The sequence below is a fragment of the Dendropsophus ebraccatus genome, chromosome 2 (assembly GCF_027789765.1).
Source record: "Dendropsophus ebraccatus isolate aDenEbr1 chromosome 2, aDenEbr1.pat, whole genome shotgun sequence".
In the NCBI taxonomy this organism is placed as follows: Eukaryota; Metazoa; Chordata; class Amphibia; order Anura; family Hylidae; genus Dendropsophus; species Dendropsophus ebraccatus.
In genome coordinates, this window is record NC_091455.1 from 99,733,309 (window position 1) to 99,805,397 (window position 72,089).

Here is a 72,089-nt window from a genome sequence, read left to right on the forward strand (position 1 = left end):
CAGCACATTCATACGTTCCATATATATGGTCCGTGCATAGAAGATGTGCAATGGACCAGACTCATGAACCTCCTGGCATCATAATAGTACATGATGAGAGGTTCTGAGAGGTTCATGAATCTGTTCAGGTCTACTATGTGTACTGATACAGCTGCGCGACTAGTCGAAGAAACAGATTTCCTGGGAAAACGTCTAGTTCAGCGTCCAGAAATAATAGCTGTCCAAATAATGTAAAGTGCGGCGAAGCGAATGGTTAATTGATTTGCGAGCATGACGGGGCCCGTAAGTCAATTGTAAAAAAGAAACGTTCCTGCAGCCAATACAGAGGTATCAGCTGCAGGAACATGTTGAACGCAGCCCGGCGGCCGACAGTTTAATCCATGGGCAACTGTAGCTGCTTAAGGAAAGTAGCTATTGTTTTCTAATCCTAGATAACTCCTTTATATCGCTGCCCCCTCCTTCTGATGGCCGTCCAGAAAAAACATAGCCATAGGGAGTACGGTTTCTCAGAGTTTGTAAGCTTATATTAATCATAGTATTAATCATATGTAGAAGAGAATGTATTGAAATTCCCCAAAATAGAAGCGTAAGCTCACAAAAGGTAAAATATCCGTGCATTTATTGAAAACAAAATAATGGGCTCATATAATCTTACCTACTGAACGATAACAAAGCAAGAACAATATGTACTCATGATAGGATATAAAAGAGAGGGGAATGTCCTCTTACTTGGGAGTGATCTGCTACAGGCAAAATATGTGAAGCCAGAAGAGCTTTTTCCAGTATTCTGCAAGTGGCGAAATCAAAAGGCTGCTGTTGATGTAATATCACATAAAGGGTAAGTCTATATCTTAATTTTAACCATCTGTCAGCATTAATTAAGGAAGCCAGCAACACAACCTTCAGAGCTTATCAAAAATGTATTCTTCGGTTCAAGGAACAACACAGTTAATTGATATGAGTGTAATGGCTATTTAAGCTCACTGACTTATTCAGGGCTTAATTTTTATATACTGTTAGCTCAATTATAGCCTTTCTTTGAAATCTCAGTAGATGTCAGTAGAATTTTATCCTGCTAGTCTGCTATAAAAGTTGTGTACATAATAATTGCTAAATACATCAACATTAAATATACTCATAGCTTAATAGGATGACCATGCATGATCATATATTAAGAAAGGATACCTACTAAATATCCAAGTAAGACATAAAAGCAAAATACTCTAAAGGTTTAATTGAAATAATACAAACATCTTAATCAGTCTGAAATCTGAAAATATACAGCAAATCAAGGCATAGTTACCGGAGTAGAATATTGTCATGCTAATACATGCAGTTTGTGCTACTATTGGTGCAAATATTCAGTATACAGTAGATGTCATATTTTTATATTGTCAGTATTTTTGACAAAATCTGATTGTTATGAATCCTCATTAAGGGTTGGGTTAGACCCATTCCTTGCTATTTATGTATCTATACAACTAAAAGGCCATCCATAATAATAATAATAGTAATAATTTAGATAGTGCCAACATATTCTGCAATACAATTCTGAGACACACACACACACATATATATATGGACAAAAATCCGACATTACAAAATAACGCACAAAGTATCCAACAAGAGCTTACAATCTATGAAGAATAGGGATAAGATAAAAGGGTGTAAGTGCTTTATACAAAGCTTTTTTTTTTTATAAATAGGGTATTGTACATAAAGGTGAACTAGTCACCAGCCAATCTCTGAATGTCTAAAGTGCATAGAATATAGGTTGACACAGGTGAATAGTAGGGTAGACCAATTAGGGATCATTAAATGCCTGCCTGAAAAGATGTGTTTTAAAGGGGTTATCCTAGTTTTACAAACATGTCCACTTTCTTTTAGATACAGCACGACTCTTGTCCCCAGTTTGGGGATGGTTTTGCAACTCTGCAAAACTGTTGCAACTTGAAGGGGATGGAGTTTAAGTGCAAAAACTGGAGAAAAGAGATGTGCTGTTTCTGGAAGAAACTGACCATGTTTTTCTAATGCTTCATAACCCCTTTAAGGGCACCCATTCTTTGAAGGTTTAACGTGAAGGTCCGATCAGGCCCAGGCAGAAGCACTGGAGGCAGGCCAACCCACTCCCAGTGGGAGGAAACCCCTGCCCCTCTATGATGCCGTTTCATTGATTGGAGCCGCGTCATAAAGGGGCGGGGGGTTCCTCCCACTGGGGGTGGGTCGGCCTGCCTCCAGTGCTTCAGCTCGGGCCTGATGGTACATTCACTTTAACTAATAGTAGAAGGACAGAGGTGGTGAACCAATACTGCAGGTGCCCAAACTGGCTGACATAAGAAATGTCTTGTCACCATATCATTAGGTGGCTGAAACTTCTGGGGTATGCTGAGGTGAGAGTTTGTGTGCCCCAACAGTCACATTTTTCTACAAAGGGATCACAACCTCAAGGAATTTTTTTTCTAGTATTAGGCTATTTTCTCACACTATAGAATGAGCCTCAAAAAACAACCATCATCATAGACAAAAAAATAATTGTCTGACCAGCCGGCTTTTTGCCTTTGAGATGTATGTTGGCCCTTTTCTTTAAAACTTTTTTGGCTATATTTCAGGTGTTTTCTGAGCTAAAGCAAATGATATTTTTTTTACAGGTGTTTCTCAAGCAACCCATTAGCTCATTAGTCACAGATCAGTGCTTGCACTACAAAGTGAATAAGGCCAGAAGCAGTTGACTTTCTTTACTGTGCAGTGGAGGCTACCCGTAACTGCAGCTCAGCTCCCAGTTAAGTGAATGGTAGGGCAGCTGAGTTGCAATAACCAGGTCCGGTCATCAGTCTGAGAACACACACCTGTAAGACCAGGGTCAGATATAATACATCTGAAATGGAGTATGAGAGTGACCTTCCAACCAGGATCTTAAAGTGTACCTATCATTATAACTTTCAAAATATTTTTTTAGGCTATGTTCACACTACGTAAAAGTACGGCCGTTGTTGCTGATGGCATCAACGACCGTACTTTTACCGCAGTGAAACAATGCCTTACTTTCAATGGGATCCCGGCCGGAGCGTACACACATCGTATACGCTGCAGCCGGGATCCCATACGCTGCCGCAAATAACTGACATGTCAGTTTTCTGCGGCCGGAATTCAGTGAATTCAGTAAATTCCGGCCGCAGAAAGGCCTGTTAGTTCACACAGTGAAGCGAGCGGCTCCGGCCACTTGCTTCACTGTGTGCTATGGGAAGCTCTGATGCGGGCGCACGCTGATACGCCCGCATCAGATCTGTGTGGCCGGACAGATCATCTGGTCGGTACTTAAGTACCGGCCGCGATGATCCGGGCAGAGACCGGCTGTTCCGTGACCCGGCCGGGGTCACGGAATGGCTGGTCTCTTACGTTGTGTGAACATAGCCTTAAAGTTATCATGGAAAAAAACTGTACTTTCTGTGTTCTAAAAACAGAAAGTCCAGTGTTTCCCAGGTCATCTAAGCACTCACAGAGAAGGCAGTCATGTGATTGACAGAAACATGAGCTGTGTTACACTGTAATGGCCAGGATTCCTGTGTTTTGTCTCTTTTATTCAACCAGCAAGTCTAAAAAATCGCCTTCAGGAGACTGGACCTGGAATTCAGCTTTGTTTTACAGCAGGATAAAAACAGAAAAAAAAGAATGTATATTGCAAACTTGCTTTATTTCACATATACTTTCAGGGTGCGTTCACACCTACAGGATCTGCAGCAGATCCGCAGCAGATTTGATGGTGCAGATTTGTTGCTGTGTTCAGTTATTTAAATGAAATCTGCAGCGGATCTGCTGTGGATCCGGTAAGTGTGAACGTACCCTTAATTTAGAATTTGAAAGTTATAAATACAGTGACACTTTAAGTCACTCCTAAATTCCAGACCCAAACTCTAGTTACATCACTGAGAAAAAAAATCTTCAGTTATACTGTACATATCTCCCATTGACTATTGTACCAGCTGACTGTTTACAGGGTCCTGTCCACCCCTCACTCCATCTGTGATGATGTCCTGCTGTGAGGTGCGATGGTCACTTGCTAGGTGGTGAAGTGTGACACCACTACGATAGTGGTTGGGCGAGGCACAGCCAGGTATTATGTTGTTGTGACACCAGTGTCGGTTGGGCACATAGGTATGCTGGCACACCTGCTTTTATTTTGAGTGGGCTGGCTATACCTTTCCCCTGCGGACAGTGACCTGCCAGGCTGTTTGGGGGTCCCTTGGGCAACTATCACGGTGGTCTGGAGTGGAGTAGTGACCCATCCGGACTAATGGCACTGCCACCCACAGAAAGGGGAGATAACCCAAGGAAGCTGTGATTACTTTGTAGATGCTTGGTGAAGAACCACAGAGTCCTGTTAAAAAAATATACTCTTGTTTACTGTGAAGATACTTGATAAAGGAACATACAATATACTTTTGTCTTGATAAGTTACTTCAGACTTGATAAACCAGATCTGTACTGAGAGTTGAAAGAGTGATACAGCCGTGCTGTCTAGGTTAAGTGCTGAAAAGGATCAGAAGAGTAGAGAGGAGGATGTCAAAGAGTCCCAACCCAAGTAGTACTGTGCTCTGCCGGGACTTTGGAGGTAGAATAAGTAGAATACTTGAAAGTACAGAGAATACTTGTGCCCGTGTTTTGACTCCTTGGTCTTTGCACCACCTATTGCCCACCAGTGTCGGGTGACCCGACCTAGAGGGTGACAAAAGCCCCAGACCTTGTTACCTGGGATGAGCAGAGTGGTCAGAAATCTCTGATTACACCCGCGCTGCGAGACAAAGTGCATAGGCTTCTAGAAACTTTGCCCTATCCAGATCAGTTCCTTTACTTCTTGTGGATACTGTCCTGCACTGTGTTACGATGTCCACGGCGTGTGTTGAGATGATCCCTGACTTGTCCTCTATAGTAGTGACTTAACACTGGATAGTGTGTAATAAGGTTTCTTTAGGGAAAACTGTATCTAGGTCTCACGTATACATGTGCTCTGCTCAACGTCTAGACCACAACTCTTGCACTGGACTGGGGACCTGGCAGGAGCCAAGGCCCAACTTGACTGCTGTAGGGAGCGTCCTAGCTTGTGTCCTTCCTCTACAGAATACAAGGCAAGAAGACTCCTACACTTCCTCTACCCATGTGACTTCCTTCCTACAGCATATGTAAACTGTGCTGTGAGTGGTTGAGGAGAGCATGTGTAAGATGTAAAGAGAAAAGGTGATAGGTTAGAAGAAGAAAGAACTCTCATCGCTGTACAAATCCATGTGGTACAAGGAAACAATAACCCTTTAGTTCCTACAGCTGTGTAATATCTGGACATAAATACTTGTAACAACGACATCTAGTGGCAAAACTTTGGTACGGCTACATTACCACTTACACTTATAAGTACAGACTTTTACCAAGGGTGTAACCAATAGCAACACCCGTGGTGGGACACCACACGTCTGCCTCCTCCAGATGCAGATGCAGTCAAGTAGACTGACAGAGTGGGTCTTTGGCTCATAGGCTGGAGGCCTGAAGAGAGACATGTAAGCATCTTGGGAGCCTGGGCTAGGTAAGTATTTGCTTTAATATTTTTTGTGCTTGGTCACACAGTGGGACCATATTAATACAAAGGCACAAAGGGATAATATTACTATATATTAGGGCACAGGTGCATCTATTCCTCTATTGCTACATATCTGGCACTGTTACTGTAAGGGGGCAGTATATACACACATCTTTAACAAATATAAAGAAATGCAAGTACTCAAAGGCTTGAGGGTTTGTAATAAAACTAAATTATAACTTTATATAACTTTCTGACACCTGTTGATCTGAAAGAATTTTATTTTCGCTGGAGTACCCCTTCATGCTTTAAAAGCGTTCTCTATAAATAAAATAAAAAAATGTGAAGAGCATCAAATGTTATAAAACATATATTAGTAAAAAAACACCTCAACTATTACACACCAGAATATGCGCTGAAAAATGTATGCGATGTCTACAATACACGCCACTGTTCACACTGTGTATTTTTATATACATTATATAAATAAGCTGAAATTTCACATGTTCCAAGCATATTGCTGAGGAGTTGTGCTGAACAAATCTGTCAAAATGTTTGAGTTAAATAACTTTATCCGAACCCAAACACTCAACGTTTGACTCCCAGCAGCTACATGATTAGACTTGGCAGCTTTCGGCTGGGTTCATACTGTGCGTTTATGATGCGATTTGGTTGGTGAACTCCAATCAGTTCACCAATCAAAATGCACGTTAAAAAGGCAACAGATGTATGTATTGTGTGAACACAGCTTTCTCCCAGAAACAGCTCCACTCCTGTCTATAGGGTTGTATTTGCTACTGCAGTTGGCTCCATTAGAATGAATAGGACTCCACCTACAGCTTGTGGACAGATGTGACGCTGTTTTTGCAATGAGGCAGCCAGGTTGCTCTGCACTATGGAGCAGCTAGACAGGGAGGCCCACCTCCTGTTTAGGGGCCCACCAAAGCAGAGGTGTAGTAAGGCTCTCCTGCACCTGGGGCAAAGATTCAATTTTGCGCCCCCCCCCCCCCCCCCTTGTGTGTGCAGTAAGCACAGGGGGGCCCATGTTGTCTTTTCACTGCTGGTATATAACTTATATATATATTTTTTTTAAATGAAGTTTAGATTAGCAATTTGCTCATCTCTCTGCAGCACTAGTGCGGTGTACACAATATGGGATAAATAATGTCATATTTACTGTATACCTGGAATGTTTCTATGAAGAATGATTATCAGGCAGCTCTGGGCTCAATCAGCATTTTTTAAAGTAATTCCTGCTGTCTGTACCTGAGGGGGGGGGCCGTTGTCTCTGCTCCCTGCTGTCTGTACCTGAGGAGGGGCCGTTGTCTCTGCTCCCTGCTGTCTGTACCTGAGGGGGGGCCGTTGTCTCTGCTCCCTGCTGTCTGTACCTGAGGAGGGGCCATTGTCTCTGCTCCCTGCTGTCTGTACCTGAGGTAGCGCCGTTATCTCTGCTCCCTACTGTCTGTACCTGTGAATTAGGAGGTGAAGCTTCCTGATCTATCTCCAGTGTGACACCAAGTGTAATGTGATTCTATGGTGCCGTCTCCTAATGTACAGGCACACTCAGCAGTAGAGTCGATCGAACCTCGGGAAATCCTAGGTTGAACTCGAACATTCACGAACCTGCCGCATTAGATTGCTGATGCCTTCCAGGTCCGTGGGTAAGGAGAGTGCCCGGGTACCGCCTGGAATTCCTGGATTCAGCCCAGGTAATAGCCGGGCAGTCTCCGCCTTCCCCACGGACCAGGAAGGCATCAGCAATCTAATGCGGCAGGTTCATGAATGTTCGAGTTCTATAGAACCGAGGATTTCCCGAAGTTTGTTCAACTCCACTCAGCAGCGGAGACAACAGCAGCAGCAATACCTCCAGTAAGGTATTCCGTCACCTCCAGTAAGGTATTCCGTCACCAAATTCAAAATAGAAATAATTTAGAAAAATGACTCTTGTATCATGGTCATTGTATATACAGATACAGGTGCTTTATAGATTGGGGTAGGGAACATTGGCTCTCCAGCTGTTGCAAAACTACAACTCCCATCATACATGGACAGTCAAGGCTAAAACTTTGGCTGTCCAGACATGATGGGAGTTGTAGTTCTGCAACAGTTGGAGAGCCAAGGTTCCCTACCCCTGCAGATAGTAGGTGAGGTTTATATAAATGTTATATATATTTGGAGAGAGCAGTTATTAAGGGGTTAAGTGTAATAATGTACAACCAGATCAGACCCCTAAATAAACACTGGACCCCAACTCTCTTATATGTGTCTCCCCTCATCCCAGACAAGCGTCACCCTGTACCCCCCTGTCCCCCTCCCCAGACTGTGCACCCCTGATTGTCCTCCCCTTCCCACACACCTGTATCTCTTTGGTAGATGCTATTTCCAAGTTCTTTCTTCCTCCTCCATAGTGCAGTGTACATACAGGATCTGCGGTGACATCATAGTTACATGTCAAGGTCCTTCACCATCTCTTTCCTGTACTGTCTCCTGGCTGCTGTTTAGCCCTGATTTGCACAAAATCGCAGTAAAAACGCAGCGATTTTGTGCAAATTATAGCTAATCAGCAGCCCGGAGACAGTACAGTATGGGAAATACCTCTTTTGATGAAGTAAAAATCGTCCCCTGCCTCCTCACACTGACAGAGGGCAGGATGCTTCCAGGCTGCCTCATCCACTGCCATTCTTCTCTCTGCTCCCTGTGATGGCGCCCCCCCTGGTCTCGGTGCCCAGGGCAGCTGCCCCCTTTGCCCCCCCTAGCTACGTCCCTGCACCAAAGGGTAGGGCCCCCGGGGAATTCCCCTGCTCCCCTGTGAGCCAGTCCAAGCCTGATTGCATGCAAGTGAAATCATGCCCACATGCAATGTTCAGTAGCTATGGTGACAATGTGCAGCTATTAGACCACGCCCACACACGATAATCAGGACTAAAGGCCCTATTACACCTAATGATTGTTGGACGTACTTGGGTGATTACCAGACGTTCAGGCTGATAATCGTTTGGTGTAATAGGTCATGTTAACAGACCATGATCAGCCAACATGCACGATATCGGCTGATCGTAGGCTTTCAACATGAGGCGGCCTGCTGTGACTCACTCCGTGTAATAGAAGTGGCGGCACGATGTAAAGATCCTCTGGGCAGCCCCTCCCGTAGCTTCCCGTGGTGCACCCCCCCCCCATCCTCCCTGCTTGCTGTCTGTGCATGTAATAGCACAGGCAGCAAGTGAGTAACGAGGAGGAAGAAGTTAGCGCTCGCCTTCTCAATATCTTGCAGCACCAGAGAACAGAAGGCTTTAGCTGCCTACAACCCCTTTAAATACATCCATCAGTTCCACTTCAGTTTTTGGCTCAGGAGTTGAAATACTTTTTGTGAACCCAGCCTTAAGCCCCTATTACACGGGACAACTGTGAGGAGCAAACGAGCGCTATCAGCACTCGTTTGCTTCTCGTTCTCTGTTCACTGCGCCGGCAGTGAGCGGGTAAGTGCAGGGGGGGAGGGGGGGTGCCGGGGGTCTGGGGTCTGCTGTCACCGCTCCTATTCCGCGGAGCGATGGCAGCAGATCGCTGCTATCATTGTCGTTTGACTTTAAAAATGTTGAAAGACAAAGAACAGCAATGATCAGCCGACATCGTTCATGTCGGCTGATCGTTGCCTTCTACTACACGGGAAGCTTATCGGCCATAACGGCTGATATCATCCAAATACAGCTAATAATTGTTCCGTGTAATAGGGCCTTTAGTAGGAATAGATGTGGGACCAATATTATGTCCCTGCTACTTAAAAAACAACAACAAAAAACATGAATGTGGTGACATTACCAGTCTGAATCTGTTCATTTAACTTCATCTGGTGTGTTTTATACTATATAAAATCATGTGTACGATTAAAAGATGATTTTAATGGCATATGTCAAAAATAAAATGGATGCAGCGCTAGTTTAGTGTCACTGCTCCTTCACTGTTTTCCCCTCTACAAAGAATCTAAACCATTCACTCCAGAGGAATTGTGACGTTGCCCTATTAAAGTGAAGAATGATTAGAGCACAGTATCTTCTTGTGATTTTTCCCAAAGTGGCACTGCCAGGCACCAGGCTGTGCAGAACAATGTAGCCCACCCCCATTCACTTGAATGCAGGACAGCTATGCAACAGTGTCCTGCTTCAGCCACTGATTGGCTCAGCAGACATTGGCAGCAGGGGGGCAGGGAATGTTAGTTTATTTATTTATTTATGTATACCATTCCCTGAGGATATTAAAAAAGAAAAATCCCTGAAATATTCCTTTAACCCCTTAAGGTCAAAGCCAATTTTCGTTTTTGCACTTTTGCTTTTTCCACTTTATGTTTAAAAGGCCATAGCGCTTGCAATTTTTCACCTAGAGACCCATATGAGTGCATATTTTTTGCGAAACCAATTGTACTTTGCAATGACAGGCTTTATTTTTCCATAACATATGCTGCGAAACCAGAAAAAATCATTTGTGCTGTGAATTTGAAAAAAAAAAGGAATTTGTTTTGATTTCGGGGAGTTTTGCATTTACGCCGTTCGCCCTATGGTAAAAATGACTTGTTATGTATGTTCCTCAAGTTGTTACGATTACAACGATATGTAACATGTATAACTTTTATATTATCTGATGGCCTGTAAAAAATTCAAACCATTGTTAACAAATATATGTTCCTTAAAATCGCTCCATTCCCAGGCTTATAGCGCTTTTATCCTTTGGTCTATGGGGCTGTGTGAGGTGTCATTTTTTGCGCCATGACATGTACTTTCTATCGGTACCTTGATTGCACATATGTGACTTTTGATCACTTTTTATTACATTTTTTTCTGGATTTGATGTGACCAAAAATGCGCAATTTTGCACTTTGGATTTTTTTTGCGCTGACGCCATTTACCGTGTGAGATCAGGAATGTGATAATTTAATAGTTCGGGCGATTACTCGCGCGGCGATACTAAATATGTTTATTTATTTGTTTATTTATTTATTTATATTTATAAAATGGGAAAAGGGGGGTGATTTGGACTTTTATTAGGGGAGGGGATTTTTTATTAATAAAAAAACATTTTTACTTTTATTTTTACTTTAACTAGAAGTCCCCCTGAAGGACTTGTATATACACAGCACTGATCTCTCATAGAGATCAATGCTGTGTATATACACAGCAAAGAACGATTACATCAGTCATAGATTGCTTTGGCCTGCTGAAGGCCATAGCAATCTATTGCCCAGCCGGGATCAGCGTCATTCTGACGCTGAGGCCCGGCATGGGCAGAAAAACGGATCTCCCTCCCGCGATGCGATGACATGTGGATCAAAGCCTCTAAGTGCAGCTGTCAGGTTTGACATATCAGATACGTCATGGGTATCAGATACGTCATGGGTCGCTAAGGGGTTAATTTTATAAGCAAGAATAGATAAAGTACACAATGAAAACTTTAAAAAATATATATACTGGGCTGATTGCTGATTGGGGGGGCTATCTATTAGAAGCTCATGTTCTGTTCAGTGTCGATAGAATTTCTATTAAATCTTCTGTGTCATAGAAGAAACTGTTTGGCAGTTTTTTTTAATTTAACCATACATGTGCTCAACAAGACATTTCTATTATTTGCTTATATTTGCTTATATAAAAACATATGCTATCAGTTTTTGTTGTGCATGTATGGTTTAATGCCCACGGCAGTATATGGTCAGTACAGACTATATCAGGGAAAGAAATTTTCATGTCTACTTTGCAACTTAAGCACTTACAATTACATAAAGCAAAACCAAACTTAAGTACACATGCTAGCTCATTCACAATATTCTAAGGCTATGTTCCCGCACAGTATTTTTGCCCAGTATTTTGCTCCCAAAACCAGGAGTGGACAGAAAACACAAAAAGGCTATATTAACACACTGTTAAAATTGCTGCTGATGAGGGGGGTGTGGTGGGGGTCTTGGGGCGTGGTGGCTGGTGGCATCTCTCAGGAGGAAGCGCACTGTTTGGACCTGCAGGGGTCATGTGATCAGTGTGACTTCTGGGTTAGCTGTCAATGGTTAGCTAACCCTGCCCAAAGATCACGTGACCCTTTGGAGGGGGAGAAGAAGAGGAGTGTGTCGGAGTGGACCTGGATTGAAGATGATTTCTTCATCTGAGAGGGGGAATCTGCGTGGCAAGCTGAGGAACCATGCAAAAATGAAAATTGAAGCATATTACAGAATGTAGGTAAGTATGCGTTTACATTTTATTAAATAATAAAAGTTTTGAGAGGAATACCTCTTAAATGTCATAAAACCATGTAGTTCTCTACAACCACAACACCATTAACCCTTTAAGGACAGAGCAAATTTCGATTTTTGCGTTTTCGGTTTTTCCTCCTTGTGCATAAAAGGCCATAGCACTTGCATTTTTCCACCTAGAGACCCATATGAGCCCTTATTTTTTGCGTCACTAATTGTACTTTGCAATGACAGGCTGAATTTTTGCATAAAGTACACTGCGAAACCAGAAAAAAATTCAAAGTGTGGTGAAATTGAAAAAAAAAAAACGCATTTTGTTTATTTGGGGGAAATGTGTTTTTACGCCATTCGCCCTGGGCTAAAACTGACTTTTTATATATGTTCCTCAAGTCGTTACGATTAAAACGATATGTAACATGTATAACTTATATTGTATCTGATGGCCTGTAAAAAATTTAAACCATTGTCAACAAATATACGACACTTAAAACCGCTCCATTCCCAGGCTTATAGCGCTTTTATCCTTTGGTCTATGGGGCTGTGTCAGGTGTCATTTTTTGCGCCATGATGTGCTCTTTCTATCGGTACCTTGATTGCGCATATACGACTTTTTGATCGCTTTTTATTACAATTTTTCTGGATTTGATGCGACCAAAAATGCACAATTTTGCACTTTGGGATTTTTTTGCGCTGACGCCATTTACCGTGCGAGATCAGGAATGTGATTAATTAATAGTTCGGGCGATTATGCACGCGGCGATAGTAAACATGTTTATTTATTTATTTATTTACTTTTATTTATAACCTGGGAAAAGGGGGGTGATTCTGACTTTTATTAGGGGAGGGGGATTTTTACTAATAATGACATTTTTTTTTAAACTTTTACACTTATACTAGAAGCCCCCCTAGGGGACTTCTAGTATAAGTGCTTTGATCTCTCATTGAGATCTCTGCAGCATAGATATGCTGCAGAGATCCATGAGATAGGCACTCGTTTACTTCCGGCTGCTGCAGCCGGAAGTAAACGAGTGCCGAGCCGGGGACGGCACCATCTTGGAGCGGTCCCCGGCCGGCTTCAGTTACGGAGATCGCTCCTCCGGGATAACATCCCGGAGGAGCGATCTCCCCACTAGACACCAGGGATGACGCTGCGTCCGGTAATCGGATGCAGCTGTCATGTTTGACAGCTGCATCTGATTACTGTATTAGCGGGCACGGCGATCGGACCGTGCCCGCTAATACCTACGGTCCCGGGCTACACGCGGCACCCGGGACCAGCGCGGTTCAGAGCGGGGCCGCAGTGCGTAAATTTACGCCCGATGTCGTTAAGGGGTTAAAGGGGTTATCCAGCGTTAGAAAAACATGGCAACTTTCTTCCAGAGACAGCACCACTCTTGTCCCCAGCTTGGGCAGGGTTTTGCATTTCAGTCCGATCAAAGTCAATAAAGCTTAATTGCAAACCACACTTGAACTGGAGACAAGAATTGTGCTGTCTCTGAAAGAAAGCGGCAATGTTTTTCTAACACTGGATAATGCCTTTAAATGTTCTCTTTTGTTTCAGCAATCAGCAAAAACTTATAGCCTGTGGGTGGGTTCAGACTGAGGAATTTTAGCGGAAAATGAATACGCCGGCCTATAGAATGGTGTCTATGGGGCCGTCGGAAAGGATTACCATTAGAAAGTGCAACGTATCCCACAATAAATATGCTATGCTATGGTCCTGTTAACAAAAAAAAAAAGAAGTTATGGAGAGAAGAAAAAAACTAAAACATTGTGGCCACAAAACCTAATGCAATGGTATAAAGATAAGTTATAGTTAAAGGGTTTTATAGTAATTTCATGTCAGAGTGTCAAAGCTAAAATGTCACTGTCATTATAACTTTGAAAAGGTAAATCAACAGTAGATATGAAAAAAGCATGTTTGCAATTTACATTCATTATTTTTATTTTTCAGTTATGCTTTAAAACAAAGCTATACTTACCAGAAATCCAGGTCCAGTCTCCTGAAGGCACATCTTTAGTCTTGTTAAAAAACAGACTAAACACATGAAGTCCCAGCCAGTACAGAGTGTCACAGCTCAGTGTATCCATCAAATGACTGCCTTCTCTCTGAGCGCACAGATGACCTGGGAAACACTAGACTTCCCATTCTTAGACTCTAAAGTCTAAAAACACCAGTCTCAGAACAGAAAGTGCCATGTTTTCCATGATAACTAAAAAAACAATTGAATGTAAATTGAAAACTTGCTTTGTATCACATGTACTGTTGATTTTGAAACTTATAACGACATTGACACTTTAGGGTTACACTAGTGGCTGTTAGCTACTTCCTTATCCTTGCTTGCATCTAGTAGATATTGGGGGGGGGGGGGGGTTGGGGGGTGCAGGATGGAGTTGCTGTCTAAGGCTAGTCATATGCTAGCTATGCAAAACATAGCCAACCAAAGTCTCGGGGAATGGTTCATGCAAACAAGTACAAACGGGATAACAACATGCCAGACTAAACTGGTAGATCAGTGTCTTTTTTTTTTAATTAAATTTTTAATTAATTTTTTTAATTGCCATCGGGATCTACATGCTCCATAAGTACTTCATCCCATCAAAACCCCTCAAACCAACCATGTGTAAACAAAAATGGTCGCTCAAAGCTGCAATTTATTAGTGTTATCTCTAAAATCTTTATGGCTAGTTGATATTTGCGATCTCTATAGACCATGCACTGGGTTTACTCAGGCACTTCCTGTGATAATTTTGACTCTGTTCCCTCCTATTATTGACTTAGGTAATCGTGTTTTTCCACTGGTTAATAAACAAATGTGGAGATAACCACAGCTAACTCTGTGTTCAGGGTATGAAATAAATTTGCATGTGCAAGATTCTGTTTTGATCTTGCTTTCAATATCCCTGAAAACAGCTTTGTAATGTCTTATTGTTCTATGTTGTTATATTTAAGATCTTTCCTAGAATCATTTTATTAGATGTTAGAATAAAATTCATTATGTGTTTAAGGTATAAAATAAATTTGCATGTACAAGATATGGGAAGAAAGGATATGCAAAATCATAGACTTTCTGTTTTGACTGTTGCTTTTAATTCCCCAGAAAACAGCTTCATTCTTTTTAAATGTCCTAGTGTGCTGAGTTATTTGCTAGAATAGGTTTTAAATAATAAGCAGTATTTTATGAAATGTTATAATAAAATGTACCTACACATAATCATTAAATAATGCATCGGTCATGCTGCCACTACATTTGATGTAAGACTAGCACAGTATGCTACATGTATTTTGCCTTCAATACTATTATGGACCCCATTAGATGCCTAGATTCATTCAGGAAAGGTAAATCCTGTCACAACTACTACTATACTATAAGTTTATGTTCACAAAACATTATTCCAAAGGGGAAAAATATGGCATGCAATAGGTGGCAGATGTTCCAAAGGTAGCGTTGGACTTCTGCCATGTATTTTTTTACACTTTGGATTGCATTTTTAATTGCAGTCATGTTGATCAGCTCCATTCAAATAGGGCTAATAGGCATCCTGCATCTCTATCACTTATTCCAGAAGTGATGTCACTTATTCTGACATATTGAAAATGCCACTAAAAAAACATATGTGCAGCAATTCACAGTGTGAAATACAGCACCTATTCCTACTTAAAACAAAGGGCCTGAATTGCACATGTTTTTTGTAACATACACCAAAATATCTCCAATATCTCTGTCTGAACTTTGTCTAGGAGTGTGGCTATTTTCTCTGTGTATATGTAGTGAGAGACAATGTTCTCATCTTTTAATACATTACTCTTTAGGGGAGCCTTCACATGTACAGTATGGCATTGTATTTCACACTGCAAGTTCCGAAGCTAAATTTTCTGCGATACTTTGTAGTGTCATTTCCTATGGCTCTACAGTCTTGCAACCAGATTTTCATTCCGCTGTAAAAATGTAGCCCCTGCCTAGCTGCTGGACTGATACGTTACCTGTCCGCACTCCTGCTTTCTTTTCCAGCTCCCTGCTGTCCCGCCACAGCCACTGATTGGCTGAGGGGGAAGTCAGGGAGCCAGAGTAGCAAGCGGGAGCGTGGGCAGGAAATGTTTTAGTCCAGCAGCTGGTGGGTTAAGTAGGCAGGGGCTAAATTCTCGCAGCAGTATGAAAATCCTACATGAGAACGTAGAGCCATAGGGAATGACACTACAGAGTATCGCAGCAGATTTAGCTTCGGAACTCACAGCAAATTTCACTGTACGTGTGAAGACACCCCCTACTGGACCAGGTATCTATATCCTCCTCCAGTTGATTTGCATAATATGTAGGGAAATATTGGTAAACGATAGGCTCCTGACTTAGAGTGATGGAATTTTTCACACAATTTGTGTTTCGCTAGTTTGGTGGTCATTTGGATGCATTGGTGAATTCACCAGGTTTTTGATTTCCTTGTAGATAATTTATGAGAAAAAGTGAGTTAGAGTTATGAGTTAGAGAGAATCTATCAGCTGCATTTCATGTTCCAAACTGCTGATAGGTCAAGGAAACACATGGTACCTCATATATCCATTTTCATAACATAGAGAAATGGATTTATTTACAAAATTGCTAAAGAGACATTCCCAAGCTCCTAGTCTGCTGCAACACCTCCTCTCTTCCCCTCCTATCCGACCATGCTTAGAGTTTCACTTTCAGCTCACTGTCAGTCATCCAGATAAAGATACGGAAAGGTAGGTTGGGGGCATGGAGGAAAAATAAATTATTTTTCTATATTATTAAACCAAAGATGGTTATTTAAAAGGTACCTTGTGTCTCCGTTACCTATCAGCTAACAGTGCCTGCAGTTAGGAATGTGAATTGTACATTACAGGGGAACCTATTGCGCACAGGGCACTGAGGATGAAGGTATGACTCTTACCTTCATCCTTGCCACCATTCCCCTGCACTTTAATGTAGTCCTCTGTTTGGTATGGCTGTTTGGAGCACTGCCCCGCCCCCAGAGCGCCAATCTGACCCCCCCCCCCACACACACACTGATAATCATTAGAAGGGGTGGGCTGGCCGGGGACAGATCAGCATTCTGGGGGTGGGGCACTGCTCCAAACTGCCTTACCAGACTGAAGACTACAATAAAACTGCATGGGAATGGCGACAACGATCAAGGTAAGAGACTTACCTTCATCCTCAGCATCCCATGTTTAATACAGAGCTATCAGCAGGTTAGATTCATCTAACCTTCTGATAGTTCCCCTTTAACGTTAAATGATTGTTCTACTGTATTTTATGCACCAGCAAATTAACACAACAGGGAAACAGGTGATTGATTTTCTCAAACTAAATCTTTCCCAGATCTGAGTACCAAGCTCCATTTCCTGTTCATATGCTGTGAAGAATCACCTCTCCTCATTACAGTTAGTACCTTCTAGAGAAGAAGAAATCTCTTGCAGTCAAAACCTTTAAAAAATGTAAGTCAACAATTGCTGTTTTTCTATTTTCTATTTATTTTTTTGCATGTAAAACAATTCTTACAATTCAACCTTGCGCAGTTAATTAAATTGCGATAAAAACATTCACATGTTCGAATATGTTGGAAAATGATCGTTATAACCCTTCTGACCATCGAACAAATTGTTTGTGATTTGGGAACACAAACAATTAGCGTCATGTTCATACCAACATTTGCAAACATGTTCGCGCATCACTAGTAAGCAATGCTATATGCTTTTGCAGAATATTTATTTTTTACCTGATGTCGGAGTAACCCATTAGTAAAGTCTAGGAAATATTTAAAAAAAATGCAGATTCTGGTTAAATTGTGGATTGTTTTACTTCTGATCTCTCATGAAAGCTCATTTAAGACCAGGCACATGTGCATATTCAGCTTCTTGATATTGTACATGAGAATGATGGTGTGTCACTCTTCACAGCTTCCTGAGAAAAATAAAAAAGATTGAGCAATAAATTTACATTATGGGGGTATATATATTAAGACCAATCTTTCACGCACCGTTTTTCCTCACCAGTGCAACATCAGGGGTGCAAGCCTTTTGATACATCCAGGAGCATTGAAGCCTACCTGAGCAGAAGCCTCGGGCTGGAACAGATTTCAAATACAATTTACACCTGCAGCTTCAGAGATGGCCATATCCTTCCACAAAAAAATAAAACAAAAACACCCCATTCAAAACAGGCCACCCTTAATTGGGAAGTGTTATGTACATCAGTACATTGATTCCTCTATACGTTTAATAATAATAATAATAATAATAATAATAATAATAATATTTATTTGTATAGTGCCAACAGATTCTGCAGCGCTTTTTTATAAACACAGTACATAAATCATATTTATATTACATTATACAATAAATTTGTTAAAATAAATAAGGATACAAAAGGAGTAAGAGACCTGCTCGCACAAGTTTACAGACAAGGAGGACTGGGGGTGACAGGAGAGGCAACAAGTGCTTTATTTGCAGATGATTCAACGATTGTATATAGAATAGTAAAGTGCCTATAGGTAGTTGGGCGAGCCAGTCACATGCCATTGTCTGAGTTCAGGTAGTACTAGTACACGGCACCGAGGAGGTTATAGAGTAGATGGAGAAGGGATAGCAGAGAGGGAGACAAGTTTAGGGAATGTTATAAGCAAGGCTGAAGAGATGAGTCTTTAGGGCACACTTGAAACTGTGAGTGTTGGGTATGAATATGAGGTCTTTTGGTAAAGTGTTCCAGAAAACTGGTGCAGCACTAGAGAAGTCTTGAAGGCGGGAATGAGAGGTTCTGATTATGGAAGTATGAGGGTAAGGAGTTTAGACTGAATTCTGTACTTAATGGACAACCAGTGCAGTGACTTGCACAGGGGAAAGACGTCAGTGTAACGGCTGGAGGAGAAGATGATTCTGACTGCTGCATTCAAGATAGACTGGAGAAGAGAGGGTTTAGAGAAAGGATGACCGATTAGTAGGGCGTTAAAGTAGTCAAGACAAGAATGGATCAGGGTGACAGTAAGAATCGGAGAGGTGTCAGTGGTGAGAAATGGGCGGATTCTGGAGATGTTTTTGAGATGTAGGTTTCCACATATAGTATATACAGTATATCCAAATGCTATATAATAGTCTCTGAGTCTGACATACAAGTATATAAAATGAGGGGTAATAGTGATTCAAGTCTGTAAGCTTCTTATAACTTACAATATTAAGTGCTCTGGCATCGAAGTTACATTGGATTATAACATTGCACCTAAATAAATTAGGGATGGTGGTCACTTGAGCATTTCTTAGCTGTAGGATCTGCTATCCTTATATGAAGTCAAACAATGAATCATTTTTACAAAGCATTTGTCATTTTTTATTTCATTATCTTTGCAGACATGATGATTAATGAATCACTCGATGATTTCATCAACAATGCGTCATGGAATGGAACCGAAGACAATCAATCCTTAACCAAACAAGACACTTACGCATTGCCACTGACCATATTTTCTCTTGCTCTAAGTGTTTTGGGGCTCTTGGGCAATGGAATCGTAATTTGGTTCCTCTGTGTAAAGATTAAGAGGAATTCATTTACCATCTATATCCTCAATCTTGCTGTAGCTGATTTTTCCTTTTTACTTGGATTACTGGTATGGATGATGTACACATTTTGCTACCTTAATGGTTTGAGCATTCCAGCTATAGAGCAGAGCTATTTAGCTTTGATTATTGGTCTGCTTTATAATTTTGGCTTTAATGCTAGTATATACCTCCTTATGGTCATTGCACTGGAGAGATACCTTGCTGCACTATATCCATTCTGGTACCAATTCCAGAGACCCACAAACCTATCACCTTATTTGTGCACAGTGTTCTGGTTACTGTCACTGTTGGTCACAGGTCTTGAAAATTTTATTTGTATGGGTGCCGCACAATATCAAGACCCAGGCTCAGAGAACTGTACATATGTGTATTTCTTTACTTCAGCTTTGTATCTTACTGTTGTTCCCATAATGGTACTTTCCAGTGTCACTCTTGTTGCTGTTTTTTGGAAGAAACGCTGGCACCATGCTAAACCTTACATCGTCATTGTTATAAGTGTCATGGTCTTTATGCTGTCAGTGATACCTGCACGGATACTGGGACTTCTCTTATACTTTAAAGTACTACAGACAGATGACTTCCTAGTTGAATTTTTTTTCGTCACATCTCTTTGCTCAGCTTTTAACTGTAGTGCTAACCCATATATTTATATGGCTGTGGGCAGATGGGGTAAACAGAAAATTGAGGAAGGTTCAGTCAAGCATGTATTAGAGAAGGTATTTAAAGAGGCAACAGAAAACCAGAACATGACTTAAAAAATGACTGTTAAACACAAGTAGAACAGCAAGATGTCACATGTTCAATGAATAAAAATTGAACTTGGATGTTTACTCACATAAGATATCTGAGGAACAACTGAATCCCATTCCTTCTACAGATGTCTTCAATGCTTCCAGTCACTGAACAGTATTACAATATCTTTTTTAAATTGACAAAAAAGCATTCAGGAAAAGAATGCAAATTCATTTAAAATTGTGCCAAACTGTAAATAACGATACATTCGATAATAAACACTTGAAAAACTGCCTTCTATTAAAGAGATTTTCCAACAAAAGAAACCTATTTTTAATTTCAACGAATAAACTAACATACATTGGTAAATAACATCATTGTGTTTCCATTTTGTGGACATGCTTTCCATCAGCTTTTGATGTAAACTGTCTGCTCTTTTGCCCTCATAAGCCCGATCTCCTGTCTGGTTTACATCCTGTTATGGACGTCCAGTTCCAGTGTACACTCTAGCAAGGAACTCAGCCAGCTCTATCTCAGGAAGGGTTATAGTCTAGAAGGACCAAAAATGTGTGAAAAAATGAAAATTAAACAAAAAGTAAGTTAGTGCATAAATGTCCAAACTCTAAATATATGTTACTTTTTCTGCACAGTGAATGATGCAAAATTAACAAAAACACATGAATTGCTGATTGTCATATTATATATGAGAAAAAAATGAATACAACTGATCAGAAAATCCCATCTGCACCAATAAGGTACCATTGAAAACTACACATGGGAAAAAAAGTCAGGATAGCACAATTTCAAGCATTTTTATTTTGCAAAAAAGGAAAATCAAGATAACATGTCAGTTTTACTATGAAATGCTCTGTGCAAAAAACGAAAGTAGCTTGGAACAAACTTACATAATCTGTGTTTTTAAATATTGCATTATTATGTTTTTATTTTCAATTTCACACAATTTTTGGGCTCTATATTTTAATTGTGAAATGAAAGGTGCCGTTACAAAGTTCAACTGATTGCACAAAAAATATGCCCTCATACAGCTCTATACATGGGAAATTAAGAGAGTTATGGCTCTTAGAAGGCAAGGAGGGGGGGAAAAGTTAAAAAAAGAAAACTATTTGTCCACAAGGCCTGTGTTATTAAAGGGTTAAAGAGTCACTGATGTTAAAAGAGTTCTTCAGGTTCAACCTAGGGAAATCCTATTGTGTTCATATTCATATTCATTTACATTCATATTTTTTAATCCAGTCTCCTGAAGGTAGCTGTTTAGTCTTGTGCTTGTTGAAAAAAAGAGACTAAACACATGAGTGTCAAGGCCCAATGCACCAATCAATTAAATGACTACAATCTTTGCGCGTAGATGACTGGGACTTCCTGTATTTTGTCTCTTTTCTTTTTTTTTTCTTCAAAAAACAATAAGTCCTGTGTCTCCCTTGACAACTTAAAAAAAATGAATGTAAATTGCAAACTTTCTTTATTTCACATGTACTGTTGATTTGGATTTTGAAAGTTATAACGACAGTGACACTTTTAAGTTTGTTCATTATTATAGTTAGGGTTCCCCACAAAAGTAATACAGTAGTGTATATGATGGACAAAGCAGGAGGTGTGCATTGTGTATTGCTAGTAAAATCAGCAGTAGAGTAGTAGTAGTAGTAGCTTACTTTTCTATTAACCACTCCTTTATACAAAATTGTTTTCAGGATAGCAAGGTTTAAATGCATGCGTGATGCTGAAGATAAACAGGTTTAAAGGAAATATCAATAATATATCAATAATATAAGAAATTTCTACTAAATGATGCTATATGCTCCACACTGGGCCTTTGCATCACTAATACATTGGGCCACATGTTAGCCTTCCTAACATAATCGGCCCATGAATGCCCATGTGGCATTAACTCACTAGGCTTCTGTGATGCATACACTATAGGCCCATGTGGCAATAATTGATTGGGTCCATGTGGCGCTAACACACAGAAACAGGGATGTGATGATAACAGATTAGGCTTAAGTGGAGCAATTACATTGGACCAGTGACCCACAATTACACTGAAAACCAAACTAGACCCAAATAACTAGAAGGCTTGCCTGAACTTGGATATAATTCATTTGCTCACAACAATTAATTTACCAGTTGCTAATGTACATGCTAAAACGTAACTTTTATCAGTGGATGGGCCCAGGAAAACTGTGACATTTGCCCATAATAATCATAAGAGAAAGCATGAGGCTTAGCAATGTCTCAGTAGTGTATGCAGCTTCCATCTAGTCAGAGAGTAGCCAGAACTCCTGTGTCAGAAGTCATTCATCTGTACTTTGTAACACTGAAACAGCTCATTGCCAAAGGATTGTGAGGTACACTAGGATGCTATGATAGCATTGCCACCCTGCCACATGACATTTACAACACACTACTGCACCCAGCTAACCTGGCACTTTACCATCTGTCACACCCACCACAAGGACAGTGCGAATTCAAATAATAGGCCAGTGAGAATAATCTAAGGTAGAGATGAGCGAAGCAAGATTCGCTGCAAATCACTCTTCTAATTCACTTTGAGTTGAAAGTGAATTCAGAGGGATTCGCTCGCAAATTTGCTAAACATGGCAGCCACAATGGCGGACACACATTTTAGCTTATAGTACTGTCACTTGGCAGGAGCAAGGGATTATCCATAATCACTTGTGGGCATCCAATCACCTGCAAGCCCCACTGTGATGTCAGCAAACCCCCCCCCCCCCCCCCCATTAATATAGGGTGATTCACGTGGTGGAGGCGGCTAGTCGGCTGTGTGTGTAATGGAAAGTAGGTTGCAGCAGGCGGTTAGAGCAGAACAGAGTAGGTAGAGAAATAGAGATAGGGACAGAGAGGAGAAGAGAGGAGGTGGGTTGTGGGTAGATTTGGGTGAATTGTGGGTGTTATTTTGTGTGATCTGTTAAGCCAGTGTCCAGTATACCAGGTAACTGTGTGGCAGTTGTGCATTATACCAAGTCATTGGGTGCTGAGTGTGCATTATACCAAGTTACTGGGTGCTGGGTGTTCATTATACCAAGTAACTGGGAGCAGTGAAGACAGTGTCCATTCTAATAGTAACTGGAAGCAGTGAAGACAGTGTGCATTAAAGAAATTCACTGGGAGCAGTGAAGACAGTGTCCATTCTAACAAGTCCCTGGGACCCAGACAGCATGGTGCAGGACAAGAGGAGCAGTCACATTGTACCCAGTCAGCCCAATATTCCTCCTGTACAGGTTTCCCAGCAGGCCCCCACTTCCTCATGGAGGATAATAACAGGGGGATTTTTCAGTGTAAAAATTGCGGCACAAAGGGGGGTGGGGCTTAATTGAGAGGCAGGAATGTTAGGTGCAGGGTCCTGCCAGCTCCTGCTCAAGATCCATCAAAAGCAGATGATTATAGCTATGTGTGTGCACTCTGGTGACTGATATGTGTAGTGTGTGTGTGCCCTGCTGACTGATATGTGTAGTGTGTGTGCCCTGCTGACTGATATGAGTAGTGTGTGTGTATGCACCCTGGTGACTGATATGTGTAGTGTGTGTGCCCTGCTGACTGATATGAGTAGTGTGTGTGTATGCACCCTGGTGACTGATATGTGTAGTGTGTGTGCCCTGCTGACTGATATGAGTAGTGTGTGTGCACCCTGCTGACTGATATGTGTAGTGTGTGTGCACATTGGTGACTGATATGTGTAGTGTGTGCCCTGCTGACTATGTGTAGTGTGTGTAAGTAGTGTGAAAAGTATGTGCCCATTATGTGGACAGAGCACGCGCTAAATAGTGGATATGTAAGTGGCACATGTGCTATGTAGTGAGTATGCAAGTGGTACATGATTACATTTTTTAGGTCCATGGTGTTTATTCAAAACGCATTGATATGTAATAAGATGTGTATAGCGTACGAGAGATACCTTGTATTGCAGCTCTTCAATGTTTGCTCTCCGTAGTCGCAAGAATATATACTCACAAGAGTTCAGGCTTTACTTGTAAATTTTACAGTTTAATTCGGTTTCTCGTACAGGACATAATAAGGTGCTCATAGGCTGATACGTGCTCTCCTCTTAGTCCAAACCATCCAACCTCGCGGCGGAGGATAAGCTCCTCCGTCCTCATGCGCGAGGACGCATAGGTGAGGAACATCTTAAGTATCTGACGGAGTTCACGTGATCCTGACTGACATGGATCACTGTGGGTCACATATCATATATCTGTATACAAACATTATATTGTACGAAGAATAGACGCATGATGCATACTGGAAGAGAATACAGTTATAAATCCAGATGTATATCATTTACGCATGCATACTTATAGAAAGGCTTTGAAGCTGCAGACTTCATTAAGTCCGGTATGATGTGGATGGACTGTTATATGCAATCTGATTTAGTGCGGTGTTGGTTATTTATTGTGTTTATTCAAAACGCAGCATGCTGTTGGTATCATATGCTGTAGGGGGTTTTAGTAATATGCCTAGGGTGATGTATGCTGCATTTTGTGAAAAAAAAAATATTTAAATTGGGTAAAAAAAAACACCACCCCCAAAAAAATTGTAAAAAACCATCACAGGGGTACTTTTGATATACTTTTGTTAAAACTTTTGATATAGTGCTAACCTCACCAGGCTCCTCCTGTATCCTTCTGTGGTGTCTCCCAGCTGACCACTGCAACCACCACCATCAGCAGTAACAGCCGGCTCAATCACTGGCCATGCTGATGTCGCATCTTAGTCAGTGATTGGCTGAGCAGGCTTTCACTGCCAAGAAATGCTCACCTCGGAAGAAGCGGCAGCAGTGGTCAGTGGGGGAACTGGGGAGGCTGCAGGAGGACACTGAGGGAGCGTGGAGAAGTAAACATAGGATGTTTATCATTTTTTATATAAAGGCAGCTCAATATCAATAGTTTTTAGGTGCCGACAGCAAACAGGACTCTGTGCCCTCCAATGCCAGGGATGAATTTCAGTCCCAGACTGGCCCTGCTGGGAGCAATGAAGACACTGCCCATTATCAGGGCCGTATTTACCACTAGGCACCCGGTATGATGGTGTTATCCAGTCACAGTATAGTAGTTTTGGTTAGGTCTTCTATGGCGGTGTTAAATGTGATGCCTGGAGCTATTACCTAATAATCTACCAATCCTGTGGTGGGGTGTCTATAAGTTTAGTGCCTAGGGCAGCAGCAGCTGTAAATACTGCCCTGTCCATTATAACAAGTCACTGGGAACAGTGAAGGCAGTGTGTCCTGGAAGAAAGTGCCATTTTATGTTGCTCATTTACCAATACCCACTGCTGTACAGGGAGAAAATTGATATTACACCGCTGATCTACCAAGGTCCACTACTGTCCATGGCGGAAATTGAACGATTGACTGGCTGGTTGACATTTTTTTTTTATTGTCATTTTCCAATTTTTGACACTGTAACAACAACATCTGTTGGAAAAAAAAAGCGCTACTCTGTAATAGTCCCACTTTACTACCTCCTGTAGTTTGGCTGTTTTAATGAAAATCCTTTGCATCTGATTCATGAATATTTGTGATTCCAAGCAAATATTCGCGAACCTCACAAAACAAATTTTAGATCTGCTTCGCTCATTCCTACTCTAAAGGCATTAAGTTTAAAATGAAACAAATATTTCACAAGCCTATTATAAAGCTTGAATTGACTAACACATTCTTTGGATAGTCAATAAACATACTAATATAAACTCCCCACTTGCACCTTGATTAAAAACTACTCACTTGTTGATCAATATTGATAAAGTGCATTTATATTTGTCTATTCTGCCATCTGTTGCAATATTGAATATACATTTTTCAATATCTTTAACATTAAACCTACTGCCATCTTGTGGCAATACTGAGCAAGTTATTCAAAAGTTGGTCTCATATAACCTCCCTATATAAATGAATCCTGCTATATTGCATACAAAATCCAATAGTGCACACAGAGAGAAGCACATTTTAACATGTCCCTCCCTGTCATTATAAAAAAAAACTTTTGACATATTGTAGAGAGATATCCAGTATATGGAGCTCATCTCCTGAAGCTAGACAGAGATGACAGGGAGCCAAGAAGTGAAGTGGTGCTTCTCTTGGGTATATCTAGAGATCAATGGGGGTCTGAACTGATCGATTAATAGTTTAATACTTTGACATGTCTCTGTAACCTGTCAAGACTTTTTTTTCTGCGCTGTATGTGTGGCTGGGTCACTCCTGTGCGTACCCTTCCTTAGCTGCAAATTTATTTTTATTTCTTTACTTTTATTGTGGGGGTCTCTGTTAGGCAAAAATCTGTACAGGGCCCCATGAATCCTGTACGCCACCTATCGCCCCCCCTATACACATACTCACCTGGCCTGATGCTGGAGGACTGCATCGGGTCAGGTGAGTATGTGTATTGGGGGGGGGGCCTTCGGCCACAAGAGAGACTGGCAGGTGGCAGGGCAGGAAGCCAATGGCTTCTTGCTTTGGTAGTAAGGGCACCACAGCATTTACTGTGAGTGTTCAGTTTCTGGAAGCTACACCACTGGTCCCTGTGCATACCACCAGCATCTGTGCTGAGGTGTGTGTGCTGCATTATGTTCTGTGTCCTGCTGCCCTGGGTGCAGTATGGCATAAAAATGTACAGACTCTGCAAGAGTACCTTATGGTACATTTGTGGTGAACCACAGTGACAACAGTGCTGTTTCAGCACACAGGTCTGGTGGTATACCTGCTTTTGGATTAGGGCTGGCTGTATCCCCCTGAAATGGTCGGTGACCTGCTGGGCTGTGATAGGTCCCTTGGGCTCTTGTCACGGTGGTCCGGAGTGGGGAAATTACCCAACCGGACTGACAGTACCGCCACCCACAGAAAGTGAAAAATTACTCAAGGAGTATGTATCCGATAGGTGTAGGTGCTGGTGCAGTAATGAGTCCCAGTAAAATAAATAAAATGGCTTTACTAAACAGTCTCTTAGGATACAGGATATCTTGGCAATAGATAAATTCTTTTTTGGGTACAGACTTGTGTTCACTCGATCTATGCTGGGAGATACTGTAAGTGCTGAGGTAGAAGAGTAGTAGATATAGCAGTGTTGAACAGTGAAGAGGAGAGGAGTTTATCATGAGGGTCCCAACCCAGGGTAGTAGTGTGCTCTGTTGGAACTTAAGAGACACTTGAAAAAAGAATACTTGAGAGAGAGATACTTGTACCCGTGTTTTCAACTTTCCTGTCACTTAACCACCTTCTGCCCTGCAGTGTCGGGGTACCGGACGGGTACAGGTATCAGGGTGACACAAGCCCCGGTCTTGGTTACCTGGGCGAAGCTAAGTGTCCGAAGTTGTCCGGTGTCACCTGCGCTGTAAGAGAGTACGTAGACCCTCGTTACTGTTGCTTTGCTCAATCTGGTTCAGTTAGGAGACTGCCCTGCACTGTCTAGAGAGGTCCACGGCATGGGCTGGGATGATCTCTGACTTATCCTCCTTTTGGAGTCTAACACTGCATAGTGTGGATAGTTCGGCTAGGAGTACAGTGTGTCTCTGGTTGCTTCATACACAGCTCACCAACACTCTGGACCACACAATGAACTGTCTGGACTGTCCCATTCAGGGGTCCTGGCAGAGCCAGACCCTGGCTAACTTCAGCAGGGATGCCTGTTTCTGTGTATCCTCCTCCCGAGAGAACCAGAGGGAAACTGACGCTACACTTCCTCCCACCAAGTGACTACTACCTAACAGGGTGTGTAAGAGCCGCTGTGAGTGATGGAGAAGAGAATGCGCAAAGAAAGAAGTATAGGGATAGGTAGAAGGAAAATAAGTATCCCCATTGGACCACAAGATCACACAATACAAGAAAAAACAGTAACCCGGTGATTACTACAGCTGTGCAACATATATACAAGCTCACATACAAAAGACTGACATCTGGTGGTAAAATTAATAAATACCTTCATCACTACCTAACCTTTAAGTGAAAGGCTTTTGTAACAGGTGCCATATGAGGAACACCTGTGGTGGGACACCACACATTTACAGGTTTAGGCTTTATGAAAGAAGGGACACCCACAATCAACCCCCATCCTGAGAGTTTGTGGGGAAATTGTGTGGGAACTGATGTACCCACTGCTGAATCAGGGTTACCAACTCTATATGGATAACTTATATACCAGCTTCCTCCTCCTCTAGTCCCTCACAGCTCGAGCTACAGTAGCTTGTGGCACTGTGAAAAAAATCAAAAAGGCCTACGAGAAGTCCTGTAGTACAACTGTAGTGTCCCAGCACAGGTGTGCCACTAAGTTTCTTATGCACCTGGGTAGAGTAACTCACTCAGGTTCTCTCAAGGGGATGAAAGAAACATGTATTATGTGTTTTCCCTACTAGGCGTCGCTGTTGTATTTATTGTAAGCACTGTATTATGCACAGCTTAAGGTTTCATGGGTTAACTATTTTGTGTCACCTGTTCTGTCTCCTCCTATACAGGTGCAGGCTTTTTTCCCTAACTTCTCTACCTATCCTCTTCCTTCTCTTTCACACACACAGCCCCACCAATCACAGGCTAGCCAAGGTTAACCTATTAAAAAGGAGCTAGTTCCTGGTGGGAGGGTCTTTTGTCAGTAGAGGTGGGGTGGGACACCACCATGAGAGACTTCTCTTATGCAAGTAACTACCGCTAGCATGCAGTGCTAGGAAGCTTTAGGTGGGAGTGACATCCTTTGAGAAACACCTTGCCCACGCCAGGGATTCCTTCTATGAAGGTGCATGTCATAAGGGTCCCTTTACACACACAGATTATCTGACATATATATGGCAGATTTTTGCAGTGAAAACCAGGAATAGATTTGAAAAGAAGAGAAATCTTAGTCTTTCCTTCATGACCTGTTCTCGGTTTATAGTCTGTGCTGCACTACATGTCCCAGACACTGCTGTGATGCCTCAATGCATCTCAGCCATTGTTGTGACTACTTTTTGGGCTTTTTTTCTGTGTTTCTTTGCACCATTCTTTGTTTTTTCTTCCTCATTTTTATTTAAATACATATCGAATAAAAGTTACATTTTAGAGTAGCGTTACTAAGAGTTTTCCTCCTTAGATCGTTGAGCCCGAGGGTACAGTGTTGGTATCATTAGAGGGGTTAGTGATTTCTCCATTTTTGTTTGACACCCAGCCACAAGCTACCTTAATGATCTCCCCTGACGATTCCTGATGGATGAAACAAGTTGGGAGTATTTGGGTTACCATAGGGTTTTGGAGAGTGGTAGGATGGTGCAGGAGCTGCCCTTATTAGGATATTTCTACCCCGGTGGGTACCTTGGTGAGCCGAGGTAGTTTGGTTCCTCTGACATAGGGCCTAGTAGGGACAAAGGTGTTTCTAACGATGATAGCTGCTACTATCTACATCCTCCTACCCTGCACATTTCAGATGATCAGACTACCATTGTTGTAAAAGCAGTACACATTTAGTAAGATCGCTCTAAAAAATTTGTATATACATAACACAGTACTTACAACAGTCCAAAACTATCTGTGTTTTATGGTCTTTGATTTTAGATACTTGATTAAAAGTTATGTTTTACTTTAGGGATACCTCTTCTATGAATACTTGTGTAATATGTGGGTATCTTTTAAGGCTGACTATGGCTGGCTGTCTTTATCTGTTTTTATTTGAATAAAAAAATGTTGATTCTTATTTGTTGCGACATGTTATTGATAAGCCAAAAGGATGGAGATGGAGCTTTCTGTGTGCATGCTGTCCTAATAATCTGAAGAAGTCTGATGACTTTGAAACGCGTTATTGTGTGTGTGAATAACGGCCTGCGCATAAGGACCCTTTTTTCTCCATCTTTTTGGCTATTTATCCCGGACCATAGAGTAGTGTGCGGTGTCATACTTCTGCTGCGGCTTTTTACTACGGATTTATGCTATTAAAGGGGGACTCCGGGTAGAGGTTAAAAAAAAATGAAACTTCTGCAGAAGCATTATAGTATTACTAACCTACCTATCCCAGTTTTGAAACTACCAAAAATCAATTTGTTTGGGGGGGGGGGGGTGTTGTTCTGTATTGTGTTTCTGTCCTTCCTGGTCTAGCAGTTCCCAGAATGCAATGCTTTCTCTCAGCTGATCACCACAGTCCCCCACTCACCACAATCAGTAAAATTAGTGCTGCACCTGCTTCTGGCCATTCAGAGATGGTGAATCACTCAGGGGATTGGGGGATCCAGCCAAGCCTCCTGTAACATCACGCCCTGCCCCCTGTCTGCATCATCAGCCTGTCCTCAGCAGACACACACACACAATGTGAGGCACAGGCATGGAATATTTGTCTCCTAAAGTGGGAGAGCAGAGGTAGCAGGTGACAATGTGAATTGGCACAGAGGCCAGAACCGTACAGATACGGTAATACATTATATAGACACATCTATATAACTTTTAATGTACTTTTAATAGAAAACAAGTTTTTCTTATCCGGAGTTCCCCTTTAATGGTTGTTGTGGCTATACACAACCTACCCAGGTGAGCAGTCTCCTGGAATATTCCCTTTGTGGGATAGAGAAGCTCATCGCCCAATGAGGCGCTCTGGCTTTTTTTCCCTTTGTTTGTTGCACAATGTTATTGATAAGGATGTCACTGCATACACAATATGTCAGCTGCATTTCCATATTCAATTCCTCTGCTGGCCATCAGTGGAGAATTTGAAAGATGAATATGTAGGGGTTTTTGTTTTTATATTTTCTGGATAGTGAGGGAAAATGTAATTATTTAATCTTTTCAAAAACTGGCATCACTTTTCTTTTAATGTACAAAACATGTAATTACTTTTACCATAGCACAACACAAAATTTTACAACTCAATTCAACTCAGTGCTACACCTAAGCAACTGACAATCTAAAGTACCCTGATGCAACTGTTTTGAGTATTTACATTTTTTTTTTTTACATTTCATAGCGACATGTGAAAAGGCTGAGAGTTCAGGCCCTATCCATTGCTAAATTGAGCCAGAGGTTGCTGTGGAAAAAACCATATCCAGCCTGTGTGTGCTTGACATTACAAAAACACATACACTACAGTATATCTTAACCCCTTATTGACCAGCTGTACATGATTTTGAGACATTCACTAAGAGGCTTTGGACTAGGCAGTTGCCATTTTATGGTGGCATCCTAGCCGCCTGGCTGGAGTCTCTCATAACAGCTGGGCTTCCTGCCAGTTACACCCACTACATGGCATGGTCAAATCATGACTGTGATGAGGAATGGAATTGCAGGCCTCTGAGACCTCATTTAAAAAAAAAAAAAAAAACAAGCCCTAGATTGCGCCATCAAAAGAACAATAAAAAACAAGTTGTGGCTCTTGGAATGTGGCATCACTTTTCTCATTGCACCAAAGTTAAACATTTGGAATCACAATAATACTAATGACCCAGAGAATAAAGTCTTATGCTATTTTACAGTATAATGAACAGCATAAGTTTAAAGGGTAAAAAAAAAGAGAAAATGACTTTGTTTCTATTATTCTCCCACCAATAATGTAAATATTAATAAATATGTTATATAAACCCGAAAATGATCTCCTTAAAAATACTAAAGTAATCTTTCATAAGGAATGCAATGAAAAAAAAAAAAAAAAACACTGGGCAAAAAAGGCCAAATCGGCTTGGTCACAAAGGGGTTAATGCATATGGTACAGCATGCAAGTAAAACATACAACAGAGACACAAGAACATGGTATAAGACAACAAGGAGGGTGATAAATTGTGCCTAATTATAGATTGTTCGCGGTGTCCATGGCTTAAACATCAGTCCTTCTCAATACAGTACTGCATTAGTATGAGCTCTCTATAAACCTTATGAAGGCGGCACTTCTAACTCTCCGCCAGCAGATGGCAGTGCGGTACACCGTGCTATGGGCAGGAAATGTCGTGGAACTCCCGCCCCTTCCTTGTCTGTTAAGTTTATGAGGGAATTGGTTAGTAAATACTGTGCAGCGTGTCCTAATAATAATTATTATTATTAGTGTAGACTAGGTGGTCGCCATGCTCCCCGCGCTGCAGTCATGTCCTCGGCATCTGCTGGTGTGCGAGAAGTCCAGCTTCCTGCGGGAGAAGTCTCGGCACAGCGCGCACGTGGAGACGCATTACTACAACTACTGTGTGAGTATGTCTGCGCGCCTGGCGTCCACTGCGGTACTGGGACTGGACACTAGAGGGGCACTATCACAGTCCTCCTGAGCCGGTGTACGTCATGTGACCTGGTGCACTGCACGTGGGTCTGACAGTCACGGCTTATCCTGGCAATATAACTAAGTGCGGCCAATCACAGCCCATGTTTATGCCTTTAGCGCAGTTTAGAAAATGAGAAATGGATTATGATTGGTCTCCATGGGCAGGATGGGAGGAGCTTAATATTTATTGGGAATTGCAGCTAACGGTATCATTGCAGAATAAGTGTGGCTAAGGGTCCAGTCACACCTACAGGATCTGCCGCAGATATCAATTTGACTAAATATATGGTGGAACATAGTATAATAACAGAATGGACCCTCAATTCACATAAACACAGCTACTTTCTTGCAAAAACAGCACCACACCTGTTCTCAGATTGTGTGGGGTATTACACCTCCACCCAACCTAAGCACAAGAGTGGTGCTGTGCTTGAAGAAGACGGCCATGTTTTTGTAAGCATGGATAACCCCTTTAATATTTTTCTACGTGGAGTGAGGGGAGACAGCTATTCTGACATGGTTTTGGGGCTTAAAGGACAACTCCCACAATTTTTTTTTTTTTAGCTTATTTAACACCCACATTACAAACTTATAACTTTGTAATGTTTGCAAATAAGCGGTCTGGCCCCCTTCCCCCACTTTCCGACCCCCCAGGAAGTTAAATAAAATTATACATACCTAGTTACTGTCGACACCGTCCTCTTCTCCCGACGCCATCTTGTGACGATGACATCAGAGGGGGGGGGGGCAGGTCTTCTTCCTCCTAAGCGTCTGATTGGCTGAGCTTGCTGGAAGCAATGTGATGCGCTCCAGCCAATGGAAAGGCTGCCAGTGCGCAAGCGCATCGGCAGCCTTTTTTCTCCCATGAACCCAGAAGTGAGGGAGATCACAGGATGGCGGCCATAGGTGAGGGAGACACGGACGGCGGGCAATTTGAGTGGTGATCGTCACCAGAGGGATGGAGAGTATGCATTGTGTGTGTGTCTGTGGTTTTTTTTTGTTTCTTTTTTTGCAGGTCCTGCCAGAGTTGTCCTTTAATCTTTACAGCATTCCCTGTGTGGTATAAACGTCATAATAACTTTAATATCTGAGTTGTTGTGATTAGTGGTACCTTTTTATATACAGATTTCTGTCACTCTAGCTGTATGAGGTCTTTTTTTTTACAATCAAGTTATAATTTTCAATGATACCAATTTTGGGCATATGACATTTGGATCACTTTTTATGCTTTTTCTTTCTCAGGTAGAATGAAAAACTTGCAATTCTGGCATTTTTTTTATGTTTTTTTTTTTTTTCTCTTTCCACTATGTGATATAAGTAACATATTAATTTTATATTGAAGGAGAAGTCCAGCCAAAATTTTTATTAAAGTATTGTATTGTCCTCCAAAACTTATTCAAATCACCAATACACGCTTATTACGGGAAATGCTTATAAAGTGCTTTTTTCTCTGCACTTACTACTACATCAAGGCTTCACTTCCTGGATAAAATGGTGACGCTTCCCTGCCGCTGCGGCTCCCTCTCCTGCTCGGGCAGCCACTGCTTCTTCCAGCTGCTGCAGGGCTCTCACCCCCTGGGTGGCCGCTGCTTCTCCCTGTCGCTGTGGCAAGCAGAATCAGTGGCCGCCCGGGAGGAGAGAGCCCCGCAGCGGCAAGGAGAAGCAGCGGCCACCCAGGGCATAGGGGTGCCAGGGCTAGAAGAAGGTCCCGGTGAGCTGGTTGTGACATCACCATTTTACCCAGGAAGTGAAACACCAACAGATTATCTGACAGATTTTTTTGAGCCAAAGCCAGGAATATAAACAGAGAACAGGTAATATAGGAAAGACTAAGATTTCTCCTCTTTTCAAATCCAATCCTGGCTTTGGCTTAAAAAATCTGTCAGATAATCTGTTGGTGTAATAGGGCCCTAAGTGCAGGGAAAAAAGCACTTTATGTGCATTTCCTATAATAAGTGTATATTGATGATTTGTATAACTTTAAGGGGGGGCAATACAATAAAAAATTTTGGCGGGACTTCTCCTTTAATGCCTTTTCTGGCATTACCAACTCACTGCAGGAGACTATAGACTCAACTATAGGTTTATGGAGCCTGTCACCTGCAACGAGATATGGTTTTAATGTATCTTCATAAAATGTGAAGCAGTATTATTGTGTATTTTATGTCTCACAATGTTACTAGGTCACTAGGCATGGGATAAATTGCTCTTCTTCGGCAGGTTTTCATTAAAGGGAATCTCAGCACATGGGCCCTACCCGAAGTGCTGACAGTGTGCTGTAGCTTGCAGTCCCCTAGTGAGCATGGTACCTTTTCATAATTTGTCTGTGGAGTGGATTATGCACTCATATCTCCGGTCTCCTACTGTAATGAAGAGTCAAAGAGGCGTTGTGGCTCAGCCTTTGTGCTGGACTCTGGTACGCCTCACCACTCTTTCATTCTCCCTCTCATTCATGAATAATCTTTGCTGCCCGGACTCATTGTCCCTTAGTTGTCAGCTTGTGTCTCTGATTGCAGATCAGTCCTCTGTAGGCAGTTTATGTCTGAAAGAAACTCACTGATATAGTTGAATCTCCTAGCCCAAATGTGTTGGAACAACCTGTGTAAAGACCAACATTTTTTTCCTTAGTTTGATTCTCCTGATGGAAATGAAATATAGCTATTTTTTTTCCTTATTTAAAAACCTGAATTTTAAAACTAAATTGGACCTGATTGGGAATTCTTTGCACTTTTAGGCCACAATCACACGACTTAAATTTTCATTAAACAACGGCCTTTGTTGCAGGTTTGCAACAACGGCCATTATTTAACCACAGTGGCTGATCGCTTTAATTACTATGGAATCCCAGCCCAAGTGTATACACACTGTATACACTCCGGCTGGGATTCCCTGCGGCTGCACAAAAAACTGATTTGTCAATTTTGTGTGGCTGCACAAAATTGACTGTGCAGACAATGTAAAGTGCGGCTCCGGCTGTACTTTACACTGTCTCCTGTGGTTAATTGGAACACAGGCACACCCAAATGTGCCCACATTCAAATTCCAAAGAAGTGATGTTCATCCGGCCGGTATTGCGGTAACGACCAGGGTGAACTTCATAGACAGCGGCCATTCTGTGACACAGCCATGTCACTAAATGGCCGCTGTATTACAAAGTGTGAATGTGGCCTTAAAAATGATACATTATTGAGAAAAAAATCTATAATTATATTTAATTTTTATCAGAGAAAAAAAAGTTTTAGGTCTTTACACAGATGATTTACCCCTAGACCACAGCTCCAGCACATTTGGGATTCAACTATATCTGAGTGTTTCTTTTAGACATAAACTGCCTACAGAGGACTGATCAGACATACAAGCTGACAGTGTGAGTGGGCAGCAGGGATTATTCATGAAGGAGAGGGAGAAGAAAGCAGTGGTGACGCGTGCCAGAGAGTGGCATAGACAGTGAGCCAAAACTCCTCTTTGACTCTTCATTACAGTAGGAGACCTGAGATTGTGCATAATCCACTGCACAAGCAAATTACCAAAAGATACCATGCTCAGGGGACTGTTCGCTACAGAACAATGTCACCACCTCGGGTAGGGCTCAGGTGATCACAGATTCCCTTTAAATGTGTTAAATTTTTACATTTCTCTCTTAAGAAATTAATGTAGTGATACCAGCTGTGCCTGCAAATGACACTTTTGTCAGTACCTTGGACAGGGGATCTTGGTAAAAAAAAAAAAAAAAAAAAAAAAAAACGTTCAACATACCAAACAGCATTAGTGTAAGCAAGTCATTGCTAGTTTAACAAGCTTTATATAAATACATACTGTGTACTTGTTGATGTACCTAGGTTAGGTGTGACGTTGATGCCAATCAATTTGCTTTGACCAGCACATCCTGTTCTGTAACTTATTTTTACAAAGTTGTCACTTTATTTATACAGGTATCCATTTTGCTACCTGAATGTGGAATTCTCCCAGAAAAACTAAAGCGTGTAATTGATGATATGGGAAGCTATTATTTGGTAAAGAACTTGCCCCTGCATGCATTTTTAACACAGGAATTCAATGACTTGTTTATTAAGAAAGGTAAGAGAACTGAACTCACAACTTTTACTGGTGTTCTCCTCGGCTGCAGTCAGTAACCTCACTGAGGCTGCTCTCCCTTCGGCTCCTGTAGCCTCGCTGATGCCGCTTCTTTCCATGGTAGCCTAAGTCAGGAGTTAAAGGGGTTTTCCAGGCAAAATGCATTGATGAATATAAAAATTAATATTAGCCTTTTTAATAACAGTTTGCTCCTAAACTTCAATGCCCTCAAATGTCCTAAAAAAGAACATTCCAAATGAAGCCAAGGTAAAGTAGACATATTACAAATGTGAATTATAAGCTCATTGATGTGGCTCATTGTGATGACTTTGATATCTTTTAATTTTTCCAAATTTTCACAGAATGTTGGAATTTTCACATTTAATAACGTATTGACCCAAATGCACCACTAGGAACCTCGGCTCCCCAGGGCTGCATCCTAGTTTGTCAGCCACTGATATTCAAATGCTGACCACTAATATAAAGTACAATGTTTCACAGAAGTTATTACCACATAAATTAGGACAGGTCAGGGGGCCTTTATTGTCTGTATCTTTATGGAGCTAAAGTGTCACTAAAAAGAAAAGTAACAGCATCCAGGCGGTTTAAATGTGCAAAAAGCAAAAAAGTGCTTTATTACCTCATGGCACATACAATCAGCAACGTTTCGACCCACATGGTCTTTTTCAAGCTGAGAGCTTGAAAAAGACCATGTAGGTCGAAACGTTGCTGATTGTATGTGCCATGAGGTAGTAAAGCATTTATTTGCCTTTTGCACATTTAAACCGCCTGGATGCTGTTACTTTTCTTTTTATGGACTGTTGGTTCTTTTGGATTACGGAACATGTACCTTTGCTTCATCCATCCACATTTTGCTTTTTTGTATATCTTAGGTCAATTTTTGACCGACAGGAGTGCTTGTGGTATTTTTGCCTTTTTTTCTGCTAAAGTATCACTATTGTTTAATTTATTTATTTTTATTTTTTTTCAGAAATCAATAGTACAGGCTGTTGTAAGAAACTTTGTAATTGGGTTTATCAGCCGAAATATCCATTTTTATCATGAAAAAGCAGTTTGAAGCTCTCCCCTCTGTCTTCATGGTTCTCTATGGAGAGGGGAGGGGTAGAGGGAGATGAGGCACCAAAACAGGACAACAAAGAGTTAATTTACAGCTACATCACCAAGCTATCTCCTCTGAAGTCAGCACTGACCTCTCTGACCTCTGAATACCAGCTTCACACAGCTCCCTGCTGTGTAATCCTTTGTTTTCTGCTGCTAACTAATCTCCCTCTTCCCCCCTCCCCTCTCTATAGATTGGAAAGGGCTCGACTGGTGTAAACTAGTCGAGATTTCCTGATAATGAGCAGTGAATGAGAGAGAGGAGGGGGGGGGGGGACCTAAGGAAAGTCTTTTTAAATGCAGATAATGGCATATTTGCCTAATAAATAGAGATGAGCGAACCTCGAGCATGCTCAAGTCCATCCAAACCCGATCGTTCGGCATTTGATTAGCGGTGGCTGCTGAAGTTGGATAAAGCTCTAAGGTTGTCTGGAAAACATGGATACAGCCAATGACTATATCCATGTTTTCCACATAGCCTTAGGGCTTTATCCAACTTCAGCAGCCACCGCTAATCAAATGCCGAAAGTACGGGTTCAGATGGACTTGAGCATGCTCGAGGTTCGCTCATCTCTACTAATGAACCCAATTACAAAGCTTCTTAAAATCGCCTGTACTGTTGATTTCTGCAAAAAAAAAAAAAAAAAACAGTGACAAAGCCATGTGGAGATTAAAGAAAAGTAAGCAGAGAACTAACACAACTAAAGCAAGTCCTTACATATAAATGTTAGAAAGAGCTGCTGGAAGCTGTAAATCACCTATAAGATTTACATCTTCACAAAGGAAGCAGCTCATCTTGGCACAGGTAGAGAGCATCGTGCTAGACAGCCAATCATTACGTTACTGCCTCACTGCATACAGCAACACAGTATTTTACTAGTAAAAGGCAAAATCTGATCAATTGGATCTTCCAGCCATTGACACATACCACGTATCCAGACTAAAGCCCCTATTACACGGGGCGACGTAGGGGTGCAAATGAGCGCTGTCAGCGCTCACTTGCTCCTAGTTCCCCGCTCGCTGCAGACGCTACTACAAATGCAGCTCCAGCATAAGATATGGGGTTGGGAACCTAACTTGTTTCCTGTGACCGAGAGTGCCAAAAAGTGTTTGTGTTGTGCAGTGACATAGCACTCAGATGCTATTAGACATGGCAGCACTCTGTGTAGGTATTTGTCAATTATAATTTAAAATGGCTTGGATAACAATCCTATATTTTATTTTTAGGTTTGTTTTATGCACTGACATATAACACAAGAATTGACCAAGATAATGTTGCTGCAGTGCTACCAACAGGTATCTTTTTATTTTCTCCAAACATTTAGGAATTTATCATAGAATTTAACAAAGGGAAACTGTTTACAGATAAGTTCCTCCCTGTAAGATTATCTAGACCAGTGCAGCAATAAAATGGTTTGTGTGTTCCCCCATTCCTGACAGCCTGTATGGGCAATCTTTTGGGTATGTGACATAGAATAATGGCTTACAAATAAAAGTATTCATAAATTAAAGTAATGAGCAGATTTTTTGCATATAAGAGTTTTATTTCTAAACATTATTGAAGGCTAACATGGCATGAATGTACTAAAAAAGATGAAGTGTCATTTCCTTTGTTTAGTGCTAATTACTTGTTTACAATGGCACCTTAACGTTTTGCATACATATGGAATTGACCCTAATACACAAAGTAATCTGTCCTTATACTAGATACCTAGCATTGTACCTCATTTTTAGTACATAATGTAGCCAGGCTGGGCACTTTCACTTTTCTGTATCAGTCTACGGCTCAAACAGTTTTTCCCTTTTACAATTTAGGAGCCATTGGCTCCTATACTAAAAATTGTTCTGTTAGTGACATCCAAAATTGTTAGATGCAACATTTAAATACATATATTTGAATACATATATTATTAGTGTGCCTGTTTTTTCATATGGCACTATTGTGCTCTCCTCAGAAATTCATGTGTTTGGTGTATAGTAGAGATGAGCGAACCGGGTTCGGGTTCGAGTCGATCCGAACCCGAACGCTCGGCATTTGATTAGTGGTGGCTGCTGAACTTGGATAAATCTGGAAAACATGGATACAGCCAATGACTATATCCATGTTTTCCACATAGCCTTAGGGCTTTATCCAAGTTCAGCAGCCACCGCTAATCAAATGCCGAAAGTTCGGGTTCGGATCGACCCGAGCATGCTCGAGGTTCGCTCATCTGTAGTGTATAGATTTGAATTTCGAGATACTTATCTGCTGTGACTGTTCCATCAAACAAATATTGGTCCTAAAACACCAAAACTTGAAATCCCACCCCAAACATCTACACCAGGCTGATTTAGTAATTGCTCTAATGGTAAGTGCATGTTCTCAATATACCAGTAAATACAATTGTCTGTTAATATGACAGAATAATTTGAAAGAAGTTTCATCACTCCACATAATGTTATCTAAAATTACTGGACTTTCTTCAATTTTGTTAAACATAATCTCACAAAATTACAGTGCCTGTCTGGATCATCCTCCAATAAACCATGAATTAACTGTGGACAATAAGCTTTCCACCCAATAGAAAGGTGGAATCTGATTGGTTGCTAGAGCAACTGAGCCAGTTTCACTTTACACCTTGTTTGATGTGTGTTTGCAGGGAATAAAATTGCATTGTACACACTTGAATATTTACAGCTGTTTCCATTTTCAGGTAAACTGATTATATCTGTAGATAAAGACACCTATGAAGAGTTGGGTCTTCAGGGCAAACCTTCTGTATATTCAGGAAAAAATGCCATGCGATATAGTAAGTTTCAAGAGTGTTAATATGGTTTATTTTGAGGTTTTTTTCTACTATTTCTTTTTTATGTGACATATAATGACTTCTGTACTCCGTTTTGCAGTTGTTACAATAGATCTGACAGACCGTGCCATGTCTCCTGATGGCAAAATGTTCCAGCGTGTGAAGTGGGCCTTAACAGAAAAAAAACCTCTGTCTTTTGATTTCTTACTTGCATGGGATAATTCAGGTAGATAACACCTCTACCACTACCACTTTTCATAGTTTTCTAGAACAGTATTTATTTGTTTTCAGTTATAATTATTAGCATTTAGGGTAGCTTCACACGTAACGTATTGCAATGGATTTTGACTAAATGAATGTACACAGCATCAAATCCGCACTGTAAAATCTGCTGCGGATCCGCAGCAGATTTGATGCTGTGTTCATTCATTTAGTCAGATCTGCTGCGGATCCGCAGCAGAAAATCCACTGCGACATGTTAGGGTAGCTTCACACACACCGTATCGCAGGGTATTTTCTGCTGCAGATCCGCAGCAGATCCACAGCAGATTAAATCTAAATAACTGAACACAGCATAAAATCTGCACCATCAAATCTGCTGCGGATTTGTTGCGAATCCGGTGTGTGTGTGTGTGTGTGTGTGTGTGTGAAGGCACCCTAAAGGGGTATTCTCATACTTGTAGTACACGTCAAGTTAAATAAATTCATTTAGCAAACTTGTCTTCTCCTTCTGATAGGACATAAACCATAGCAAGGAGACAGCATCCACAAGACGGTGAAGTAGAAAAATAGGCTTTTATACCATCATAAGAGAAACAGATTGCTGAACTCAGGGAGACCAGCCAAACGACAACACTGCTGGCTGCTAGTGAAAGCGCTCAGTGCAGTGAAGTCCTAGGTGCATTGCCCCCTGGGAAACATGAATATGCAAAAGAGGAGCCCATGGAGCCTCATTGAAGAGTCTCAAAACACAGGACTAGCCATCCCGGAGGGATATCTGGCTAGTCCTGTGTTTTGAGACTCTTCAATGAGGCTCCACGAGCTCCTCTTTTGCATATTTATACCATCATGGCATCCATACAATTGACATTTCAACCAGAAGTTTTTTTTCAAGCTAATACAATATAGAGTAACACAGAGTATATTACACATTACATTACATCACATTACAAATGACGTCATAAACAATTAGCCTATCACAATAATAATCCCTCCCATAAGAGTATACATAACTTTAAACAATACTTTAAAACATCCCAAATCTATATAGAAACTATGACACTTTTAAAAGAACTCACAGGAGTGTGCAGTGGAAATACAGCAATCATTAAATCTGCTCCATATGAGAACCGATACTTCAGACACCGGGGAATGCACTGCGCAAGTGCCGGCGTCTTGCCATCACTCATGCGCATGCACATCATCCAATAGCTTTGTGTCTGGAGACCACGCCTGTGCTTACATGATCGCTGGCATGGTAACCAAGACACTTATTCTTTGTCACAGTGGTCCCACTGGTGTATATATATATAGATAGATACTCCACATCACTCCTAAGGGCCAGTTTAAATGGAGCAAAAGCGGCAGAATTCCGGGGAATCCACCTGCCACAGTGTGTCAATGGGAGGGTTCGTGTGCCTCCGTTTTTGTGTCAATTCTTTGTGCTGAGTCGTGTCAATTCTTTGAGCTGAGAGCAATGGAAGCGGAGGCGTGCAAGCCCTCCCATGGAGACACTGTGGGAAACTGATGCAGGCGGGATTCTGCGGCAGAGAGCTCTACATTCTGCCGCTTTTGCTCCGTGTGAACTGGCTCTTAGTGTTCCAAATGTGAACACTAAGGAGTGCTGCGGAGTATCTATTTGCTATTTACCCTTTGGTCCTTGGTCCAGAACCTTTCTGCTGGCACTCACCCATAATCTGTATTGTCCTGCTTATATCCTATATAGGTGTGTGTGTGTGTATATATGTATATATATAATATATAGTGTGTGTAATATATTTGTTACACAGTATATATACACTATCTTGCTAAATGTCTACATGTTAGCTATATATACACCAGCAGCCAATTCACTGTTTTTAGAGTGGTGGTCTGTAACCTAGACAACGAGCTGTCAACAATAGGAGGAAAAGGGAGGTCATATAAGGAGAAGGCAAGCTTGCTAAATAAATGTATTTGCAAAAATATTTAACTTGATGACTATAACTGTTAGTTGAGATGAAAAAGGAGAAGTCTGGCGGATTGTAAAATCCGGCAGGGGAGAAATTAATTACAAGTACTAACTTACCTCTCCCTGTACTGGGCTCCGGGATCTCCGGAGCTGACACGTCACTGCCCGGCTAATGAACTGGCCGCTCAGCCAGTCACTGACTGGGGCGGGATGCCGCTCTAGTCACTGATTGGCTGAGCGTCCAGTTCATCAGTCGGGACAGGCCTTTTGTGACATCCTCACAAATCAGAGGAAAATGCCTTCTGGCACGGGTCCCAACGCCGGTTCCATCGCTCACTGCGAGCACGGGGAGAGTTAGTATTTGTAATCAATTTCCCCCCTGCCGGCTGAAAGATTTGCGATAAACTTCTCCTTTAAGGTGCCTGTCAGGTGAGTGAGTTGATTTTAAAATATCAGGGCTCCTACAATCCCACCAACTGTAATGGGTCAATGAATAAAGGTGTAGACACTTAGTAACCATCCATACGTGTTTCTATGGTAGTCACTTAAAGGAACTCTGTCACCTCCAAAACTCCCGGTAAACTTAGGTTACCAGTAGTTTATACATCAGTAGAGTCTAAAACGCTGATTCTATATCTATATATCTTTATCTTTCTAGGTTCTTACGTAAGCCCATAAATGAAGGAGTCTAAGTAGTCCTCTCCATTATATTATTGAGCTAAGTAGTCCTCTCTATGCATCAACAGGCCCGGTTTGTAGGCTTACAACGGTGAAATACAAAGAAGTAGAAAGCTACAAATTACAGATTTGGAATCCGCATCCCTTATCCTACTAACAGATGACTTTAGGGTTTTGAGGAGGGTGGGTTGGAGGTGACAGAGTGCCTTTGAGGCCCTCCTGCTAGGCTGCCGCCTGTGGCCCAGCTTTGGTCTCATGCTGACAGCTAGAGCCCTGCACTAACTGCCAGGATGAGAGGTTTCTCCAGGCTTAACCCGTTGCATGCCACGCTCAAATTATGACTGCTGCCTGTTATCGATCTGCAGGGCTCTTACCCCATCGGTTTCCATGGCAGCCGGGAGCTGCATTAAGGCCACCAGGCCTGTCATATATATGCTTGTATACAGCCATTTATACATACAGATTTATACATTCAAAGTTTATGCTTTTTTTTAAAGACTGGCACTGGCCAGTCCAGAAGTAGTTAAATGAATATGTAATAAGATGCTGGAGACACAACAAATTGACTTCAGCTTGGAAAAGGCTATGTGAACATACCAAACAGCTGTTGCCTGCAGCACCTTACTATATATTTCATTAAACTACTTCTGGACTGATGAGTGCTGCCATCTTTAAACTTTTTCAGCTTGCATTTATCATATGTGCTGATACCGCTAAGTATCACATTGCAGAATTACAGAGACCAGCAAGAGTGGGGAGTTGCTCACCAATGTGAAGAGTGGGGGACGGGGACCTGTGGCCTGCTGGAAGAAAACAAGGCAACAGCAACATAATGTAAACAGAGCAGCTTTCTGCTTTCTTCATTAATTTGGAAGCAGAGTAATCTGCCAGTAAAAATCTGCCTTAATCGGCAGATAACTGCTCTGTGTAATAGGGCCCTAATGTGCTGTTCTCCTCACTTATCTGTATGTTATTCAGATGTTTTATAACTGCATTGTTTACATTCATTCCTTGTTGTATTTATTACATGTATTCTTGTTGTGCTGCCATCTGCTGGCCAAGAGTTTAGACTCCCCTCCATTTTCGCATTTTTTGGTTTGTCCCTTAGTGGGTGTGTCTTATAGCCCAGTCTCCAAGTCACTTCCTGTAGCAGGCATTCTTCATCCTGCTTCTGACTGGAGAAGTAGTGCTTGCTTGGGCTTATCAGAGTCATAATCTTCTGACCAGAAATTACAAGTGTCAGCAAGGTATCTTCTAGGAAAGCAGCAACAGCACAATATGATAACTATACTGCATCCGTGACTAAGCTGTATGTGAAGTTATTAAACTACGTTCTGCTCAATTTCCTACTCTACCTGACGCTTATTCTGGTTCCTGTCTGCCTCATATGCTGGAATACAAGGTAGGAATTCTCCAGTCAGGCCCACTAGTCAGATAAACCTTCACTCGCCACATGTGGGGACAGAACAGTCAGAAGATTCACTTAAAAAGCCCAAAATCACAGCTAGAAATTGCCTGTAACCCAGACCAGTCAGAGGTCTCCATGGCAACAAGCACATGGTCAGCTAATCTGAGACAGCACGTCTGGACAGGCCTCAGGACAAGCACAGTGTGTGTCTGCTATATTCTACACCTGCATAAAGTCTTCCACAAAGCATCCCAAGCTGTTTCTCATATCTTACATGAACCTTTCACCACTCAGTAGAAGAACAGTTTTGTGTGTGAAGCTCCCTCTGACCATACCCCTCCTAAGAGACTTGCTGCATACTACCTCCCGTTGGTCTGGCCACCCAGACTTGAAAACCCCACAAATCACTCAAATAACGCTGGGAATCATATCGGGGTGTCCTAAAGAAGCTGTGCTGCGATTTTCAGACCCCAATTCCAAAGTTAATTTTCTTAAAGAGACAGTACACTTAAAATCAAAATGGCCGAAAAGCATCCCGAGCAACTCCCCAGTGATAAAACACAGCAAGGACAAGTTGATAGTGATGATTTGGAACAGCAGGAAGCAGAACTCACACTTCCAACAGACCAAGTTGTCCGACCAAGACGCTCTCTCAAACCGACACTAAAGGTAATTGAAAATTATCATACTGCTAAAAATGAGCTCTGTGATGACCTGGAGGAGAGATGGAAACGAGTTACCTCCCTCGTGGCAAGTCTTCAATCCTTCAAGGGTGACGCCGAGAGTCAACAAGATGCTGTTGCACGGCTGAATACAGAGCATGAAAGATATAAGAGACTGTTTGCAAAGTATATCACCTTCTTAAAAGCCTCTAATATCGATGAAGCCTTAACAGAGCTGATCAAGGCAGAATCATCAGAAATAGAAAGAGACACCATGGTGCAGAATGCTAAAGATAAAGCGGAGCTCCGTATCTCTCATCTACAAGAGACTAGATCGCACAGATCAAATTCATCTAAACGTTCATCACGGTCATACAGATCCTCGTGCTCAAGAAGCTCAGTCCTGAGTGACAGAATACTAGAGGCCCGCATAGATGCAGAGCAATCCAAAATAAGACGTGCCTTCAGAGAAAAGGAAGTAATGGCAGAGGCTCAGATAAAGATCCTTCAAACAGAGATGGAAGAGGAAGTTGCAATGGCCGAAGCTAAGGCTAAAAAAGAGAGTGCAGAAGCAGAGGCTCAGATAAAGATTCTTCAAACAGAGATGGAAGAGGAAATTGCATTGGCCAAAGTAAAGGTACTTGAGCAAGCAATGAGCCAAAGTCTCGGTCCAGTTTGCTTGCCACAAGAAACAGACAATCCTGTCGATCGCACCAATGACTATGTGCTGAATCAGTTACCTGCAGCCCCCCCTATTTCTAGCACCATTCAAGCTGACAACACTGAAATCTCCAAGTCAGCTCTACCTGCAGCTACGGTGCCACCTATAGCACCCGCACGAACTGATGATCGTCACCCAGATGTGCCTTCTCAAGGACAACTATCACAGGAAGATGGTTACCGAGTGTTTTCTGGCGTAGTCGCACAGCACAAGCAGCGGTCGTCAGAACTTATAGAGGCTAAACCACAGCTCAACCCTGCAGCAACATCATTCTACCCTGGAACATCTCACCCTTTCACGCCAACCAACCCATACGCCCAAGGGGTACAACGAGTTGACACGGCAACAAGAAGTGAGAAAACAGATATATCTGAGTTCGCAAGGTACATGGTTAGCAGGGAGCTGATCAACACCAGTCTCTCCAAATTTGACGACCGCGCAGAGAGCTACAGAGCCTGGAAAGCAACCTTCAAAGCTGCCATCGCCAACCTCAACCTTACCGCAGAGCAGGAGCTTGATCTCATGGTTAAATGGCTGGGCCCTGGCTCTACAAATCGCATCAAGAGCTTAAGGACTGTCTATGTGGGACAAGCTGAAGCAGGTCTTGCCGCTGCCTGGCAGAGACTTGAACGTACCTTTGGCAGTGCCGAAGCAATAGAGAAAGCCCTATTCAAGAGACTGCAGAACATCCCAAAGATTAATCTGAAGGAAGTCCACAAGCTTCAGGACTTAAGTGATCTGCTCATGGAACTGGAACTTGCTAAAAGAGATCCTCGTCTATCTGGACTATGCTATCTGGATACCGCCCATGGGGTAAACCCAATCGTCACAAAGCTGCCATACAGTTTGCAGGAGAAGTGGGCAACATCAGTCTCAAGATATAAGAGAGCACATGATGTCACCTTTCCACCATTCATCCACTTCTGCAGGTTCATCGACGAACAGGCCCAGATGAGGAATGACCCCAGTCTTGACTTCCTGGAGCTCAACATTCCAGCTGCATCATCATCAAGGTATGAAGGTGTCACACAGAAACACAGAGACTTTAAGAGCTGTGCGAGTGTTAGAAAGACTAACCTGCCACCACCTGCAGCATCCACGGGTAAACACCAAACTAACTCATCAAGAGACAAGTCCTTTAATCGTGAATGTCCCATTCATAAAAAACCTCACTCACTAAACAGATGCAGAGGCTTCAGGTCCAAACCCATACAGGAACGCAAGAAAATCCTCACTGAGCTAGGAGTATGTTTCAGATGCTGCGCCTCATTGGAGCATATGGCTAAGGACTGTAAATCTGCCATTAAGTGTGAGGAGTGTCACAGCGACAGACATGTCACGGTTATGCACCTAACCCCACTCACCAGCGATTCATCGGCTGCAGTTACCAGTATCCCCACTACAAGCCATGGCGGGGAGCCTCAGAATCGTGCTAACTCTACCACTGATGTTTCCTGTTCATGCTCGGAGGTATGTGGGGAGAGCCAAAGGGACAAATGTTGTGCCAGAATATGTCTGATCAAGGTTTACCCAGAAGGACAACCAAAAAAGGCTCTAAAAATGTATGCAATCATTGATGACCAGAGCAACCGGTCCCTAGCCGGACCTAAATTCTTTGAAGCCTTTGGGATCGAGGGACCCACAAAACCCTATACCTTAAACACCTGCTCAGGCAGCATAGAGACTTGTGGCAGAAGAGCACAGGGATTCATCGCTTCTCCCATCAATGGAGACACAGAGATACCCTTACCTACACTGATTGAATGTGACCAAATACCTGATCACAGGGATGAGATTCCTACCCCAGAAGCTGCATTTCACCAACCACACCTAAGGCACCTGACCAGTGTTATCCCACCCTTGGATATGGACGCTGAAATTCTACTCCTGCTTGGCAGAGACAATCTAAGGGTACACAAAGTGCGTCAGCAGTGTAACGGTCCTGACTATGCCCCATACGCCCAGAGACTGGACTTGGGATGGGTAATCATTGGGAATGTATGCTTGGATCAATCAGGAATTGACTCCTTTAAGACTTACGTGCACAGGGACGGACGCACATCTTGCATCAAGCCGTGCCCTCATCACTATAAAGTCAAGGAGAAACCTCCAGACCTCATACAGCTGCCTGACGTCATTCCCTCCCCCTATGCTGACAACTTGGGGAGATCAGTGTTCCTCACAACGAAGGATGACGATAAAGTAGCCTTGTCAGTAGAGGACAGAGACTTTGTCAAGATTATGGACAGTGAATTCTCTAAGGAGGAAACCAATCACTGGGTTTCTCCACTACCGTTCAGAGCTTCCAGGGTAAGACTCCCAAACAACCGGGAACAAGCTTTGCAAAGATTTAACTCTCTTCAGCGTTCCCTAAACAGCAAGCCTGAAATGAGAGAACACGTTGTCACGTTTATGGAAAGAATATTCCGGAACAACCATGCAGAACCAGCTCCATCCTTGAAGAAGAACGAGGAGTGCTGGTACTTACCTTCATTCGGAGTATACCATCCCAGAAAACCTAATCAAATTAGGGTTGTATTTGACTCAAGCGCCAAACATCAAGGTGTGTCTCTTAATGACGTCCTTCTCACAGGTCCCAATCTGACAAATAACCTTGTCGGAGTCTTGATGAGGTTCAGAAAAGAGCCTGTTGCCATCACCGCTGATATTGAACAGATGTTCCACTGCTTCATAGTCAGAGAGGACCACAGGAACTTCCTCAGATTTCTGTGGTACAAGGACAACGACACCACCGAGGAGATGATGGAGTACCGCATGAGAGTACATGTATTTGGGAACAGCCCTTCACCTGCTGTAGCGACTTATGGCCTTCGCAGAACCGCCAAAGAGGGAGAGTCCCAGTATGGAAAGGATGCCAGAGACTTTGTAGAAAAGGACTTCTACGTAGATGATGGACTCAAATCATTACCTACTGAAGAAGAGGCAATTGATTTACTTAAAAGGACTCAAAGCATGCTGTACCAAGCCAAACTACGGCTACACAAAATCGCTTCAAACAGTCTGGCTGTCATGAGAGCCTTCGAGTCAGATGATCATGCTCCTGGATTCAAGGACATAAACCTGGGTCAAGACGATCCACCAGTGCAAAGAAGCTTAGGCCTGAGGTGGGATCTGTCCGCCGACTCCTTTGGCTTTCAAGTAAGTCGTGCAGACAAACCCTTTACAAAACGTGGTGTCCTGTCAGTTGTGAACAGCCTATACGATCCACTGGGATTTGTAGCGCCCATCACCATACAAGGTAAATCCCTACTGAGACAGCTTTCTGAAACCATCAAGGATTGGGATGCCCCCCTTCCTTCTGATAAAGAGCAAAAGTGGGAAGCCTGGAAGCAATCTTTGTATGCCTTGGATCAGATCAACATCCCAAGATGCTATGTCAAAGCCTCACTTACTGCCAGCAAGGGGAAGGAACTCTACGTGTTCTCGGATGCTTCCACAGAGGCCATAGCAGCCGTTGCCTACCTCAAGGCGACAGAACCCAACAGTCAAGTTCATATTGGGTTCGTTTTTGGCAAAGCCAAGTTAGCCCCCAAGCCTGATCACACTATTCCCAGGCTCGAACTTTGCGGAGCTGTATTAGCAGTGGAGATTGCAGACTTCATACAGCAAGAACTGGGTGCCGACATAGACGAGGTCCGGTACTACACTGACAGTAAGGTCGTTTTAGGTTACATCTACAATCAGACCAAGCGATTTTATGTGTACGTCAGTAACCGCATTCAGAGAATCAGGAGGTCCTCCAAACCTGAACAATGGCATTACGTACCATCTGAGCTTAATCCAGCAGATCACGCCACCAGGCCTATGTCTATAGGTTCCTTTGCAAACTCTTCATGGCTTACAGGCCCAGAATTTCTGCTGGAACAGACAGAGGAACATGTTCAGGAGGTCTACAGCATCCAAGATCCAGATAATGATCCAGAAATCCGCACTGAAGTCGGCGCATTAGTCACTGGAACAAAGCCACCTTCCAACCTCAATTGTCAACGTTTTGAACGTTTCTCCAGTTGGATGAGACTTGTTAGGACTATTGCAAGGTTGGCGCATATTGCAAGATGCTATCACCATACGCCTGGAGATCACTATTGTCGCGGCTGGCATGTCTGCCATAAACCCCTCTCTGCTGAGGACATTTCTCATAGTGAATCCCTTATAATACGTCATGTGCAGCAGGGGGAATTCAGTGCTGAGTGGAGGTGCTTGTACGACAAACAGCAGGTTCCAGTGAAAAGCCCTATTGCTAATTTGAATCCATTTATGGACAGTTTTGGTTTGCTAAGGGTTGGTGGTCGACTCAATCAGGTTGACCTAGGAGTTGCAGAGCAAAACCCTCTCATCATTCCCAGCAAACATCACATTACCACCTTGCTGATCCGGCACCACCATGAAAGGACTGAACACCAAGGAAGGCAAATAACTGAGGGCAAGTTACGTTCTGCAGGCCTTTGGATTCTAGGCATGAAGAGGCGTGTGGCGCACTTACTGCATGACTGTGTACATTGTCGTAAAGCAAGGGGAAAACAGTTATACCAACAGATGGCTGACTTGCCTGCGGACAGACTAAGTACTGAGCCACCATTCACCTATGTTGGCCTAGACGTCTTTGGGCCATGGATGGTGTCTGCACGCAGGACCCGTGGCGGCCACGCTAACAGTAAGCGTTGGGCCGTACTATTCACTTGCATGAGCGTGCGTGCCGTTCACATAGAGGTGATAGAATCCATGGACGCATCCAGCCTGATTAATGCTTTAAGACGCTTCTTCGCAGTCAGAGGACCAGTGAAGCAGTTGAGGTCTGACCGTGGAAGCAACTTCATTGGAGCATGCCGAGAACTGAATATTAGCACCAAGCCCATCCAAGATCAGCTGGCAGAGAAGGGTTGCACCTGGATTTTCAATCCTCCTCATAGTTCCCACATGGGAGGCGCCTGGGAAAGGATGATCGGGATCTCACGCAGCATCTTGAACTCTATGCTTATGGATGTGAATTCTTCAAGACTCACACATGAGACCCTGGTTACTCTTCTCGCTGAGGTTTCCGCCATCATCAACTCAAGACCCCTTGTTCCAGTATCAATGGATCCTGAAGCACCAGCTATACTGACTCCAGCTACTCTTCTCACCCAGAAAACTGGGAATCAACTGACGCCAAGTAGAGAGTACACTCATGGAAACATCTACCAAAAACAGTGGAAACGTGTACAACACTTAGCGGATTACTTCTGGAACAGATGGCGAAAGGAGTATCTTGTGATTCTTCAAGGAAGAAGAAAATGGCAACACCAGAAACCAAACTTGAAAAAAGGAGACCTCGTATTGATGAAGGAACAACAAACCGAACTGGCCTATGGGACTAGTTACAAAAGTTCTTCCCAGCAAGGATGGCAAGATCCGGAAGGTGGAGTTGAAGATCTCCAGGAAGGGTGAGACCAAAACGTTTGCAAGGCCTATCAACGAACTGATCCTGATATTGCCTGTTGAGGATGTTCCTGGCGGATGAACAGGACTGAACTTTCCTTTAAAGAACTTTATCCCTCAGTTATGAAACAGGATTATCTCACTGTTTATATTGCATATTAACATGTTTTGTTTCAGGTTTTGCACTATATTTCATAGAAATTAGTTTATAGTGAAATCCCCCTAAGGGAATTTCAGACGGGGAGTGTGCTGTTCTCCTCACTTATCTGTATGTTATTCAGATGTTTTATAACTGCATTGTTTACATTCATTCCTTGTTGTATTTATTACATGTATTCTTGTTGTGCTGCCATCTGCTGGCCAAGAGTTTAGACTCCCCTCCATTTTCGCATTTTTTGGTTTGTCCCTTAGTGGGTGTGTCTTATAGCCCAGTCTCCAAGTCACTTCCTGTAGCAGGCATTCTTCATCCTGCTTCTGACTGGAGAAGTAGTGCTTGCTTGGGCTTATCAGAGTCATAATCTTCTGACCAGAAATTACAAGTGTCAGCAAGGTATCTTCTAGGAAAGCAGCAACAGCACAATATGATAACTATACTGCATCCGTGACTAAGCTGTATGTGAAGTTATTAAACTACGTTCTGCTCAATTTCCTACTCTACCTGACGCTTATTCTGGTTCCTGTCTGCCTCATATGCTGGAATACAAGGTAGGAATTCTCCAGTCAGGCCCACTAGTCAGATAAACCTTCACTCGCCACATGTGGGGACAGAACACCTAAGGCTTTGTTCATGTTTGCATTGGAGGCTCAATTTACATATATTCTATCAGATTTGATTGGAAGATTAATGTTGCCTGCACTGCTATTCATTCCATCTAATGGCAGACCATATGATCAGTCCAGGACTATAGCGAAAATTATAGAGGATAATGTGATATATACTGTATTTTCTGGCATATAAGACAACCCCCAACTTTTCCAGTTAAAATATAGAGTTTGGGATATACTCTCTGTGTAAGACTACCCATCTTCCAACACAAAATAAAAATTAATAAAAAAAAAATCAGACAGCAGAGAGATCTGAGAAGCAGAGGTACAGTAATACAGTAGGATACAAGGGTGGGGCAGAAGGGTGAAAGAGGTGTGTTTTTCTGGGCATAACGCCACTCTACCATATTTCTTTATTGCATACGTCGGACGCCTGCAGCTTGCTCTGGCCTTCATATGGTTGTCGCATACGGCGGGGATGTGGCTGTTTTTGAGCTCCCCCACCGCATGCGGTGACCGCAGATTCTCCAGTCCGATTCCGAAGTTTTTCAGCACCCTCCCTATAAGACGACACACGACTTTTGAGAAGATTTTCCTATGTAAAAAATAGTCTTGTATGCAAGAAAATACAGTATGTATGTGTGTGTATATATATACTGTATATATAAATATAGTATGTGTATGTATACTGTTGTGAGATCACTGATAAAACTGTTTTGCTTCAGGTTTTTTTTCTTTTTTTAATTTGCCTGTCTTTATTTTTTTAGAGGAACCATCTATACTATCTTATTTTTCAAAATATACTGTTAAGGAGTGTAAATTTAAGATAAGTTCTAGTGTTTCAAGGGATCTACACTGTCCTTTGTTGAAGAGTGAAAAGCTGTATAGTAACGAAGGAGAGTCATGCAGTGCAACCGAGTTGTTTGAATGGCTCGGTGCCATCAGCAATAACATTGACTGGTAGGTTAATTATTTGCAACTTACAACCTTCATGGCTTATTTCATATAGATTAGTACTATACAGAGAAGGGCATTAAAGCGAAACTGTCAGCTAGAAAAGACACCGTACACTGCTTACATGACTAAATAGGCATGTAAGCGGTGAGACCATCAATACCCTTAGGGTCGGTTCACACTGAGTAAACATGGCGCAATTCCGCGGAATCCCGTTGTGCTCAGTGTGCTGCTTTGAGTGAATGGGAGAGCGCGCGCTCGTCCGCTCCCTCTCCTCTCCGCTCAAAGAATGAACATGTTCATTCCTTGAGCGGAGAGTGGCGGCAGCGGACAGGCGCGCGCTCTCCCATTCAAAGCAGCACACTGAGCACGGCGGGATTCCGCCGCGGAATTGCGCCGTGTTTACTCAGTGTGAACTGGCCCTTATTGTAGTGGTCCGAGGCTGCAGTCACCTAAAAAAATGCCTTTTGTTGCAGCTCTGAAGTGTCAAAGAGGCATGGCCAAGGCATCTCAATGTTCTTCTAGGCCCTGGCCACGTCTGTATAACACTTTGGATCTGCAGTGCAAAACATTTTTTAGGTCATTGCAGCCTAAGGGTCCTATTACATGGGGCGATGAAGGCCCAATCAATATTGTAAACAAACGCCAGTCTGCTAGATCAGCGATCGTTTACTGGGCCTATTACACGGCCTGATAATCATTTAGCAAGGGCTGCACAGACATCGTTAGCGTGCCCTTGCCAAGACAGTTACTACTTCCCCTGTCCACGCTCCCAGTCTTCTCCTGCACTCTGTATGTGTCCCGACACTATGTGCTGCAGCTTCAGAGCAGTGGTCCTGGCCAGTTATTGGCTGAGCTCTCAAGCTGCAGCATGCAGTGCCATGTCGCATACAAATCACAGGAGAAGACCGGGAGAGTGGACAGGTAAAGTATTAACTGTTTGGGCAATCCTCAGCCGTCGGCCCCGCTTCGCTATTACACGTAGCTTTGCACAGTCTTCAGCCAATGATTTTAGGTCAGGGCTTAAAGGGAACCAATCAGCCCGTTTGGGCTGATATGGTTCCCTTGAGCATTGTATAAAGCACCTGGAGCGGCCCCTGCACGTACCGGCCACAGCAGGTGCTTTATAACGGAGAAAATGACTTTTATTCCCCGGCTCGTGACTAGATACGAGCAGGGAAGTAGTCATGGTGGGCGGCTCCCCGCTCGTATCTAGTCACTGCGCTCTGCCTGTCAGCGCGCTCGGCGGGATGATTGACAGGCAGAGAGGCCAGTAACAGACCTCTCTGCCTGTCAATCAACCCCTCTGAGCGCGCTGACAGCAGATGATCATTTCATTAGCTGTTCATTGTCTCTAGTACACAGAGCCATAATTGGCCAACTATCGCTCCTTGTAATAAGGCCCTAAGACAAATACAATAAAGGTATGAATAGCCTCTCAACCTACATAACTATGTAGCCATGTATGTAGTTTGGGACATCTTATCTAGCTGACGCTTTCCATTTGAAAAATGTCCTCATTGTGTATTCCAGCACAAAATGAAAGGGTTCCTCTTATTTTAGCCCCTTCCCACGCCAAGATGTACCAATATGTCCTTGCAATAATTCAGTTCGCAATCCAAAACCCATGTTCCTGTAATGCACTTGAACCCTCCACTGATCAGCTGTAGTCTTGGGATAATGCCCTGCTGCATCTAGAAAGCCAAATAAGACAGTGGAAGTCAGCCAAAGATTAATGATTTTACCACCATGCGTGCCCATGCATACACCACCAACAACTTCCATTCTGTATACACCTACATGATGCATTTTCCAAAAAGGCTTAAATTTATAAAGTTTGAGTCTCTAGAGCTACAAGCTAGGCACTTGGTGCACTTAAATAGGCTACAAGCTAGGCAATCATATGGCGCACTGAAATAGCATACCTGGGTAAAAATTACAATTTTCATTTAGAAGCAAATGATTTCCATGTAGACAAGTGAACATTTTTTGTCTGTCTGAGTGTTCAGATTCTGACTGATCAAAAGAACGAGTGGAAAGCCAACTGCACTGCCGCATGATCCTCTCCCCATTCTGCCTGTGGGAGGAGACGGCACTGTAGACTTGCATTATGTTACTGTCTCCTCACTTAATAAAGAGCGGGGAGAGGAACGCACTGAGTTCTTGACTTCTAACTCGTTTTTCTGATTGGTCATTTGGTCATGACCTGAACACTCAGACCGCTACTTTATCATAACTTTAGACACGCTGTCCTCTGCTTATCACATTAATCTTTCCACAATGTTTTACAAATGTATCCACATAATTTTGGTGTTCTTTTCTTTTAGGAGCAAGGAATCGTCTAGCTTCATATCCAGTTTTTGCTGTCCAGAGCCAAGCATTTTAGTTGAACAAGCACATTTATGTACAATTACAGGATTCATAACACCAGTAAAAATCCAGCAGTTGGTGAAGCAGCTACGGTAAGATAGGAAAATATTTATAGTAGTTGTCATTTTTTTTCACACACCTAATGCAAACCTGTAAAATGATTCCAAACAATACAAGAAATAAGTCTTCAGAAAAGCACACTGTACCTGCAAGATTTCTAAATAGATTCTAAAGCCCCTATTACACGGGGCGACGAGAGGGAGCAAGCAAGCGCCGACCTATCAGGTTAGTGCTCACTTGCTTCTTGTTCCCCGCTTGCTGCGGGCGCTATTACACGCGTCGGCAGCGAGCGGGTAAGAGACTGGTGCTGTGGGGAGCTGCAGGGGGGCGGCCCGGGTGATCGATAGATCGTCCGGGCAGCCCATAGAAGATAGCGGTGGTCTGCTGCCGTTGCTCCTATTCCAAGTAATGATGGCAGCAGATAGCTGCTATCTAGATTGTTGCTGTTTCAACATGTTGAAAGACAACGATCAGTCGACATGGTGCATGCCGGCTGATCGTTGTCTTCTATTAAACTAAGCAATTATCGGCCTTAATGGTCGAGAGCCTTAAGACAAACTTTAAGAAATCGAACACAAATGAACAACTACATCATTTGGCATATACTCAGAATAATCTTTAGTTGTGGTGCTCAGCTAATTGTGAAATGGATTAGTTATCACAGTTTGTCATCAAGTTCTGAATTGCTACAACAAAAAATTTCATGTAAATCTGGGATTTTCTGTCTGATCTCTATACTGACTGACACATTCTCAATAAGGATTCTCAAGGATACTAACTTTGTCTTTACAGGAAATTGGGAGAAAGTAAACATAACTAATTTTTTCTTATTTTGTAGACTGTTTCAGAGTTGTAGACTTTTTCTATTAGCAATGCTGACGGGATGTTCAGAATGCCTGCATATCATAATATTTTAACACTCTTGGGTTTTTTATTTTAAACTTGCAACTTATTTGTATTAAAAAAACAAACAAAAAAAACCTGAAGCCTTATAGTAGTTATCATCTGCTGTATTCCCTACAGGAAGTGGTGTATTCTCTCCAGTCTGACCCAGTGCTCTCTGCTGCCACCTCTGTCCTTGACAGGAACTGTTCAGTGCAGAAGAGGTTTTCTAAGGAAATTTGCTGCTGCTCTGGACAGTTCATATCATGGACAAAGGTGGCAGCAGAGGGCACTGTGTCAGACTAGAGAGAATACACCTCTTTTTGTAGGAAATGCAGTAGCTAATAAGTACTGGAAGGCTTGAGTTTTTGTTTTAAATAGAAATAATTTACAAATGTCTAACTTTCTGGCACCAGTTGATTTTGAATTTTTTTTTCTCCGAAATATCTATTTGGGCTCTGTTCCCACACAGTATTTTTGCTCAGTATTTTGGTCAGTATTTTGCAACCAAAAACAGTAGTTGATTAAAAACACAGGCTATGTTCACACACTATTGAGATTTAGTGGATGGCTGCCATTTAATGGCAAATATTTGCTGTTATTTTAAAATAACGGTCGTTGCTTTGAAAGAACAGCTGTTATTTGCCATTAAATAGCATCCATTCACTAAATTTCAATAGTGTGTGAATATAGCCTGTGTTTTCAATCCAATAATGGTTTTGATTGCAAAATACTGAGCAAAAATAATGTGTGGGAACATAGCCTTTAGGGTAGCTTCACACGTACCGGATCCACAGCGGATTTCACACTGCGAGTTTGCAGCGAAATCTGCTGTGGATCCTGTACTGTGAAGCTTAATGGGTCCCATACACGCAGCGGATTTCGCTGCGTGTTTGGGACCTGGCCCCTTTAACCCCCCCGCCACCAGCCGCCTGCAGCCCCGGCCCCGAGCAAACATTACCTGCTTGGCACCGTGGCCTTGTTTGACGCTCCCAGCTCCCCTCTCTCCTCATCAGCCAATCAGTGCTTCCTGATTGGCTGATGGGGATAGAAAAATCACAGCTATTAGACTTAACAATAAATTTCCCTAAGTATAGTTCATCTATTATAGCTGGTTAATGTTTCTACCTCCTTACTGATTAAATGCTATACTTCGTCAGAACAATTGTAGAATTAAATCAGTTATCAGAAAATACACATGCTGCCATGTTTATTTCATATACGCAACAATCAAAACCACTGAACTGTATATAACCCAAATTTGTACCAGTGAAGTTACCTGAAATGTGTACATGTATGGCTAGCTTAACTCTGATCTATTATTAACTGCATTAGATTGCCAATGCCAGACATCCGTATACTGGAAATAGTGCAAGAAAGTTACCAGTCTTGTCTTGCAAGCATTCATTCAGGCCACAACCACCACCTCAGGAAATCTTGAAGTGTTAAGACATCACAAGTTTCTATGACAGCCATCCAAGTACAGAAGCAACCGCTTCCACATCTGGAAATAGTGCTCTAATTGACATCCGAGTCAAGTTGATGGCAGAACACACATAGGAATTTATCCTGCCCTCAAACACCACACATACAATAATTTGTTGAAGGCGAATAAGACCTTTTTACTCTGGTTACTAAGGGGCCGTAGGCAAGGACAGTGCAGACAGTTAGCCTCATGTAGGCAGACAGGAGGTCTCACACATTTTCTCCCTCCATTATAGTGCTTTTTATTAAAGAAAAAAATTTAGTGCTTGGAGCATAGCACACCTACAAATAAAACCCTACATACTGTATCAGTATTAATACGGACACAAAAATGTTATGAAAAACTATTATCTCTATTATAAGCAACTTTTCTACCATAATTTCCTGTAAACAAAAGTTGGGGATGTAGGTAACAGTCCCAGATAGTGATCACAATATTTGTATATATATTAGCACTATATTAGTATTGTAAGAACTAGAACAAACCGTACCCATATTGAAAGCATCTCACTAGCCAGACAGCACCCTGCATTGTACTAATGAGGAGATAAATGGCTGTTTAAAGATGGGTAAGATTTAGAGATGAGCGAACCGGGTTCGGGTTCGAGTAGATACAAACCCGAACGATCGGCATTTGATTAGCTGGGGCTGCTGAACTTGGATAAAGCTCTAAGGTTGTCTGGAAAACATGGATACAGCCAATGACTATATTCATGTTTTCCACATAGCCTTAGGGCTTTATCCAAGTTCAGCAGCCACCGCTAATCAAATACCGAAAGATCGGGTTCGGATCGACTCGAGCATGCTAGAGGTTCGCTCATCTCTAGTAAGATTACTTTCTGGGAAAGCGCCCGGCCTGTCCTATAAGCCTTAATCAAGTTTTAAGGCCCAGTAATGGGTATCTCTAACCAGGTGCATTAACCCCTTAATACATAATTTATATTTCTCTGAATTACAGGAATCCTTTATCTGTGAATGTGTTTATAAGAATTGCTGCTTTTTATTACATTGTAGATGAAACTGTAGTGTTGATTTTCTTCTGTTTTATTGCAGTGAGTATTTCAATGAACCAAAGTTAAGTCAGTGGGTGTCCCTTATGGTCCATGGTTTTGCAGACAGTCCGGTATCCTGGAGAGAAAGTGAACACGGCTTTTTTAAAGGTGGTGAAAATTTGTACAATTTTGTCATCTTTAATAATGAGGACTATTGGCTGCAAATGGCTGTTGGAACACATGATGGATGCCCTCCCTAAAAATTTCCTTAATGTGTGATTTATTTACTATGGAATATTTTGTTTTATCATAAGGTTTATTGTACAGATTGTTTCTAATCCTGAAAATAAAGGGACTTTTTTTTTGGTTATTTTTGTTTTGTTTTTGTTAACAAATGTTAAAGGTTTTTAAATCTAGAAATTTTTTATGACTGAACTTAAAAAGCTAAATTTTATAAATTTATTATGACATTATAAATTGCTTTTTTTAGGCTGAGTTCACACACCGCCAAAATGACGGCCAATATTTAATGGCAAATTAGGGACAGCAGGCCTTATTACACAAATAACGACGGTCGTTTAAAATAAAGGCTGCTATTTGCTGCTAAATTATGGCTGTCCCCCTTCTACATTGTAAGTGATGTGCCATTTCCTTGTAGGAGCATGGTAGCCACCTCATTTTTTTCAGGTCAGACATAATCAAACTTTAAGTGACACTGTCACCCCCTTTGTGCATTCTGACATCTCTACACAGGTGTAAAGGGTAAATTTAGCATTTTAATACCTTATTTCATATCATACGTCATGGTGCTTGTTTAAGTAAAAAGTGTCCTTTTATAAACTGCAGATTGTATTAAGTGGGCGTGGCCTCGTGACATTAGCACCACTTAGCCCCGCCCACAACGGTGCCGTTGGCACCCATTGGTTGGTCGACGAAAAGGGGGTGGGGCCTAGACCTTTCGGCCAGCCTGTTCCAATGGCCGGCGAGAGGGTGGGGCCAACTGTGGGTGAGGCCACACCCATTTAACACAATCTGCAGTTGATAAAGGATTATTTTTTACTTGAACAAGCACCATGACGTATGATATAAAATAAGGTATGAAAACTGCTAAATTTACCCTTTACACCTTTGTAGAGATGTCAGAATGCAAAAAGGGGGTGACAGTGTCACTTTAAGGCATTTTCTAAAGATAAGTCCTCAATGTTTAGAACCAACACTTTAACAAAATATTTTTTCCTGTTTGGCAATCCTGTTGCTATAGCGTAAATGATTGCTAGATATGTGTCCAACCTCTGGCACCCACATCTTTTGTAAAGAACATGTTAGAAGGCTGACACATTTAGGTAAAGAATGATTATACAGTTGTACAATTTAAAACGTAACTGTCATTTCAGGGTCATTTTTTTTTAAAACATTAAATATCAACAGTACAAGTGATTTTAAGAAACTTTGTAATAGGTTTTATAAACCAAAAGAGTTTCCTTCTGTACTGAAAAAGCAATCTCCCAGCCTTCCCCCTCACATCAAATGAAGCAGGATTTCTCTCTCCATTATGTGGCTATGGAGAGGGGAGGGGCTGTTAGGAGTGACTGAGCACGGAGCAGTCCTGCACAGCACAACACCCTGCAATCTTCTCTCAGTAAGTTCATAGATAAGCACTGACCTTTCTGACACCTGAATTTAGCGTTTTAGGTGCCCAAACAATCTACAAACAGCTGACCTTCATGTCACCTCTTCCTGCTCCCTCATCTCCCTCGGCCCCTCCCCCCTCCATAAGGATAGAATGGGAGAGCAAAACCCGTCTTCACTGGCTTCTCTGTAATGAAGACGTGTTTGCCTGATAATGCACAGATAAGAAGTCAGGGGGGGAGGCTGGGAGATTGCTTCTTGAGTACAGAAGGAGGCTTTTTTGGCTGATAAAACCTATTACAGAGTTTCTTAAAATCGCTTATACTACTGATTTCTGCAATAAAAAAAAACATGACAGTTACGCTTTAAGTAGAACATTTTTAGTATTTCTACATTTTTATTGTGTTTTGTGGTAAAGGGTCATAATTGAACAGATTTGCAATGCATGGAATCTGTTCCATGATCTTTAAAGTTTTCTTAACTTCCTAGCATTACTTTTTGGGTTGTACATTTTTAGGCTATGTTCAAACAACATTATTATTTTTTTTAATTAATAACGGCCATTGCTGCATTTTGCAACAAGGACCATGATGAATTCAAAAAATACTTTCAATGGAAAATGAATGGGATCCCATCCGGAGTGTATACACATAGTATACGCTCCGGCCAGGATCCCTAGCGGCCGCTGTGAAAACTGACATATCAGTTTTGTGCGGCCACACAAGCCTGACAGGCTCCAGACGCACTCTTAATTTTGGTCAATGGTGAATTGGGATGCGGGCGCACACAGATACGCCTGCATCCCAATTCAATAGAATTGAAGTTTATCCCGGCCGGGATAAACTTCACTGACATCGGTTGCTCTGTGACTCAGCCGAGTCACAGAAAGGCCAGAGTCTTACGTAATGTGTGAACCCGGTCTTGTAGTAAATGAGCAACCAATGTATAAGGAAAAAAAATATTATAAATAGCAACACATGACATAAAAACCACCAAAAAATGTCATCCAAATACATCCTGCATTGTTAGTTGCAAAGATATTTGGCATTAGCGGCATTAGCATTATGGCACCTTTATGTGTTAGCTTTTCTAACACTTGTGACATGTGAACAGAGCCTAAAGTATGTAATTTATTTTAACTTTTTAAACTATATTCCACTGTATGCAAAAAAAAACCCACATATGTTTAACCCCTTCATGTCAGCAATACATATACAAACAATCCTGCTGCAGATGTCCCGTGCAGCAAGAATGTATATATACGTTCTAATACTGACAGGCGGTAGATTTGTGGGACTGTTGCAGTGTAAGCAACCGCCTGTCATTAACCCCTTAAACGCTGCGATTTATAGCAATCGCAGCGTTTAAGGAAGTCAGACAGGTTAGATCGATTCTGTACCCACAATCTGCCCCCCACAAACCGCTTGTACCTTTATGTATCTGCTTTTAATCCAAGACAAAAGCACCTTGTCAGACTGGAAAGAAAACTCCACTTCCTGCAGGACATATAGCAGCTGATAACTACTTAAAGCAAATGTACAATCAAATGCATTGCTGCTTTATTTAAATTTTTTTTTACCTTAATCGATTGGCTCTGGTGCGGGGATGCCAGTGGCGTGGTCTTTTTTTTTTCCAAACACCACCCATTCCCGTGCTCAGTGTCTATCTCTTTCCAAGCACCGTCCTGCCCCGGAGCACTGGGGGCAGATCTGCGGTCCACCAGTGTGACGAAAAGACTGTCAGGAAAGCACCAACACCAATGCAACACAAAGGACTGCGCCGCCAGCATTCCTGTGCCAATCGGTGATCGATTAAGATAACCTCTCTGGGTCATACTGTTCCCAGGTACAGAAAATAGTGTTGCATTGCAGCCAATTACAGTAATGCCTTAAATAGGCTCTATCATTTAAACAACTTGTTTGTGCAAGAAAATATAAGAAACCTTGTAATAAATTCTACCTTCTTCTGTTATTGAGCATCTTCCTGGCTATGGAGGAGGAGGAAGAAGAAGACAACATCCTGCAAGGAGGAAGAAAATTTGCACAATAGCAATCTGCAGAAAATGCAATATACAAGACACAGGATAGTTTATACTAAAAAGACACTTGAACTGACAGGTCTGCTTTAAAGGAAATGTATCAGCTTGCCTTTGTTTTTACTGATTAGAGCCATATACTATACTTTTTTTTTTTTTTTTTTTTTTTTTTTTTAAATTGCAGTTTTTATACATTGTTATAGGGGCTGCCTACTAGGCTGAGCTGTTTTTAACAGCATTTAGTGATATGCATTACAGTAAGCCTCATAGACATAAACTATAAATAGTCACAACCTGTCCTGTTGAGATGAATGTGAAATATTACTGAGCTTATTTTGTGACCTTTAGAAATCATTCCACAGGAAGCTGCTATGGTCTTCTGGTGCTATTAATCCCCTGGTAACACCTTTCACTGTAAGGCCATGTTCACACAACGTAAGTTCCGCAGTAATCACGCCCGTTGTTGCAACAGTCGTGATTAGTATGGAACTTAAGTTGTGCTGAAGGTTGCGGGGATCCTGGCCGGAGTGTATACACACAGTATACACTCTGGCTGGGATCCCTAGTGGTGCCACAAGAAACTGACCCTGTCAGTTCACACAATGGAGCGTGCAGTTCCGGCCGTCAAATTAGTGTCACCTAGAGCACCCGTGCCCTAGGCTTGCACCGCCTCTCCGTCCCTTCTCCCTGCCCTCTTCACCATCAGGAATGCCCTAGGCAGGATTTCTCCTAATCATCACTTGTCTAAGTGGTGCACATGGGCTGGATCGTTAAAGCCCATGTGCACAGCCGTAATTATCACGAAACTTACGTACTGTGAACATTACGGGTCATCCATTAATGTTTTACTATAAAAGATTGTTGTTTTTTAGCTATACCGTGCCTGATGAAGAGGGGATTGCACCCTCGAAACGCGTTGCATCAAATAAAAGCCTGAATTTGACTTCACACCAGTGCCAGGAGTTCTCTTCATTCGGAGAAGGAACAGGGGAACGTGGCCGGTGTTCCAGAAGGGGTGTTTGCACCAGACGAATCCCACCAGCCTCTTCCTTGTACCGCTATTGTAGTGTGAACATTGCCTTATAGCACTTTTATTTTTGGTCTTAGGTCTATGTGAGGTGTCTGTACTTTCTTTTGGTAGCTTGCTTTCTTATATGCAACTTTTTAATCACTTTTATTACAATTTTTCCTGATTTGATGTGACCAAAAAAATCATCACTTTTGTACTTTTTTTTGTGCTTACGCCATTTGCTGTTCAAGATCAGGAATGCCACAACTTAATAAAAATCCACACAAGAGATACAAAAAGAAGCCGCGGCAAATCACCACCGCTGACAATCTTCTCCTTTGTTAGACAATCCAATCCATTAGGACTACATACATGGGTGAGGGAGGACAGACATCACGTGCGTGCTCTGGGATCGATAATCATTTTGTGTGCTATGCACACTTCATCATGGCTTGCACATATAATCTAATAGTTCAGGCAACTCTACTTGCGGCAATATCAAACACTGTATGTTTATTTTTTATTTTTTTTATAAAATGGGAAAGTGGGTGTGATTTAACCTTTTATTATGGGATGGGATTTTTTTTATTAATGAAAAATTTTTTTTTTCTTACACAGTAACTTGAAGTCTCTGCATTACTGCATTGATCTCTCGTAGATTACTGCATTGATCTATGAGATCAGTGCTCTATTACTATGGACTTCTGGAACCCATAGTAATTGCAAGCCAAGCCACGATCAGCGTCATTGCGGCTCTGACCGTGGGCATGGTCAGAAGCACAGATTGCCCCTCCGTGATCGCATTGTGGGCGTCGATCCGTCCACTCGACCACTATGGAGGAGGTTTAAGGGGCATTTAAAGGTTAATTAGCCAGGCGCGGTGATCGCCACAGTCCCCGGCTGCTGATAACAGCGTGACCCATCAGGTGATGCAGTTATTGTCCTAAAAAAACAACTATTAAACTTGCAGCCTTGTGTCAGATTGGCGTAGCCCCATGCCCTAGGCCTATACCGCTTCTCCGTCCCTCTCCCTGCCCTCTTGATCATTAGGAATTCCCTTAGAAGGATTTCTCCTATTCATCACAACTGAACACTGCACATGGGCTTTAACGATCCAGCACATGTGCACCTCTTAGACAAGTGATGATTAGGAGAAATCCTGCCTGGGGCATTCCTAATGGTGAAGAGGGCGGGGAGGAGGGACGGAGAGGCGGTGCAAGCCTAGAGCACAGATGCTCTAGGTGACACTAATTGGCACTGGGCTGCAAGTTTAAAAGTTGTTTTTTAGGACAATAACTGCATCACCTGGACACCTGCATCCCAGGACAGGTCTTGGATTAAAAGCAGCTTTCCGAAGGTACAAGTGGTTTGGGGGAGCAGATTGTGAGTACAGAGTCGATTTTAATAGCTGGTCAGATAGCATAGGTTCTTAAAGCATAACTATAATTTCAGTAGCCAAAAAAAAAAATTCCTCAAATAAAAAGCCTATGTGTTACCCTTTAAAAAGAGCTCTAAACTGTGTTGATAGCTTGTGTGCTCGCTGAGATATCCCCAGTTGTTTGGCTCAAAAGAATAAGTCAATTTTTCTTCTGGCTGAGAGAAAGTGGGCGTGGCCTATCCCTCATCTCCCTGGCTGGGTCTCTTCAGTCACTGACCAGCACCTTAGCAGATGTATCACACATAGCAGAATTAGATACAGCCCCAACATACAGCCCCAACATACAGTATCACAATGTAAGATTAGAAACAGAGCCCTAGCAGATGGTATCACACACAGTGGGATTAGATACAGTCATCTGCTCTCATTACACTGTAGGATAATGTCAGCCATGGAGGTGAGGGCACCTGCTGCAGACATCTGATAGTGAATGTTATATGTACTATGGAAGGACTACAGCTGTGTTGTGCTTGGACTTGTAGTCCACCCCTTAGTGACTCACCCACTCTCCCTCATGCAGTACATTGGAGTCATGGTGGCATGTCCTCCCTGGGTGAAGCTCTGGGTATTTGTCCATCCAGCTCTTCCCCTGCGCTGCTCCTCACCCACAACACCCTCAGCTCTGCTAAGCCACCTCTGTGAGGGGAGGGGGGAGAACGTGCTGCTAGGAGGTGGGGGAGGAGGTTTTTTTTTATGTTTCTCTCTGTGTCAGGGCTGTTACAGTATCTGATCCTCCTGTCAGAGTCTGTACTGTAAGTACGGGTCTGCAGTGAGGGGGCCTGTCCAGCAGGAATGCAGAAATAAGTCAGAGGTTAACACAGCTTAATGGGGACTTTATGCTTCATGTATTTAAAAAGCTGTTCATTTTAGGTTATTAATGTTTATTGCAAAAATTCTTATCATGCCCAAAGCTAACTAAAACTGAATGGTCAAAATATTTTAAAACAACACTTGGTAGATAGTAGCCACCGGCATGGTTAAACCTAGGCCTGCGAGGTCTCGGATCCCACGGACGAACAGAGACAGGTCAACAATCACTGGTTGGTGCTCACTACGAATATAGATACATAGGACCTTAGCAAGTTCATAGAGAAAAGATGAGGGCACTCACCGCTTATGTGATCTTTTTATTTCAATTCATCTCTTTGCGTGCATGAATGGTGCAGGGCATACTGGGCTTAGCGTGGACGCCAGACACCCACCGGATCGGGTAACAGCTGTTTCACGCACATGCGCGCTTCTACAGACCTGCACCATTCATGCACGCAAAGAGATGAATTGAAATAAAAAGAAGATCACATAAGCGGTGAGTGCCCTCATCTTTTCTCTATGAACTTGCCAAAATATTTTATAGTTACGCTTTAAATCTTGTTGTGTGGCATTCTTGTAAGCAATGTTAGCAGCAGCACCTCACTTAAAATTTTAAAACCTTTGAATATAAATTCAACCATTGCATATAAACAGAGAGGGCAATACAAAAAGTACTTTTAAGCAGGAGCAGCTTTCTCCAAGAGGAGAGGTGCCTATACACTTTATGGCTATACCCATCTAGGACACTTATGCCATAAATGTCCCCTAGATTGGGGTCCCACACCTATTAGCAGGAAGTTGAAAACAGCTGAATCTGGCGAGTTACTTAATTTGTGTTTTCACAACCCCTAAAGGTGAGCAATTTGTCTTAGAAATAATACTCTGTGAGGTTCTCTGCCTTTCTTGTTTTGTTTTTGTGTTTATATGTATGTAGTAGGGATGGTCCGAACCGAGTTCGGTCCGGGTTCGTACGAACCCGAACCCTCGGTAATGATTCCCGCTGTCTGCCCGCTCCGTGGAGCGGGCGGATCCAGCGGGAGGACCGCCTGGAAAACTGGGATACAGCCATAGCCATAGGCTGTATCCCAGTTTTCCAGGCGTTACTCCCGCTGGATTCGCGCTCCACGGAGCGGGCAGACAGCGGAATCTGCTGCCGAGCGTTCGGGTTCGTACGAACCCCAACCTCCGCAGGTTCGGACCATCCCTATTTAAAAGGCTTTTCTGGGTCTCAGAAATTCAGTGAGGCAGGGAGGAGTCCTATTTATCCCCAGATTTTTTAGTGCGTCTCTCTACATGGTGCTGTTAAAGTTTTAGGAAACAGAATTATTGTGCTATTGCTATGCCATGTATTTTTTTACACTATGCATCTCATTTTGCTGGAGCTTTTACTAATTGGTGTAGCACTTCATAGAGCATGCACAAACAGGATAGAACGTGTGTATTCAGACAAAAATATTGGAAGCTCTGTGCAATTTTTGAGATCTGTTGCAGAAAGCAGGAATTATCATACAGGATTTCTTAGAAAAGCAAATTCATTGATAAAAAATGAAGCTCTGGGCTATCTTCCAAGAATAGACTCTCCAAATAATTGGAAAATAGAAATAAGGGTATGTTGCCTACTTCCTAACATAATAACTGTGGTAATATTTGCATGTTACATAATACCATAAAAATGTGTGTATGTTTCCTATTAAAACTCTATAAAGGTTTTATTGAACCATATATCTGAACAATGTTGTCACCTGTAATTCTCAATTTCTAAAATAACTACATATAAATAATAGATTCAGAGAACAATCTACATGTGTAGGAGTCGAATGTAAAAAAAAAAGTATATATATCAGTACACTCTTTAAAAAAAAAAGCCTTGTGTGGGACATATATCCTTTGCATTTTTTAGCTCATGAGTGTGATGTGTGTCAGGGGCTTAACTATTGGTTTCAGTGATCAAAGTCACTACTGAGTTTTCTGCTAGATAAGAAGATAACACTTTCATTAGGACCTAGCACCTAAGTTATGTTTCTGTGTGTCTGTGTGTAGTGTTTTTAAGGAAAGGCTACTTGTGTAAGGCCTAGTACCACTACAGGCATGTATTGTGTTCATTAAAATTCATGAATGAATGGGCTTCCGGTTCCGGCGCCATGCTGTGAGGACGCAGTAAGGAGCAGCTCCGCACCACACTCTCCCTCCCGAGCTACATTCTACCCGCAATCTCCTACCTTTCCGTTCCGGACTGACGGTATATGTGACGGACGTGCTCATGGACCGGTTCGTCAGCAAAAGGGGGCAAAGGAACAAAGCCAAGGCGACAGGGAAGTCGGCAAAGGTGGCGGTGCAGGCTGACAAAATGGCGGGCGCTGGCCTCACACAGGATACGGAGCTGCAGGACGGAGATCTCTCTGAGCAGGAGGACACACAGGTACCGGTCCAGCTAGACTACAAGAAAATAGCCACTGAGGTGGCAAAACAGATAGCCCCGGACCTGCAAGAGTCCCTAGCCACTACAGTAGCAGCCACCCTGAGGCAATTACAGGAGGAGGTAGCGCAGCACACAGAGAGGCTGGACGAGGTGGAGGCGAGATTACAAAATGTGGAGGACTTTCTGGAACAAAAATCCGCACATTTCTCTGCCTTAGAGGAGGACAACAGGCGGTTGTGGGAAAAGGTCCAGGACCTGGAGGACCGCTCCAGGCGCAACAACCTTCGCATTATGGGGGTGCCAGAAGCAGTAACACCAAGGGAGTTGCGGGCATTCTGCGAGATCACCCTGCCTAAGCTACTAAACATGCCACGAGACTGTGAAGTGGAAAGGGCTCATAGACTCGGTCCGGACCTTAGCCAGCCGGCCCAAGATGTCCCTAAATCATTGCAACACAGGGTCAGGCCGAGGCAAGTGATAGTGCGCTACTTAAGGTTCACAGATAAAATGGACTTACTGCAGGCCTTTCGGCGCCAAAAAGAGCCCCTGAACTTTCACAACCACAGGCTGCTGCTTTTCAGCGACTTTTCGGCAGAAACAACCAGACGCCGCCGCCTCTTTTCTCCAATCTGCTCTGAACTGTACACTAAGAAAGTAAGATTTGCCCTGATATATCCTGCCACGCTGCGCATATTCCATGCGGACGGCTCTATGTCTACATATACCTCCCCGGCCGCAGCGACAGAGGGCTTAGCCGAGATGCTTGACACTCCAACACGTCAAAAGACGCACAGTTCACCGCGGGATCCACCCCGTGATCGCCCGCAACCGCGTCGATCCCCCAGCTCGTCTTGGCCCTCGGATGTGCCTAGGGATGTACCAGACTGGAAAGAGATGCCGAAAGAACAACGCAAACGTCGGTCCTCATTACCGCAGCCATGACGAATGGTCACCCTATAGCTCAGATAGGAGAAACCTGCTGAACTGCTACCGGAATTTATGATCTGCTCATCCTTTGGTCTCGGGAGGACCTTGACAACATTGATTTTACTCTTTATGCTAACAGGTGTGGGGGGGCCCACGCTCCACAAGCCGAGATTTGTGTTGTGTTGAGTCAGCTATGTTTTCGGGACACTCGCCTGAGTTATTGATAGCTGCACTGCAGCATGGAAAAAAGGGAGCCAAGAGGCTTAATGTATCCCCAGCTATCGGTTTTGGTGGTGTGTGTCTGGGATACGCCTATATGTTTTTTGTTTTCTGTGTTTGGGGCATTGTTTATGTTCATATTTCTGCTTGTGTTGGGGGGGAAGGGAGGGAGGGGGGTGGGTTTTTCTCGCGGAGGGAGTCTCTCATAGGTTTGAACCCGTTTTTTCCTCATCCTGCCGCGTCATGCGGATAGTTTCTTGGAATATTAAGGGGTTGCGTTCCCCACTAAAACGCAACATGGTGCTTACACACCTCAAAAAGCTTCGCCCCGACATAGTTCTCCTACAGGAGACCCATCTGCCCGAGGAGGATTTCGGCAGGATGAGGAAATTATGGGTAGGGCTGGTGCTAGGTTCTCCTGCGGTGAACGGGAAGGCGGGGGTGTTAACCCTGGTGAGCAAACACTTCCAGGGAGAAGTCCAGCAGACCCACTACGACTCAGCAGGTCGCCACTGTGAAGTCCAAGTTAAGATAGCCAATGAAATGTATGTGATTCATAATGTCTATGGCCCCAATGAATCTAATCGCTCCTTTTTTTCAGAACTGTCGACTAGGGTGCTGGCCTGCCCGACACGCCACGTCCTGGTGGCTGGAGATCTAAATGCGGTCCCGTCTCCAGTGGAGGACAGAAAGCGGGCTAATCCAGGTCCAGGTAGACCAACACCTAATGATACCGCCTTGGGGGATTTTCTATCCTCTTCGGGGCTCTTAGACACATGGAGACTCTTACATCCCGATGGTAGGGAATTCTCACACTACTCCCACGTCCACTCCTCCTGGTCCCGAATAGATGGCGCTCTTGCCTCAGCTCACCTATTCCCCCGTATAGTGAAACATGATATACTTGACATGGTGATTTCCGATCACGCCCCCATCAGCTTAGACATCCTTGATGTATTCCCAAGAGGGACAGATTTCCAGTGGAAATTCCCGATTGGGTTGGCAAAAGATGAATCCTTTCAAGATATTCTTAAGGGCTGGTGGATGGATTATGCATCCACCAACTCGGAACACATTCCTAATAGCCAACTTTTCTGGGACGCCGCTAAGGCAGTATTGAGAGGTCGCGTACTGGCATATGTAGCCTCCCAGAAAAAGAAAGCCCAAGCCAATCTTTCCCGCCATAGCCAAATGCTCAGGGGGGCGTACACGTCCTTCCTCTCTGACCCCACGAGCAGCAATAAGGAACTCTGGAAAGCAGCCAAGCTGGAATATGACACTTGGTGGGAGAGGAGGGAGGTGCTGAGTCGCTCTCAACTAGAGGCCCAATTGTTTAAATATGGTCATAAAGCTGGACGCTTGTTGGCTCGTTTTGCCAAAGGCCCATACCCGCCCACTAGGGTAACCAGGATTAGAGACGCTCGGGGTTCGTATCAGAACTCTCCAGCAGCGATAAACAAAGTCTTTGCTGACTTTTACGCCTCTCTATACGCAGCCCCTCCTCCCCCACCTCACCCCCCTCTACAGTGGCTACAGATGCTGCCATCACTTAGTGAGGAGGAGAAGGAAACCCTAAATGCGTCCATCACAGTGGAGGAAGTTAAGCGCACTATATCTTCCCTTCCACGCAATAAAGCGCCGGGCCCTGACGGTTTCTCAGGCGAATTTTACTCCATTTTGGTGGACGACATTGCTGAACCCCTGACGTCTTTGTACAATGCTTACCTGTCGGGAGAGGTGATTCCATCTCAGAACAATACAGCTAATATTATAGTGCTGCCAAAACCAGGCAAGGACCCGACTATGCCGGGCTCCTATAGGCCTATTTCTTTAATAAACGTCGATCTGAAAATTGTGGCCAAGATCATGGCAGACAGATTGGCCTTGATTCTCCCCCGATTGATCTCTCCTGTACAGGTGGGCTTTGTCAAGGGCAGGGCGGCGGTGGCCAACATCAGAAAGGTCATTGCAGTCCTCGACGAGGTGACCTTGCGACCGGAGCTGCACCCATCCCCAGCCATATTGTCCCTTGATGCAGAAAAAGCGTTTGACAATGTGAGTTGGGGATGGCTGGGGCAGACATTGGGGAGCATGGAATTCCCTGAGGCTTTTACCAACTTGATCACTGCAATGTATCATGCTCCACAAGCTAGGATTTCCACCCCAGGCTTTTTGTCTAAGCCTTTCCCATTATACAAAGGTACACGCCAAGGTTGCCCCCTTTCTCCCCTACTATTTAATCTGGCCATAGAGCCCCTGTCGCGTTTCTTGCAATCTACACCTGACATTAGGGGAATAAAGGTGGGCAGCCAGGAAGTTAAGATTGCACTATTCGCGGACGACCTTTTGTTGTTTTTAGAAAACCCGGCCCGCGACTTACCGGAAGTATTCCACCTATTAGATTTATTCGGCCAACACTCGGGATACAGGGTAAATGTGGGTAAAAGTAAACTATTAGACATCTCCCCTCCACTATCACCCCGACTAGGCCCTCAGCAAATACCGGTCCAAGTAACACGCACACATATCTCTTATTTAGGTATTCAGGTAGGACATTCTCCTCATTCCCTGTATACCCTAAATTTCCCACCAATCATACAGAAAATAGTATCGGAGCTCCAAAAATGGTCTACTATACCGCTGTCTTTCCTGGCAAGATGTCATTTGCTAAAAATGATGTCGTTCGCGAAATTGCTGTATCCGCTGCAGACGTTACCGCTCCTTCTCAGACA

At 42.8% G+C, this 72,089-nt stretch overlaps 2 protein-coding genes across 3 annotated transcripts; both read left to right on the forward strand.

The window, feature by feature from the left end:
* Window positions 1–749: 749 nt before the first annotated feature.
* LOC138784593 (mas-related G-protein coupled receptor member H-like) lies at window positions 750–20,445 on the forward strand. Its single transcript, XM_069960209.1, has 3 exons — window positions 750–838; window positions 17,132–17,247; window positions 19,153–20,445. Exon 3 carries the CDS (start codon window positions 19,155–19,157, stop codon window positions 20,115–20,117), a length of 963 nt encoding a protein of 320 aa, XP_069816310.1. The 5' UTR covers window positions 750–838; window positions 17,132–17,247; window positions 19,153–19,154; the 3' UTR covers window positions 20,118–20,445.
* Window positions 20,446–32,008: 11,563 nt separating this feature from the next.
* Window positions 32,009–59,241, forward strand: RPP40 (ribonuclease P/MRP subunit p40). 2 transcript variants are annotated; one of them, XM_069958063.1, is made up of 8 exons: window positions 32,009–32,051; window positions 36,239–36,383; window positions 38,727–38,795; window positions 40,193–40,288; window positions 40,386–40,511; window positions 52,896–53,088; window positions 55,410–55,544; window positions 58,933–59,241. In XM_069958063.1, exons 1-8 carry the CDS (start codon window positions 32,040–32,042, stop codon window positions 59,129–59,131), a joined length of 975 nt encoding a protein of 324 aa, XP_069814164.1. In that variant the 5' UTR covers window positions 32,009–32,039; the 3' UTR covers window positions 59,132–59,241. The 2 variants fall into 2 exon arrangements, with proteins under 2 accessions (XP_069814164.1, XP_069814163.1); XM_069958062.1 differs by lacking the exon at window positions 32,009–32,051 and adding an exon at window positions 32,059–32,235.
* The last annotated feature ends 12,848 nt before the right edge of the window (window positions 59,242–72,089 follow it).

Excerpts from the sequence above, each read along its gene's own strand:
- LOC138784593 (XM_069960209.1), top strand. The coding sequence starts at position 19,155 with ATGATGATTAATGAATCACTCGATGATTTCATCAACAATGCGTCATGG.
- RPP40 (XM_069958062.1), top strand. The coding sequence starts at position 32,119 with ATGCTCCCCGCGCTGCAGTCATGTCCTCGGCATCTGCTGGTGTGCGAG. Across the intron at positions 36,384-38,726 it reads TGACTTGTTTATTAAGAAAG|GTTTGTTTTATGCACTGACA; the intron begins GTAAGAGAACTG and ends TTTTATTTTTAG. Across the intron at positions 55,545-58,932 it reads CAGTTGGTGAAGCAGCTACG|TGAGTATTTCAATGAACCAA; the intron begins GTAAGATAGGAA and ends GTTTTATTGCAG.